General features: G+C 35.4%; 2 protein-coding genes, 1 non-coding gene and 1 pseudogene across 4 annotated transcripts; 1 reads left to right on the forward strand and 3 right to left on the reverse strand.

Annotated features, from left to right (window-relative positions):
- Positions 1-1,130: 1,130 nt before the first annotated feature.
- Positions 1,131-37,100, reverse strand: LOC115963636 (transcription initiation factor TFIID subunit 2). 2 transcript variants are annotated; one of them, XM_031082724.1, is made up of 25 exons: positions 36,899-37,100; positions 36,456-36,810; positions 36,073-36,218; positions 35,889-35,955; positions 28,112-28,311; positions 27,858-28,011; positions 25,739-25,823; positions 25,526-25,617; positions 23,295-23,420; positions 23,144-23,197; positions 21,272-21,340; positions 18,370-18,467; positions 17,924-18,271; positions 16,065-16,152; positions 15,047-15,172; positions 14,905-14,961; positions 12,663-12,745; positions 12,534-12,576; positions 10,393-10,479; positions 5,351-5,440; positions 3,834-3,892; positions 3,651-3,741; positions 3,407-3,572; positions 3,035-3,218; positions 1,131-2,576 (listed from the first exon to the last, which is right to left on the reverse strand). In XM_031082724.1, the coding sequence occupies exons 1-25, from the start codon at positions 37,021-37,023 to the stop codon at positions 1,325-1,327; spliced, it is 4,245 nt and encodes a 1,414-aa protein (XP_030938584.1). In that variant the 5' UTR covers positions 37,024-37,100; the 3' UTR covers positions 1,131-1,324. The 2 variants fall into 2 exon arrangements, with proteins under 2 accessions (XP_030938584.1, XP_030938585.1); XM_031082725.1 differs by having other exon boundaries at positions 1,164-2,576; positions 12,663-12,742; positions 36,899-37,062.
- TRNAF-GAA lies at positions 33,711-33,783 on the reverse strand. Its single transcript has one exon. It is a non-coding gene; the product is annotated as a tRNA-Phe (tRNA).
- A 12,406-nt stretch (positions 37,101-49,506) lies between the features above and the next one.
- On the forward strand, positions 49,507-64,764 carry LOC115963998 (transcription initiation factor IIE subunit alpha-like). Its single transcript, XM_031083282.1, has 8 exons — positions 49,507-49,630; positions 51,139-51,264; positions 51,518-51,627; positions 51,767-51,950; positions 53,725-53,928; positions 55,166-55,399; positions 55,636-55,843; positions 64,283-64,764. The coding sequence occupies exons 2-8, from the start codon at positions 51,226-51,228 to the stop codon at positions 64,375-64,377; spliced, it is 1,074 nt and encodes a 357-aa protein (XP_030939142.1). The 5' UTR covers positions 49,507-49,630; positions 51,139-51,225; the 3' UTR covers positions 64,378-64,764.
- A 5,362-nt stretch (positions 64,765-70,126) lies between these two features.
- LOC115966119 lies at positions 70,127-70,213 on the reverse strand (annotated as a pseudogene).
- Positions 70,214-72,089: the final 1,876 nt, after the last annotated feature.

Raw genomic sequence — 72,089 nt, forward strand, 5'->3', positions numbered from 1 at the left:
TATATATATATATATATATATATATATCTCACTACTACCATCTAGCCTCCCCATCCCATTGCTCACTCACTCCACCGTTGTCGCTGTCATGGTGCTTAGCAACGTTCGCTTGAATATGTCTTTTTTAATTCATTTTGCTCTTTAATTTCTATTCTTTCCTTTATTTAAAATTAAATTTTAATATATTTTTTTGTGGAAGGTTGGACTGATAGTTTGATGCATAGAAATGTTGAAAGGTCCATAACAAAGGTGTAATAAGGGTTTTAGGGTTTCTTTTATTATTATTATTTTTTTTTAAATTAAGCATCAATTAAAATGATTTTTTGTGCATAAATTTTAATTTTGATAATTTTGTGAATTAGGTTTTTGATGGAGCAATAGGAAGAGAGTTGATATAATTATTTTGTAATGGGATATAATATATAGTCTTATTTTCTGAAATATTTACAAGATCATATATTAAGATTAGAGTTGATATAATTATTTTGTAATGGGATATAATATATAATCTTATTTTCTGAAATATTAACAAGATTATATATTAAGATTATTCATCTATAACAAAGTATTAGTATTTTTCTTATACGAATATTATTTTTTTTAGGTGTATTAAACTGGTAATTAAAAAAACAATTTTTATATCTTGCCTTTAAATACCCAACCATGGGCAAGGATAATTTTTTTTTTTTTAACTAAAATAAATTATGTCACATTGCTCTCTTTGTCTACTAAAGAAAATTATGTGTTCTCTATAAATAAAAAAATAGACATTTTACTTCTTCTTTTTTATCTAATTATGTGTTCTCTATAAATAAAAAAACTAAACTTTTTAAAAAAAATCTTTATCTGCTCTGCTAATGATAGAATATAGTGAGAATTAATTAAAAAGGCAAAAGAAAAATAGAGTTTCCAGTGCCGCCATTAAAAAATCTTCTACTCAGTCCTATATTTTAATGTTGTCATTAATCCAAAACCACTATATTATCATCTTATACTATAGTTCTATCTCTTTTGAAGAATAGAAAAGTATTGTCTCAATTATTTTTTATAACTTCAATTTCTTGGAAAAATAAAATTTTAAGTGACGAAAATGCAAACTACAGGTAGCACATAGTTCTCAACTGTAATCGTAGAAAAATATTATGAAATGATTAATCGAAAGAAACAACTGCAAACAAAAATGCATCTAATTAACTCGTTTGCGTGTCACTACAATTAGACCCTAATATTAAAGCTCTACTTCTAGACATTGCCGAAAGAATCTACAAAATAAAACAGGAAAGGAAACTTTTCAGCATTTTTCAAAAAGCGCAGAATACAATCTCTATAATTTGTTAAGCGTTCGGGTTTTCAATCTAATTCGGATTTTTGGAGCAGCAGAAGTTCCTTCTGATGCCTCAGGTTTGACGTCAACCTTTTTGGTCATAACATCAGCTCTAGGTTCATTTGGATTTAATTGCCTGATATCAACCCTTTTGGTCACTGCATCGGATGCACTGGGTTCCTTTGGATTCAATTGCACTGATGCCGACTTGATTCTAGGTTCCTCTTTTTTAGTTGGTTCTACTGAAGATGCATTCGCCACCTTGAGCAGCTTTGCCATCTCCTTTTCTTTACGCTTTTTCTCCTCCTTTAAACGTTTCCGTTCCAAATACTCAGGGTCATCCCGGTGTCCTTTATGGTCTCCCCGCTTCCTTTTCCTTTCCTTGTCTTTCTTCTTACTCTTCTCTTTCCCATGCCGAGAAGATTCCATCATGACAATCGAACCACCATCAGAACCATGTCTACCAACTGAAAGAGTTTGAAGACTCACATATTTGTGTGCATCAGCATCTAAATTATTATCTTGCGCAAAGCTAGATGATAATGGAACATCAGCCTGAACTTGTACAGAAACTTTGCTTGAATCAGCAGTGCACTGGAGTTCCTTTCCAATTTCATCACCATCACTGGTAGGTTTTGCACTACCTATGCTGGCAGTCAAACGGGAGCCATGATCATGACATGAGTTAACTTCCTCAAGAATTTGATTGTTAATGCTCACAGCCTCTGTCAAATTCCTTTGAGGTGCATCCACAGAAACAGAACTGCTAGTCCCATGATCAGTTTCATGTTGCCCACCTTGAGATTTTTCTACAGTTTGGTTATCAATCTCCTCAGCTCTACTGGTAGCAGCAGACTGTCTGACCCTGATCTTAATAGATGGCATCTTTCGTTCACGACTGTTTGAAACAGTATCTGATTCCTTGGAAGCAAGTGGAATGGCCATACTATCAAATGAAGGGTTTGGGATGACAGGAGGGGGTTCCAAAGGATGTGGAGTGTTGGAAAGTGGCTCTGGAAGGTTTGGGATGTCAGAAGGTAGTTCTGAAGGATTTGGGATGTCAGGAGGTAGTTCTGGAGGATTTGGGATGTCAGGAGGTAGTTCTGGAGGATTTGGTATGTCAGGAGGTAGTTCTGGAGGTTTCACTTCAGGAACAAGAGCAGAAAATATGTTCTTCTGTTCAATGCAAGTCTCTGCATCACCCACAAGCAATGTTCTAGTCTCTCTGGGTACTCCATAGAGAGTCGGGGGCCTGAAAATAAGAGCTCAGATTCAACCCAAATTCATTTATGGAGGGAAAAGAAAGGAAGATACCTTACATGACACAACAATGCTATCAAACAGAAAACACGGAAAGCAAAACGCTACTTGCAACATATATAAACCATCGAAAACCAAAGGAATTGCCAGAACATTGGACAAAAAGATATAAATAATGCCAATGAGCTATAGCTCAACTGGCACTTCTTCCTTCATAATGGGTTGGAGGGTGAGGTCATGGGGTTCAAGACCTACTGGGTGTATGTGTAATTTACCAATTAAAAAAAAAGGGTAAAAGTAACTTCTATACTTCTTCAGCTAAGACATGAAGACGAAATAGGTAAACCATACCAATTCATTCAAATAAAACTAACCATTCTTGAAAGTTGAAACAATCGTGAATTAGAGAAAAAGGAATTTAGACCCAAAAAAAAGGAGAAGCATGCCCACCTCCCTGAAAGGATTTGTATAATGCAGAATATGTGGTGACGAAGAAAGATACTGTTGAATGCTATACTGCTATCAAGCAGAGAAAGTAAAGACATGAGAGTGTCATTCTTTATGTTAACATTCGAACCAGATCCACTACTTATCTGACATAACCGCATAGCATGTATACCCAATTTCACCTGTCCTGTAATAGTAAAATTTATTGTAAGTATAGTAACACACTGTCCAATGACACGCTTCACCTTCTTACAAAACCGCCACCGAAAAAAAAAAAGCCTCAAGGATTTTGTGAAGAAAAGCACCCCAAGGAATAATCAATTAAAAAAAAGACATGAAAAGAATGACTTTCACACAGAAGAAAGTACTACAGACCTCTTAAAGATGGCTCTTCCTCTAGATATTTGACAAACAATGACAATGTGGTGTCAATGCCTTTGCAGTGGAACTCCAGATCAAGGAGTGCCTTGCTTGCTTCAATTCGAACTTGCCATATCGTCTTCAAATCCCGAAAAGGTCTTATAAGTTCTAAGACACGATCCTGCAGCCATTCCCACAAACTAGCCATGAAGGCCAAGAACTTTGAAAAGCAGTTAGATGGGGACAAGAGAACACTTACAAGAGGTATGAACTCTGAAAGCTTTAATGCAATCTGTGTCAATGTCCGGATACAGCTGACTGTTAAGATCCCGTTGTGGCTAGGCATCAGCCTGATACATGCCCATTTCCAAGTACATGAAATCAATTACAAGTATTACTTGCTATAACGCACTGTATGAGATATGCAATGAGTTAAATGCACCTGTCAAATTGCAAAAGTCGGTCGATGCGCTTGAGGAGAGAAGTTAAAAAGACAATACTCTGTAATGAATTAAAGAAACAACAAAAATAGGTAAGCTGTCAGAACAGCATATGGTGGCAGAGAAATAAAAGTTGGATTTCTGAAGACAAATATAATATTTGTGTTCATACGATTAATAATTAAAAGAGAAAGAAGTAACATCAAATTCTATGTAATTTAGCATCAAGTGCAGTGGCACTTCTAACAAAGATTCAGGCAAGCCAAGCAAGACCAAAGCAGAATATAAAAACTCATGTAAAGATTAGTCATTCAATTCTATAAAAGTCAAAGAATTAGCTACAATATCTCATTCTAAAAACTTGTTAAATCTGGTAATATGTTAAACTGTAAAAGACATGAAATACATTGAAAATATAGAAAACACAATTTTGTTATAAAGCACATCCAAAAGAATGTTGTTAGAAAACTGATCAGACATTCAGCAATTAGTGTGACAACATGAGATTGAAAAGCACATAAGACAGCTCTTGGATCCCCATAAGCTGTACAATGACTAGGAATAGACCTGTATGTTTTTCAGTCCCTTCACCAAGTAATTAAAAACAAGCATTCAGACCTCTTGTCACTAAAAAAAGAAATGCAGAACACCAAAATAGAAAAGCGAAATTTAAACTCTCAAAAGGGTAAATTCTTGTTCAACACCCAAAACACAATAAGTATTTGAAAATACTGAAATTTTAGCCTGAATTTACAGTAGATTAACTGTCATCATCATCAAAAAAAAGTTAAATGTGGGAATTCATCATTCCTCAAAACCCATTTTCAAAATTACAATGAATAAACTAAATACTGATTTAACAGGTAATTTCAAACCAAAAACTGAAAACTTAAGGATGCCCAAACTTAAATAACAGATTAAACAAGCAAGGTTTCAAGCACTTTTGGGAATTCACTATTCTTTGTGACTCAAAACATACAAACATGTCTCAATGGACGGTTCAAAATTGCTTTCAAAAAAGTAAAAATCTTTTGAGAGGTGAGGAAAAAAAAATTAAAATGACAATTTCAACAAAATAACAGTTTGATAAAAAGCTGAACACTACCACCAACACCCCAAATGATGAAAATGACAAAACAGTTGGTAAATTCACTTTAGCTTACCATTAGCAGCAAAGTTCAAATTATTACACAAGGGAACAAGAAACAAATACTCCATTGCATGTTTTCTTGTGTGCATGTGAGAGAGAGAGAGAGAGAGAGACCGATGATGATGATTACTAGAAAATAGCATAAATTCACCCAAAACAATTTTACATTACGTACTGAACACAGACAGCACAAGTGTAATAAGAGCCAAAAGTGACCCAGAAAGAAAAAAATGCGAGGAAAGAAAATAGATGGCAGCTTTAAATGGGATACCACTGGTAATAAGTTACCATTGTAGTCAAGCATTACCAACTTATCAAAAACTAACATGCAAGTATAAAGAATCAAGGAGAATAACAAGATTTGCACACCTGTTGCCCAAATTCAAGCTCACCAACTGACTGGACCAGTGCAGCAAGCCAGAACACGTCAGAGTAAGGATTCCCATTATTGTCATTATACTGCCAGAGAACAAACAACCAGAAAAGGCAGACACAAAATCAGGTTAAACATTGAGCACAGTGAAGATTTAAGGGGATGAACATATAAAGATGAGTGCTGGTTTTGGACATTAGCAGGGAAGGAGAGGAGGGGAGGGGGACTAAAATGATACATCAAATCACTTGCCAATGGAAATGGTCATCCTCCAGTCAATCTCTATGGTGATGTACATTCAAGGCCAATATGGTGGTAAAGTGATCATAGTGTAGCTTTTTAGGTACACAGTTTCTTCAGACAATGAAGATGTATAAGATAAATGATTATGGAGAAAAACAAATACTTTATAATCAATGAGAAAAGCAATGTGATTATCAACCAGATGGTAGTAGATGCAGCAAACAGGGGTGCATGATCAGTTGAGGTCAAAGTTGCTGAAGAATGTTCCATAAAGGGCAGGTATAGAGGTTGGGATAGTCAAGAGCAGTGGTCTGTGAGAAGCTAGGGACATTGGAATTGGAGAGAAGTAGGAAGAACAGGGCAAGGAGGAGATAACAATAGCATGTAGTGAAGTAGTTGGTGTTTTTCTTTTTTTAAATTTTATGAATAAAGTCATTTGGTTTTAACAAATAAAAGGAGATAAATGTGTAAAACATATCATTGTCAACCCCATACATCCAACATGTCTGTTTTATGCAAGATCAGTACATTTAGTTGGAATACTTCCTAACCTTTTTCATTATGAATAATAAACTATATTAAAGAGAAAAAGACTCAGCACACAAGCAATATACTGAATGAGTAAAAATCATGAAAAGGTACAAACTATCAATAAAAGTAAGGAAAGAAATAGGGTACTGAGAGGCTGAAGCAGCCCTCCACTCAATATAGCACGCAGCAAGAACATTTTCAGATCCGTTAGAGAATGCTCCACCCCCTTGAATGCTCTTCGATTTTACTAATGCCTAACCTTCGTAGGAGGTGAGTAAGATACCTTCTTTATAAGAGTAACAATAAAATTTATGAGAAAACAATAGGCCAGAGCATATATATAGTACTCATGATGCAACATCCACATCCTAAATCTCTCATCCAGGACTGAACCCAAGGCCTCTCTCCCTCTCTGTTGCTATAGGAGGCACTGACTTGGGCTGGTATTTACATGCAAAGTCATGGATTGTAATATCCATTAATTTTTTCTTTTTTTCTTTTTTTATAATAATTTTGTAACTTCTTCAGTGCAACTATGGAAGTGTAATATCATATATTATATATATTTCTTTTTGGGTTAAATTTGTTGCACACAAACTGTTTTACACAATTTTACACACGCTCCCAACAGCAACTGAAATCATATGACTTGATGTCACAATTTTCAAGTTAAAATTATAACTTCAAATCACAATTTCAGTTGCCAAATCACGATTTCAGTTGCTTTTGGGGGTGTGTAAAACTATGTAAACAGTTTGTGTGTAATAAACACTATTTTTTTTTTTTTTTTTTTTGATAAATAACAAAACTTTTATTGAAATCACAAACAAACCCAAGTAGATTGGGGATGTACTCTGGGAGTAAAACAATCAAGATCTCATATTACAATGGTCCAGCAAATCTAGAAGGGAAAAACATGAACAGGTCTGTAAGGCTAAACTCCAATCTAGCAAAGTATGAAAGAAGAAAGACTTAGGCTGCGTTTGGTTCAATGTAAATCGAAGTCCGAGTGTAAAATGAATGCAGGGAAAAATGAATTTCCGTAAAGAAAATGAAATCCAGGTGTTTGGTTCTGCAATGGAAAATAATTCGGAAAACGATTTTCGGTGTTTGGTAACATTCTGAAAATGCTATTTTCCTACAAATGCTTCACATTTTCTCAGCCATTTTCTCAACTTCCAAACAAATTCTATAACAGAAAATTTCAAAATATACACTAAACACAACCAAAAATCAAAATAAAATCATTTATTCACAATATATACATAATATACTCAGTGAGAGGAGGAAGAAAGAGTGAGAGATAGATCGGGAAAGAGAGAGATCGGTATCAACGAAGGACGGCGGCGGCCAGATCGGGAAAGAGAGAGATCGGTACCAACGGAGGACGACGGCGGCTAGATCGGGTGGGTGTGGATCGGGCAAGGTGGGGCTGGGTTTGCCGAAATGGGGATTGGGTTATGTGGGTAGATGGGTAGCTTGGATGTGGATTGGAGCTCATGGAGGAGGGTAGCTTGGATGATGGCAGGGGTGGTGATGGCGGTGGTGGATCGGAGACATGCAGCAGTGGAGCATGGCGGTGAGGTTGAGTGGGTGCGATCTCGGTGCAAACGAGCCTGTATTGGGGCGCGATCTCGGTGGTGCGGCGTGATCTGGGCGGAGGGGGCAGCACGATCTGGGCTAGCTTTGGCTTGGCTGGGAGGCTAGAGCTTGGCGTCGGACTGTGTGTGGAGTTGAGGTTGGTGCGTGTGTGAGAGGAGTGAGTAATTCCGAAAAGCATTTGAAGGTAAAATGGGAATGGAAATGATTTTACGGGTTGGCAAGGATTTTTTCGGTCAAACTGAATTCTATTTTCAGTTTGACTTTATTTTCAGGTGGTGCCAAACATGGACCCGGGTGTAAAATATTTTCCGGAAATCATTTACACCCAAAACAAACACGGCCTTAATCTCAAAAATAAACTGTTCGCATCGCTCAAAACTTCTAGTATTACATTCCCACCAAAGCCGCCACATTATGCAATATGGCACTATCCTCCAAAGAGATATATTGCGGTGCCAGCTAAACTTAACTTGCCACGAAGTAAACAAATCAAAGACCCTCTGCAGCATAACCCATTGAATCCCATCAAAGGTAATATCATATATGTATGATACAATGCCCCCCAGTGTGCTAATCAATACCTTTTTTGTTTTCCATTTGCCAAAAAACTAACACCCCATGAGACATGAACCCGTATCCTCACTTCATCCACCACCAAATTCTTATGCGGAGAAGCCATTTAGCCCAAAGGCCATAGGCCACAGACTTATAATTACAACTATTGAGTACTACTAAAGAGAACTCTCAGATAGTTTTCTATCACAAATTTTGAGACATTAAAAAAAAATGTCTTCTCTCACAGCCAACTCTCAAAATAAAAGAATTAGTCTTTTAAGATTATCCTAGTAATGGAGCCAATGACCTTAAGGTCAAATGGCATTTCCCATTTAAAAAGTATTTATAAAAAAAATATATAAATATATATTATCCAAGTAATGGAGTCATCTAAATAGAAAGAAATTAAATTCTTGACCACCTATTGACATTTACTAATCCTATGTATATCTTTCCTCTACAACTCTCACTTTACTATTTTCCGGAAGCTACTGATTCATTTTTTCCCTTTTTTAAATTTTGGATAAACATCTGCATGTACACAATGGACAATGGACAATAAACTCACATAAATAAGATTGGAATTGCACTAGTTTCCAATAAAACCACTACTCATAGAGAAAAACAAACATAAATCTTAACAATTCAAAACAAAACAAAAAAAGTATGACTAGTCTAGATAGACGCCAAATGAGCTGGTCAATAAGGTATATTGACTGATTGTTGCCCTGCTTATGTTAAAACTAATTTAAGCTATGCTTATTTCTACTTTTGGCAATATTCCGAGACTTTTTACCACATTCCCTTGTTTAGTACGATAACAAAAACAAGTTAATTTTTTTAACCACTATTCTTAGAAGATGCTTGTACACTAAAAAGATGTTTCCAAACATTTTTTACAGCTGATGGAAACCGAGACATATTTCTTGTAACTAGGGAAGACTAAACCAGCCCAAGTCACAACATGAACCTGAACAAGTCAAATCAAATATATACATAGCTAAGAAATTATAAAATCTTCAGAGTAATTACCTCTCCACTTTTGCTCAAGTTGCAGTGCCAGAATTATTCTATTTATTGGAGGTGTAAAAATGAATATAAAATTAACTCAGGATATCTAATGCCTTTTTTTTTCTTTTTTCTGATGTGGATATCATCTAATCCCAATTTACTAGAACGTAATATGCAATTACTAAAAATTAATTATGTTTTTCTGAAACAAAACTGCTTCAAAACATGTTGCAAATCAATATCCTAGGTATGCACAAAGAAAAAGAAAACAAACAAAAGAGCTTAAAAAAAAGTACAGAAGAATTGTTAACAAGAAAATTTCAACTAATGCAAACTGAGAAATCAACTCTTCGAGTTCAAAGGGATAGAACCAGGGGCAGGACCAGATAATTTACCTTTTGTCAGTGGGTAAATGGGTGGGGAATAAAAATGAAAAATAGATATCTATGATATTGTCATCCAATTATCAACTTTGAAAGTAACATGGAAATCCTTATTTGTTATCAGAATTAAATTTAATATTTTAAAAATATATTTAAAAAAACATAGCAAAATAATAAGCCAATATTATAATTTTGGGGTAAAGATCTATAATTTGGGAAAGACAAGCCCCCAACGCCATACCTATTTCCATCCCTGGATAGAAGCTCTGCAATGGGACAAGCAAGAACACCAGAAGACCACAGTTCTAATAAAATATTACCACGTCCTTTCCTTACAAATTAGCTATAGACACTGGATTTTTATTAGGAACTTATAATTTGTCTACAGAATCAAAATGTGTGGAATTTTAACATTAACTTTGAAAATTTTATACAGATGAATCATTATAATTGTGAATGGGATTTTGAGTAAAGTCTACTCCCATTGATGGCACTCCTTACCCTACACCCCAATTATACCATGCAGGTTTTCCTACTTGAAGAGAACTAGTTTCATCACTCCAACAACCGTTGACTACCAGGAATGTATCGTGGTTCATTGGATAATGTGCAGTTTTAAGTATTCCACATATAGCAAGACCAAAAGGCAAATAGAAAACATTCTTTGTGGTTGTTATATCATGTAAATATTGCTGGTCATTGAGCATAAGTACCTTCAAAAGTTGTAAAACAAACTCGACAGCTTCTCTTGGACTTTTCTTGTCTGCAGCCCTGACCATCGCTACAGCATGCGGGATGGCCTGATAGAATACAGGGGAAAAATGAAAAGTGTTTTGCTAGTTATTAAAAAATCCAAAAAAAGAAAAAACAATTGTAGCATAATGTGGCAAAAGAGTAATATCACTGTCTCATTCTAGAGCAATAATGTGTACCAAATTTAGTATAAACTAATAAAAAGGATGAAGTGAATGAATCCAGTGGCTACAGTCTGAACAGAACATCTCTTTTATGATTCATCTCTCCTCTGCAGCAGATGATACTAGCTTAGAGACAAAGAAACCTAATCAATGAGTATCCATTCTATCCTAGTACATTATAAGTTGAATTTCTACATAGACAAATCTTCTTCTTCTTTTTTTTATATAAGTAACAAAATTTTATTTAACAAAAAGGAAAAACCTGTGTACACTGGGGGTGTACTCGGAGAGCAATATAATCAAACTTTCAAATTACAATGCTCAAGCATATCTAATAAATTAGAATAGAGAAGAGATTTAAAAGCAACACTTCAATCCAGTAAAGTATTAAAAAAGAGATTTAATCTCAAGAATAGACCATTCACATCCCTCAAAGCATCTCACATTCCGTTACAGCCAAAGACAGCACAAAATGCAATGCAGTACATTCCCAAAAAAGCCATAACAGGGAAGAGATTTAGAATCCTATATGCCTCCTTTGCCTCTAAGAGAAGCCATTACGGCTAACAAAGTGACATACAAAAAATAGCATATTCCAAAAAAAAAAAAAAAAAAAAAAAAAGGCGAAAGATAGAGCAGATTTTCCCTCCTCATCTTAAAAAAACCAAATGCCCTACCTCACTTGAAAGTGGGAGGTAATCAAAGAAGATCTTTGCAAAATGAAAGTTACAACAAGAAAGCAAAAAATAAATTGCCAACTGAAGAAGAAATAGAACTGTTAAACACAATTAATCATAGAGTTTCAAGTATAAACTGATGAAGTATTTCAAGTAAATGACACGAGCTGACAGCCTGATACCTCCTGGCCCCTGCATATGCAAGGGTGCAGTGTGTGTGTGCATATATATATATATATAACATTTCTATCTAGTAAGTAATAGGTTGTACACATTCAAAGCATCACATAGAAGCATAATTAATTCGAAACGAGACTTTTTACATTTTCTAAGTTTAGATACATGAATTTGCATGTAAACATAATTAACACACAATTAAAGTACAATTGAAGGACACTTGGCATTAAATTGGACTGTATTTAAGATATAGAGACACTTGGCATCAAATAATAGGATAATTAGGATGATACTTGGCACAAATTTGGAGTGCAATTAGAATCTAACTAACAATGTCCTGGGTGACAAGCAATGTATTTTGAAAGACTTGTGATACGTTGACACTTCAGCATGTTATAAAAATGTTGTGAAATTTATAGTGGTTGTAGAAGAACTCGAGGTTAATTATAGGATATGAACCAACAGCTTTGGTGAATTGACAAATATATTCATTTTACATAAATAATTAGTTTTTTTTTTTTTTATAGGAATAATTAGTGCACCACCTAGAAAAAATTAATATATAAACTAAATGAATTTACCCACTATAGTGTTTGTTTTAGGAAAACTTTTAAGTACTCTTGGATAACATGGCAATCCCTTCTCTCACATAAATGGTCAATCTCACCGTGAATTTAATTAGTGCAGTTGACTATTATATGAGAAAATGGAGTACCACATCACTATACTCTAAGAGTAATATACATACACACACATACTTTGTGAATTTAAAAATATTTAATCATTTCAACTAATTTAAGCATACAATTAGTTTTTATATTTTTCATTGCATGTATTGATTTTGACTTTGATGGTTTTTGCTTCAATTGTCGCTTCATTCAATAGCAATGTAACTAATCAATTTTAGTGATGCCAAAGTGTTCATACTTCTAAGCTGGCAATTTTAGATAACATGTCCTTAGAACCAAATAAGATAGATAGATCATTGCAATGCTCAAATGTGAAATATTTTGTGCAAGATTACATGAAACAACCACATAAAATCACATACAACTTATTACATATCCTACCTCAATGCATTACCTCAAGAACAAAGTACTCAGGAAAATCATGAAAGTCGTTTGGCCTGGCATAATTAGCATAAAACAAAATCTTTCAATTTCATATTAGAAAAATATTGCCAAAATTAACCATATTCGAAAACAATCATACTTGGGGAGTCCAATGTTTGCATCAAACCTCCGACTTTTATAAAATTTCACCAAATGAAATAAACCAGCCCAATCAGTTTCCTGCTGGTCAATAACATAAAACTCCACAAGTTAAAATCAAGAATTGATATCTGCATCACAGTACACATATAAATTAGTAGCCAAATGCATTGCCATTTAACTGCAAACAAGCAAGTATACAAGGTGAAACAAGCAGCAAAAAGTTTGAATTTTTCCAAACTGATAAAATTTTGAATTTTGTCAATTAATCCAATTATCAGGAAAATTTTGAATTTTACCAATTTATGTATAAAACCAAAGCCTCTGGAGTTCCCACAACTTTCCACATCACCACTATTTTATTTTTATTTTTATTTTAGGTTTTATACCTTATATATTTATTATTTTTCTTCAACGTGTAATTATCTTATCAAGTGTTATAGTAGTTTAGTTTAAGTAAAACTCTATTAGATATATGTTCCAAGAGCTTGAAAATTCTACTTCAACAAAAATTCTATAACGAAAATTTCAACAAATATAAACCACTGCCAAGGTCGAAACCCTTCATACTCACTCAAATTTTCACAAAGAAAACACACACAGCAAATTGAAGTTTTTGCAAAGAAGGTACGAGACTTCATGAGACGACTTTGTAACGTTGTATCCATGGAGTTGCTCAGAGTAATTGCAGAGTTAAGGACATGTTGCCATCTTTCATGCTCTAACTCTCTATGATTACTACTTTATAATATTGTTATTGTTGTGACTTGTGAGTGAGTTTATTAGTATGAAAAATCTACATGTGAAAATTTTAATTGTCAAAATTTGTTTTACGATTAAAACATTAGACTTAATCGTAATTTTGATTTAATAATTAACAATTTCATCAATCAAATTCTCTCTAACGTTGGTGTAATTTATACTGCTATGTATGTTATATATAGAACCCTCATATGATCTTGGAAAAACCACTCTAAAAAAAATTGTCATCAATAACAAGAAGAAGAGCTTATTCTTGATTTTGGAATCTCAAATTGATTAGTAGAATAATATGGAGTGAGGAGGTGCATTATTCATATTAAAAGTGGCAATTCACATTGATAAGAAACTAAACAAGGGCATGTAATAACTTCTATACATATGAGAATAATCGCTATGAGAAAAAAAACAAAAATTATTAAAAATAAAAATAAATAAAATATATTTATATATTGCACGGGAACGCTACCAATTATTAAAAACCAAAATAAATAAAAATTATATCCATAATAAAAGGACATGAAATATTATTATTGTCCCAAAAGATGAGCATCAACTACTTTGTTGATGCATGTGAGAGTTAGAAGACAAAGTTCTCTTTTTTATTTATTTAAAATATGCATCCTACTTTGTTGATACCTATACAATACCTATGGAAACTATTCAAATTCTACTACAATTTATTTGTTCATATCCTATCAAATTCTTTTTCTTTTCTTTTTTTGGATAAATAATAAAACAAAAGCAGTCACCGCCTGCCATTACGGTCTTTTTTTTTTTTTTAATTTAAAATATGCATCCTACTTGGTTGATACCTATACAATACCTATGGGAAACTATTTTAAATTATAAAATAATTTTTCTATTAACTTTTAATTAATAGTTTTTACATACAGGACTCTCTATATTTGTATTTTTTTTTTTTTTTTTGATAAGTCTCTCTATATTTGTATTTTTTAAATATATGTGATTTTAAATTTAATTATCCCGTACATCGCACGGGTTAATGACTAGTTAAATATACATAGAAACCCAGTGACTATACCAAGCTATTCCATCAAGTTCCTGTTGACTAAGTTTGATAATTTGATAAATTATCGATTGTAAAATAAAGACAAGTCTTCATACATACACCTAGGACTGTCACACAAAGCTTTAGCACTTCCCAAGATTCAGAAATTAAAAAAATTATAATTTAAAAAAAAAAAGAACGAGTTTAAAAACAAAACAAACCAACCAAACCAAACCATTCTTTGTTGAAATGGGGAAGAAAGTTAACTAAATATTTTTTTAAAAATAAAGAAGTATTTCAATATCAGAATAACAGTTATCAAAATAATTACACTCAAATTTAAAGCCATGCCCAACAGAAAATCACTTTATACAAATAGGTTGGTGGATATTTCATGAAGAAAAAGATATTTAAAGAAAAGATACAAGTGCCTCAGCATCTTTAGCAGATATGGTAAATAATGATAAAGTACCTCGGATGCTGTTTTAGCCAATGCAAAAGCTGCTTCAATCCGAACTCTCCAGAAGGCCTTTATACCGAAGAATGAGAGTTCAGATAACCAATTTTCATTAAATAATGACAAAATCAAGTACAAATCAGAAAGTAATTAAAACCTTGGAGTCAGTGAGGAAACTATTCAGGGCATTAACGACAGAAAATGACAGCTGTGGCAATGCCTCTAATGTTGCAATTGCTTGTGCCTGAGCAATAACATCTCTGTCCTTCTCTAACTGATTAATCTGATTAAGCATAACAATGTTACAAATAAAATAAAAGATTGACTAACTAAACATGGTCAACATATTATAAAATGAAGCACAACAATGTAGCTGAATAAAATATGATCACAACAATATATCAGACAAAGTAATCCATACATAGGATTTGGAAGAGCAAACCACAGAAAAGAAGCATTGAGATAATATACTTTCATCCTATTTATGTGTCTGTGTGTTTCAATGACACAAATGTACATATAACTCTGGCTTTTACTTTTGTGTGTTTGTGTTGATAGATATACTCTTGTTATTCTTAGGTCAAAAATTACACTGAAATAATTGAACAGAAATTTCAATTGAACCCTCCCCTTCCCCAGGGATCCTTCATCTGGGATCCCTAGGTGAACTGCCGACTCCAACTCCTGTCCATGTATGATCCATACTAGATCTGACCAACTGCCCATCCTACCCCCACTACATTCTTAACAGCCCATCTTTGTCTCAGTAAAGTCTTTCAGTGGCATGTTTTGGTCCTCTTTCCCATTACTTAGAAAAAGTGAGCCACTTAAATTTTAGAGATTATTCTTCTCAGTTCTCTCTATGATTAGATGAAGGCTACTAATTGTTAATCTTTCTCTAGTTTGTCTTGAACGCTTAAATTTTAGATGTTTAAGTTTTTCTTTTTTTGGTGTTTCTCTGGTATAAATCCCATGTACTAGGGTCACAATCCTTTATACTTCTTCTAAAGCATTATCAGTTATTAAAAAATATCACACTCAATAACCAACTTGAATTTATTCTCAGATTCTTAAAACTACTTAGGCAAGAGTATAACACTTAATGACCAAGATAATATAGTTCAGCAAAAGTGTGACTGAAACTACTAAAAATTGGCAGATGAGCTCATTCTTACCCACATCTGTACAGGCTGATGAAAATGAGTTTCAGCAAGGTATTCCATTTCAGGGTCTGCTCTCATCCATAATAAGGGGGATTCAGAACTGCCAAAGAAGGGGTAAAAAAACAATTAAGAAGTTCCAAGGAGAGATTTACCTGTAAAACAAAAAACCCCCCATATAGTTCAACTTATGAATTGGATTAAATTCAGAACAATGAACAAGGAATCAGAGGATCATATGACTTATTGCCCAATCATGTTACACCAAATGGTCACTTAAAGTCATACATTACCAGTCCTATCATGTCAAGTGTTTAATTAATTTTCATGTTACACCATCATCTAGCTCACCTAATTACCAAAAAATATCAAAAATAAAAGCCAAAAAAATCAAAGCAGGAATAAATTGCAGCAATGGCATATCCTTAATCACCAACCCTCACTCAACCTCCATTATGGTTCCGAAACACTTCATCACCACCACCATACTTATCCCACCAAATAAAAACAACTCTTGTTTGTGCCTTTCTCTTATACTCTTCAAATTAACTCACAGTTTTTGATCCAAAACTAAAATACAATTCAAAGATGGCAAGCTTTAAATCTAATGTGATAGGCCAAATCCCCCAACCCATGAGCTGGATCACAAAGCCTTGGTATGCTACTCCTTTGCCAATGACCCAGGCTTCCCTCTCTCTCTCTCTCTCTCTCTCACTAATTCTACTTTTTATTTAATTTTTATAATTTTATGTTTCAGTGATAATTGTTGGGTCATGGTACTCGCTCTATGGCTTTCCTTTCCTCTAGTTCAATGCAACCTAGAACTGAAAATTATTGGGAGAGATCAACGACTGTGAGGAGGTGAGTAGAGAGGATGCAGCAATGAAGGGACGGCCATCATGACCAGCTCTACGATTTTCACGGTGTAAAAAATAAATTAACTCCTACTTGAATACAAAACCGCACAAATAAATTTCCTTCAAAATTTAAAAGTATGGGCATAGAACCCAGTTTATAGATAGAAAATTATCATGGAACCTCTATTAGACATTATTTCAAACACTAGACACGAATGATTAACTTGGCATGCAAAGAAATAAGAGAATTGGATATAACTGACTCCAAAAAGCCTGTTACCGGCTTCCATGCAGTAAAGCTGGAGGCCAACATGGCAGGACCGACCATAAAATCATGCCTTGATAACTTAAGGAAGATGAAGGTGATTACATGGAGACTAGGAAGATGAAGATCTCAGTATAAACATTTGGCAAAAGTTCCTGCCGAAACATGTCACTGACTTTACAGTGAATGACTTGAATTGACTGAGTTGGGCCTACAGCTTATGTGAACTTGCTTATCAGAGGATGCATAATAGATGACCCAAATTTTAGCAATGTTGATGTCATGATTCATACCCACCTCTTTTCTTTTTTAGTTAATTTTTTATAAACTTGATTTTTTTAGTAAAAGAAGCTAATATTTCACACTTTTTTGGGATTATAGATATCTGCAATTTATATTCAATTCAATTCCAAAGACTGGATTGGTATAACAATTATCCAATCCAATCTAGTCTAGCTCAGATAATCTAGTCCCGTGCACCAAAAAAGACCTAAGTTCTTCACTGAAATGTATTAATCAAGGTGCCAAAACAGTAAAATCAAGATCAGGATGTCCAAGTGGTGACAGTGCTGTCAACGAGATCATTTGCTGTTAAATTGGATGGCAAAACTGTTAATTCTTAATCCAATCCCAACAACAGAGTTTGTGTCACCAGTTGAACTATAAGAGCTCAGTGTATTAGAGACAAACTCTAGGGAGTTAAAATTTCCCCAAAAATAAATCGGATCCTCTTTAAGCTGAAAAGAAAATACCTGGAGCGCATATCTAGAGCAGGTGTAACATCACCATTATCATCAGATCCATCAGGTTTTGAACCCTTTTTGGGCTTCTGAAAGCGTCTAGCAGCAAGCTTTGAATGGCATTGTATTTCCAAGAGCTGCCACGTATCGCCAGCCATTGGCAGAATCGGATGGTCATACATACCATCAAGCTCATAAACTCTGATACTCATCATCCCAGGCCAACCAATGTCACCATCTCGGTTTTCTGAATCTGCGTAAACATTAAGAACCGATGCACTGGAATCTGGTGAAGCTGTGCATCCCCGTAACACAGCCAACTCAACCATATTCTTCCTTTTGTTATAGGAGAACCCCATCCTTATAATTATAGACCCAGGACAGATTGTAAGCAAATAAAGTCAGTAGAAAAGTTTAAACATATATTAAAGAGCAAAATTCACCAATATAAACCATACCTTAGAACTGGACACCCACACGATCCTACCCATCGAGGAAAAAAATCTTTAAGAAATGGACGTTCAAGATTTCCAACCTTATTAGCCAAGTGCCGGAACTACATCCCACAATATTAAATATATTTAGATAACTGATTTTATAAATATATATATACACACAACCTTCAACATCCAATTAAAGAATCATGAATTAATACTAAAGCTAAGCAACAAAAGTCCAGCAGCTATCTCTAACCACATAACTATGCAAGATATTAGAGGATACACATTCATATCATCAACACACATTTCAGCTTCAGCAAGGGTTCTTTGCTAAAAACATATGCAAAGACAAAATCACAGTAAAATACAAAGTAGAAGCTGTTACTACAATGATCCATATTTGACGGGTATATCAGCTATACAAAGTAGAAGCTGTAACAAAATCACAGTAAAATGGGTATATTAGCTATAAACCCAAAGTGAATCTATTAAATCAGAGTCATCAAACATATTTGACAGCCTACCCTGCCTAATAAGAAATAGAAAATGAGATTTCAAACTGTAGACAATTCTTGCAAATTATGTGATGTATTTGGAGGGAAAAACGCTCAAAGTGCATTGTGGGATGAATATGGAGGAAGAGAAATGCTTAAAGTTTTGAGGGTGTAAGGCTTCAGTGTTGGAATTGAAGCTTTAGTTTTAAATTTCTCTACAAGATTGGATGGCTGACACTTCTTGCTTCTCTTTTTATAATTTGTTAAAGTTTAATAGTCTTTAAAATAGAGAAAATCATGGGTTGAGTTGAGGATCAACCCACCACCCAACCCAACCAGACAATCAGATCAGGTTAAGCAGGTTGAGAGAAGAGAACCCATGACCAACTGAAACAAGTCAGACTTCGGGTTATAAAACCCAATTCCAATTGAGATATCAAGCAAAACCATCCAAAATGTGCCAATCATTTTCAACTGATGATTCGGGTTCCCGAACGGCCCTACTCTTAAATATAGAAGCTAAGTTTTCTCTTTAGGTATTTCTCTTGCATAACTTCCATATACTAGAGTTTTGTTAAGGGAGTACTAGCGAATGAATTTAAATTCCACCTCGTGGAGTGGAACAATTTTTGCTCTCCATTCATACATTGAGGTTTCGGGTTGTGAAGAGAAAATTGGATACATTTTTAATCAAGCATTTGTGGATAAAGGTTATATGGATATTGGATGGATCATGGAAGAAAATCATATATGGAAATGGGTTGTCAAATCAAAATATAGGTAAGATAGAGATCAATGGTCAACAAGGATAATGAGACGTAACAGTCTTTGGCAAAGTATCTAGGCTGGTTGGGACATATTTGCAAGCTATATTCGATATGTGCTAGCTGATGGTCATAGAGTGAGCTTTTGGCTTGACATTTGATGCAGGATCTAACCTTTAAAAGATTTGTTTCATGAATTATTCTCTTTTTTATATATAAGTAAGATTTGTTTTAATGCAAAAAGACAGCTCTTATAGCAACTCCATTCGTTCCTTCATAGAGTCGATCCATAAGTAGATATTTTTCATTGTCATTCTTTAGGCTACTTCGTGTGTATTTTCACAAAGCAGTCTCGTTTCAATAAAATTATTTTTACCTATAAAAAAATTTATTAAAAAAAAAAAAAAGGACATAGGGAAGCCTAAAGAATCCAAAAGAATAAATTGATGTACAGAGAGATGACTATAAAATCAAGGATGGAATTGGTACTAGTAAGTTGCCAGGTTCTAGACCTATCAAATAAAGAACCACTAAACAACGGCAACAATTGGGTTCCACTTGTTTCCATAAACGTACGATGATTTTTTCCACCAAATTGTCCATATCAAGCATAATGGAACCAAATTCCAAATGCCGAATGAGTACTTACCAATTCAATTCCTCCAACCAAACAGTCAATGACCTTCTCCAGTAACACCCATTGAAAATCCCAAAAGATTTGAATACAAAAACTCCACAATTCAAAGGCAATAGAACAATGTAACGACAAATGATCCACCATCTCCCCATTACACCTACACATACAATACCACCCTACTAGTGTATAGCCACGTTTAATGAGATTCTTGTACGCTAGGATCTTTCCCCAATACACAATCCAATCAAAGAACGAGACCTGTCAAGGTCCCTTAACACTCCAAATACTCTTCCAAGGGAATGTCAGACCACATTGGCCTTTTAATGCATTATAATGTAAGCAAACATTAAGGGTCATTGGAGATGCATAGATCCATAACCTGTTAGAGGGCTCTTCTTTGGATGGAGAAATTGGTTTGGAAAACATGGCAGCTATCTAGAATAGATTATGGCCCTCCTATGTCTAATATGGAGAGGAATAGTTGCACTTTTAACTGGATGGATGTTGCAATCATCGAGCTGAAATCTTCATCTCTGAGATCTCTACTTGAGTGGCTAGGTACATGGAAGAGATAGTGATAGCATAGGCATTCACTAGTAGACTTTATAGACTCCCTTGCTTTTAGATTGTACTTTCGTTTTCTATATTGTTCTTTAAAGAGTTTTTTGTATACACCAAGTGTACATTAAATCTCTTCTCTTTACCAATAAAGGTATTTTTTTTATCAAAAAAGAACAAAGCAATTAAGAGTTCACTAAGCTGTTGATGCAAGTGTACAAGTAAATGAAGCACTAGGGTTGCACCCCCTTACTTTTTGATTGGTAAGTTACACACACCTAGTGGATCTTGAACCCATGAACTCACCCTCCATCCCATTAATATGGGAGGAGGAAGTACCAGTTGAGCTATAGCTCATTGCTAGGGTTGTACCCCTTATTACAATATCTAAATTAAATTTATTACTTATCAAAAAACATTTTACTGGCAGATGATGAGAACATATTTCTATGGTAGAATCTGATTACCTCCTTTGTACTAAGAGATCTTGAAGTACGAGTTCCATCTTCAGCCCGAAAAACTATTGTCTGCAAAATCTATTTAAACAAAACAATGATGAAAGCCATCAGTAGGCAAACTTGTGAGTCCACAATCCACAAATCACAGTTAATATTCATATCCAAAAATTATAGGCAAGTGCACAACTAAAGACACAAGTAACAAATAAATGAACAATTAAAAAAGCATGAACTTCCAATGACATGTTTATAAAAGAGAAGAGAGGGAGAACGTGGCGTCAACTGCGGCAGCATATTGGATCCTCATCTTCTGCTAAAAGTTACATGAAAAAGAAGGAAAAAGTTGTCTCCAATACTCTCAACAATTGTTTATATAAGAATGATGGGCATTTGAAATATTATCATAAATTTTATAAATCTTAAATCATGAAAGGCCATTTACATCATCTCAAGTGCAGTTGTGCAATATATATTACTAAACAACCAATCAAAGAAGTAAAGAAAAATAAATATTGAACCTCTTTTTTTTTTAATTAACAAGTTATACACTCAGTGAGTTTTAAACCGACAGCCTCACCATCCAGCTTGTTCTTGTAAGATTATTATATTTGACGACTATATAGAAATTTTTTGATAAATAATAAAAATGTCGTACTCAGTGCACAAAACTTTCACTTCTACAAGTCCAAGAGGAGATGATTAGAAGAGGAGATGATTAGTAGGTAGCCTTACTCCTAATTTTTAAACTCATTAAAAACCTGCAAAAAATATCACATCCATAATACACTAAGGGGGGAACACTGTGATGCGTCATTGATATGATGCACATTATGATAATGTGACATTAAGGTTTTTGGTTTATTTTATTTTTTCTAACATTATCATAATTTAAAATTACAAAATACATCACATCATCTTAATCACATCACCTTCCTAAACAATTTAATGTTGTATTCTTGTATTGAGATTACATTAATATAAGACTAACGTAATATTACAACGTAATGTAACATCATGGCAAGCCAAACACCCCTTGACTTGTATACAACCAAAGGACCCAAATTGAAGCCTTAATAAAAAAAATTAAGAAAAAAATTTTGGAAACCTTAACAAACTGATCAAGATTGACCATATATATTCTTTTCCGTCATTCTATCTTATCCAAAAGCATACTCTCTGCTACCTTCTTAATTGACATGACATTTTTTACTACTACTACTACTACTACTACTATTATTATTATTATTATTATTATTATTATTATTATACATAAGTAATAGAATTTTATTGCAAATGAAAAGAATTACTCTATGTTCATTATGACGATCATAAAGCACCTTGAAGAAATACAAGCAAATCAAATAGAGGATCTAAGAGAGAGTTGAAAATAAAATGGAAGTACAATTGGTAAAAACCCCATGCCTGAGACCATTCAAACAAAGAACGGATCAGCAAGGACTTCAATTGCTCAATATTTCTCACTCTCCTCAAAAATATGATTGTTAAACTCTTTCCACACTAACTACATCACGCACGCCACCGACACATACATTCAAAGAATGTTTTCCTAGCTAGTTTTGCCAACCAAAAAGGAGGGATGCTACACTGTCCAGCAACACCCACTCAACTCACTCTTCCTCACCAATGCATTAATCGATCTCCTCTACACATGACCAAATCCCTCTCTAGTGACTCCCTCGTATTTTCATACAATAGGAAGACTCACAAAGAAAAAACTAACATCTAAAATTCAAAAGATCAATGAACTTAAGCAGTTCTTGGAAGAGAATGAATTAGTAACCATCATTCAATCAAGACAGACCATAAGAATAAAAACTCAAAGTGGTGCTAGCCAGACAACAAAGTATGTAGGACTCTTACACTACGAAAAGACTCAGGCCCCATCTGCTTTTCCAACATTTGAATGATAGCCACCTTTAGAAAATTAGTCAATCAGAAACACGATAAAAATTATGTTAATAGGTAAGGAAATTTGAAAGAGGGTCAAGCAATAAATTCAAAGTAAACTTACAGACTTCCATGATCTTATTTTTCCATATAGACCAATGCACTGGGTTCCATACAAATCCTTACAAGATGCAGAGAAGCTCAAAGCAGTTGCACCACTATCATCAGCCATGCAAACAGCACAATTCGCCTGCAATTGTGTAAACAAAGTGGCATTAATTCACATGAAATTATATAGAATCTATATAAATTTAATTCTTGCATTTCTTTTTTCCATAAAGACAAATGGTTGCAACCATTACCTAGATTTAAACTCAACTGAACATCAACAAAATACAAATTTTGAAGCGTAGTGGAAAGATACTCATAGGTGATAATCTGAGGAGAAGAGGTTTGACAATAGTGGATTAGTGTTGTATGTGCAAGTGTAGCGGGGAGATAGTGGATCATCTCTTGATCCATTGTGAGTGGGCCAATCAGTTGAGGAGTTTGGCTTTTTAGATCATTTGGGGTCTCCTAGGTGTCAAAAAGAGTAATTGATCTTTTATTTGAATGGAGGAATAGGTTGGGGAAGCATTCGTCAAAAAATATTTGGAATTTGGCTCCATTATGTTTGATGCCAATTATTTTGCAAGTGCATAACAATCATACATTATGGATGAAGAGCGATCGGGGAATCAGCTTTTAGCATCTTTTGTTGGCACCTTGTTTGACTGGGCTCAAGCTTGCGGATTCACATCTAGTAATTCCATTCCAATATTATACACTCTTTCTTCTTGTACATAATCGTTTTCATCTTTTTGTTTTGTAATTATTTTGATTACTCCGTGCCTTTTTCACAAGAAGTAGTTCATTTTCAATAAATTACTCCACTTATCAAAAAACAAACACACACACACACACAAATTTTGAAGTGCAACAGCAGTGATATGATAAGAATTTAGTAGGATAAGGGATGTTTCAGTCTCGGAGGGTATGCGTTACTCAAATGGGACACTATTTTGGGACTTACAGTTTCGTCATTTAGTGAATGATCGGCAGTCACAATCTTTGGATTCGTTTATGGATTTGATCTATTCCATGGAGGTGTGGGGTGTTGGTTTTGACAAACTTTGTTAGAAGCCAGCCAGAGGTCGAGGTTTCAAGGTGAGCGGGTATATCATTCTTTATCCTCTTCTACTGTTGTATCTTTCCCATGGAAAATGGTGTGGCAATCAAAGGTTCCTCTTTGGGTAGTTTTTTTCTCTTGGACAGCATCTTTAGGCAAGATTCTAACCATGGATAATCTTCTAAAGAGGCATATTGTTGTACTTGAGTGGCATTATATGTGCAAAAGGTGTGGAGAATCTGTGGATCATCTCCTCCTTCATTGTCCTATAGCCTATGAGATGTGGAGTATGGTCTTTTGCTTGTTTGATATTATTTGGGTGATGCCGCAAATGGTAATGGATTTGTTGGATTCTTGGCCATGCAATTTCAGACAACATCGCAATATAGCTATATGGAGGATTGTGCCGCACTGTTTGATGTGGTGTATCTGGCAGGAACAGAATACCGGAAGCTTTGAGGAATGCGAATGGTCCATTCTTGAATTTAAGTCCTTTTTTTCTTTTTTACTCTTCTCAAATGGTGTTTAGCTTTACCATATCTTTCTTGTCTTTCCTTTCCTGTTTTGCTTGATCATTGTAATCTAGTTTCTTGATGTTGTTGCCCCTATAGTACATTTCCTATGTACTTGGGCTGTGTTATTTTTTAAGAAAATTTTTATGTTACTTATCAAAAAATAAATTTATTTAACAGTGTGAAGAATATCAATTTTTTGGTAATTGATGTTCAATGAACAATTCTAATAATAGCAAGAGTTTTTCTTTCTTTAGAAGTACAAAAAAATTTAATAAGAAAAGAGAGGCAACAACCAAATTATGAAAATCTCTCAAGGTCAGGAAATAAAAGAAAAATATGGAATTTGCTTATACTGTAACCACCCAGAACATTACTCAGAAATAGTAGTAGAAAAACTCACTAAAACCAGCAAAAGTGAAGAATACGAAGGATAAAAGTGACCAAAGTTTTTAAAGTATTTCCCTCAGTTTTTAAAGCACTTCCCTCGTTTAATAAATCTATTTCCCCATAAACTGGCACTAGCCAAAAGATGCACTTTACTAGCAGTCTGATTCTAGACCTTAATGTAAACAACTTTTTTTTTTTGGATAAGTCACCTTAATGTAAACAACTTGTTAACATGACAACAGATATTAGGTAAGAGGCACGTGCAGCACAAATGGAAAAGCAAACCTTATAACGCCGATAACGTGCTTCATTGTTCCCCAAATTTTTCTTGATAAAATAATCAGTCAAAAAACCAGCCAGACCATCCAACAGCCACTCTGGAAAATGAGCATTAATTAATAGCAGAAGAAAATAAATTTTCTCAACTCTTAACTGGAATAATCAGTACCAATAATCTGAAGTCAGCAAGGTACAAACCAACATACTCTACTAGCTTACCATCATTTGGTGCCTCAGGAGTAATATATACACCAAACCACTGTCTTGCAAGGGCATACGCAAGTTTAATCCTTGTGTCTATGGTCTGTTATAACAAACATTTACCTATCAACATAATGCAGGAATAGAAAGGAAACCACAAGTTGAAGGCAGCCATTGACAAGAAAAAGGAAGACTTGTCCAATCAGAATACTACGATCATATATGGCTTCAAAATCCTTTATATGCATTTAAATGATAAACAGCATGCCAATAAGAATAAAGAATGCAATATCCATGACCAGTTGTGCACTACAATTAAGTACAACTTTGGCTTTAAAATAACTTATGATGACGTTGGGAGCCTAAGGAGACGTAGATTTACTTTCAACTTCCAAGCGAAGCAGTTTCTAAAAGGGAAACAAAGGAAAACTTCTTTAGAGTGCTAAAATAAGCAAAACCCTATAGTTTTCTAAGGAACTAAAAAGCCAGACAAACTTTTATCAATGATCTAAAGTAAGAAGTCTTGAACAAAGCTCCCTATTGTTTTTTAATATGAAAGAAGAACAAAACCAAAACCCTATAAATGATTAATCAAGATGTTTGATTTAGACTAATACTAACCATAAAAAGAATTAAACAAAAAACCCAACCCAAATACCCTTAGATAGCTAAAATAGGGTGAAAAGAGAATAATGCTGCTACAGTTCTCATGAATGGTAATGTATTAGCGCTGTGAACAGTGACTTATCCCTCAGTTCTTGTCCTGCATCATCAGTCTACAGGGACTAGAAGCAGTATGTTGCACAATCATAGACCAAAGTGGTGAGTAGCAAGCTTTGGCTTCTTTTGGTTTCATCTTTTAGTTAAAAGCTGTTCTTGCTTTTTGAGACATCTTGCTGTCCTATGATGATGTGAGCACTCTAATGTTAACTTCCTCAATATCAAAATGATGATTACTCAAAAACAGAGGTAGCCAGGGGTTGTGATAATAGGGCAAGATTAAAGAAAAAATGCATAGTAGACCATATCTTTTTTTTTGATAAGTAAGAAGTGTATTTATTAAAAAAACTACTTTATACAAAAATAACACAAAGTAGTCAAATAGTACAATCAAGAGAAGAAGAAAAACAGAAAAATTAATTACAAGAGAGAAGAGAACTTATAAACAATGGAAGAGAATCACTACATATGAGTCCACAAGCCTGAGACCAGTCAAACATGTAACCACTAAATGAAGCAAGCAACGAGTCTCCTGAACTGTCCACATCCTCAAACATGCGTCTATTACACTCCCTCCATAAACACCACATCAGACACAACAGTACAAAGTTCCAAATGTTTGACAAGTGCTTCCCCAAAGAGAAATAAACATTATTTATGTGCAGACCAATTCAACTTCATAATTTCTAACAAAAAAACCCCCACCCCCAGGGCAGGGGGCATGGGTGTCATTGAGTGTATCTTTTTAAAAAGTACGAAACAAATTATCTACATTACGTAATCATTTTATTTTCTTCTAAGAATGAAGAAATTCTTTTCTTCATCTATAGTCGGCAACAAGGAAGTGTAGTGTTTCCCCTCTTAAGAAATGAAGAAAACTAATATAGATGTGTAGTCTCGTAAACTCATTAAAATAAATATACTGATCAAATTCTATTTTGAAGGCCATCATTAATTGGAGAAAAAAATTATCAGAATATATGAAGGCAGTTCCTAAAATCAGTTGAAAGTGGTGTTATTTACTGGTACAGCAAAGAGAAAATTATGTAACATGTCACTTGCCTAGTACAATAGTTTTGAACTTCAAGGTAGAAAGAGCCCAAAATATAATAGATTAATGCTCAGATATACCATATACATAATCTATTCTCGCTACTGCTACCCATGCAGCATTTCTCCATCCAAGTTTCACATAGTTGGTCCAGCATATTTCCATCACCTTACCGTATATTTTGCATGCAATGGCCCAACATCATAATTCATAGATATAAAACTGCATGCGTCCTTTTCCCCATCATACATTAAGCACATATGCATGCTAACGCGTGTGAGTGAGTGTGTGTGCGTTTGCGCGCGTATAATGTAGAAAGTTCAGCCACAACAAGTCTAATCTATAAGAGAAGAAGGAATGCCAAACCTGATCAATGACCTTCTCATCAAATAGCAATTGAGAACTAAAGATGCTCACGGAAGCCCCCAAACTCAATGAGGATACTGCCATCTCAGGCTCTATAAAAACTTGCTTGTATGACTCAAATGGAAAATCCACCGAAAGGTAATCCTTATAACAGCTAAAAAAAGTACAACGTAATGTCAAGATACAGTAGAAAAGGGAAAAAAATTACATCTTGAAATCAGACCAACACCAGTCACATGACAAGGATGAAAAACCTGAATGCATTATGGAAAAATTCCACAGTATTCCGAAGCTTTAACATATTAGCAGGCAAACACATGTGTGATATGAGATTAAATTGGTGGTCAGGAAGGATTTCAAATGGTGCAACTGCCAAAGATATCCACTGAGCAGCAACAGGAACATTTAATTTATAGACATATGTTTTCCGAGAAGGATCATCCTTGCTCAAAACCTGCAAAATCAAAATGGCAGTATTAAAAATGTTAAAAACACTAAATGCCTGATTGATACAATATTGGATGACATAACTACCCAAAAAAATGACACATTATTCCTTAAGGAGTGTATCTTTCCTCCACAAGAGCTTACATCTAAAAATAACTAAGAGAAGCACCTACAATGCAAATGATTTACTCATAAGAACCACAAATATTTGATGCTTATGACGAAAGAAGCAAAAGAAGAGATGAACCTCAGCCGAATTGGACCTTGGTTATTTATGCATTGAAGATTCCTTCTTTTCTCTCCCTCTCCACCCCCCCCCCCTCTTTTTTCTTTTGTTTTTTGGAGGTGGGGAGGAGATAAAACGCATAAAATAAAGAGTCACAACAATGCAAATGATTTGAGGAATCTAGCACTAGACTGCAAATAAGCCAAGCTACTTTCCACGTACTTGTCTAGCAGCAGAATTTGGCTCACTTGTTTGTTGATTTAGCAAAACTCAAGCCTGGCTTTGGGCAATGTCTCTATCTCTTAAATTTTATTGAATAACATAAACAAAACAACTCATTAAATTTTCTAGACATATATGATGAATAGACGTACCAAACTTTTCAAGACATGTATGTCAAAAGAAGGTATCTAATGAATTTGAAATTGTTCTTGAAAAATCATTATTTTCTTCAATTTGAATAATATGGACATATTCAAATTTTGTCACCTCTACATATATTCCACTCCATTGAACGCTTAACCATTTGTAAAAGTCAATCCACGTGGATAAGTATCACAATGAATAACTTAATGTTTATTAGATATTAAAAGGAATTTCCATTTTTATGATGTGGAACTGCACCAAGAGGGGGGGGGGGGTGTGTGGAGGCCTTCGGACCCACACTTGGGGAGTAAACCAAGTTACACCTCACTCGTCAGAACAGTGCATCAAGTAATCCAAGAAAACTCTTAGTGGGAATTTGAACCCAGAATGTCTAAGCTACACCTCATCCCAAGCCTCCCACCACTACCCTGACAGGTGAAATTTAAAGGACTTTCTTAACATTAAGAAAAAAAAAATCTAAAACAAAACATCAACTTCCTCATAAAATGTAGAAACAACACCATCAACTTGTGTATAGTTTTTGTCCGATAGCTCATTCTTTGTGGATGTATATGCTTTGATTGTTTGGGATCGTTTGGGTCATGCCAGGTTCAGTTGAGGACTAATTATTCTGTTGGTATCATTGGCTTGGGAAGTATAGATATAATATTTGGGATTTGGTTCCAGGTTGTTTAATGTGGACTATTTGATCTGAACGGAATCGGCGGTCTTTTGAGGATGAGGGGAAAACTGTGGCTCAGTTATTAGAGTTTTGCCAAAGGACCCTCTTTGATTGGTCTTGATGTTGGGGTTTCTCGGATTGTTCTACCCTTATGGATTTTATTTCATCTATTAGAATAGATTAGGGGCTACTTCTGTCTTGTTGTTTCTTTTTTTTTCTTTTTTTCCTTTGTTCACTACCGTGAACTCGTTGCATTTCTCTTGCTTTTCTTTTATTAATAATATTCTCTTCTTACTTATAAAAAAATAAAAATAAAAACAGTTTAAAGGGGGAAATAATAAAGCTATCAAAACTAAGTTTTGGCAGCTAGCCCCACTCCCCTTATTATTTGGCATCAGAGCACACCTTTATCACTGACATTGCCAAAAACAAAGAGCCCTAAATGTCTTTTTTTTTCCAATTACACCTTAAGTGCATAGATAACAATTTGGCAATTTGCAGAAGCAGGTATTTGATTTAATGATATTTGACCAAAAAAAAATTTTGAAGCACTTGTACTAGGCTATATTTTTTTTTTGTTTGGCCGGTACTTGTATTAGTCTATTATGTTCATTCTTACACATTAAGTTAACTTTATTAGTTCACACTTTTGTTAAGGCTTCTGGAGATATCTTTCATATATCCCTAAGTACAAGGTTGATGCTGCCTTTTAGGTTTCTTTCTAATGCATTATTAGTTTAAAGAAAAATAAATACTTCTCTTTATTTGCAAGTATGTGTGAAAAAAAACATGTAAGCTTGACAGTATTATCTATGTCACTCTAAATAGAATTTGTGCTTGAAAACAACATATGAAATCATTAGTCATAAGCAGAACCAGTATATTCTATCAATTTAATTATATTAATTCCTCGAATTTCCCACCAAGAGCCTTGTAGCTCAACTAATTGGCACCTCCTTAGAACATCTCCAGCAGCTTCTTCAAATTTTTGTACTGTTTGGAGAATGAACAGTAACATTTAGCTTTTACATACCCACTTTTTCAAATATACTTTCCAATAGATTCTCTATCACATTCTCTATCTCATTTAAATATTATTTCTTAATTCATTGTTTATTCTTTTTTTAACAACTATATTTTTCAATGAGAAGTGTTATATTCACAACATTTTACGCAATAATTTCACAACAAAATTTATGTGGAAAGTTGTTACTAGTTCTAATTTGAACCTACTTCTGAAATTATTTTTTTATTCATCATTATTATCTAATAACAATCCGTTATTTAAAATTTATTGTGAAAATATTGTGATAACATTTCTTAATTGCAATTTCTTATTTTTTATATTATTTTTCCCTTCACACCATCTGGACACGTTTCTTCTTCTTTTTTCTTTTTCTTTTTTTTTTTCTCTTGGTTTTTTCTCCACCACCCACGTATCCCACTCCTTTCCTCTATCTACCTTCTTTTTCTTTTTCTTCTAGTTCATTCCGGATCATTTCTTCAGCTCTCTCTCTCTCTCTCTCTCTCTCTCTCTCTTCTTTTACTTTTTCTATTTTTACTTCTATTTTCTTTCCTCTTCAGCTCACTTCACACACACACAGAGCCGACATGGCCTTTGTCTATCCTTTTTTTATCTTGTTCTGATTCACTTTGTTGTTACAATGGAGCTTAGATAGGCTTTCATGCTCTTGATCTGTTGTTTTTGTTTTGATTTTAGATTTTTTGTTCTAATTAAATTTGTATTTTTCCCTGTTCTTGATCTGTTATTGTGTGTGTTTTGATTGTGTTACCGTTTGAGAGAGAGACAGATGAACAAGGAAGAGAGGAGGAAAGAAAAAGAATATTTTTTTATTCAACCGGGTATTTTTTTAAGATAAAATAATGGTTTGGAGTTGCTACAGTGTTCTCTAAATTAAGAGAATTACTGTAGTAACTCCAAAATGAAATTTGGAGAATTTGTGTGTTTAAAGAAGCTGTTGGAGTGTGAACAGTAGCTGTTGGTGGTCCAAAAATAGCTTTACAGTGACTGTTGGAGATGCTCTTATGTTTCCAACAACAGCCAAGGTTCAAATCCCCCCTCCCCCAATTATCAATTATCAAAACAAAAAAAATAAATGTCTCTAGATAGTGACAACATTAGTGGGCAGCATTGGATTATTTATAAGATAGTAACAAAAATGCTTCTAGATAATTATTCAAATTTAAACTAACTGTCAATTATATCATTAGCATGTTTCATTCAAATGGCCTCACACTCCTAAGCTCCCCCAACTATATTTGTTTTATTAGCAAGTCTCTATGCGTGCCAGGATGGCCATAAGACAGCCTCATTCAAAATGTCATTCGCAATCAAGTACCCCATAAAAAAAAAAATCTCACATATTATAAGAATTGCAGGAATAGCATATCAATTCACTTGTTTTGCACTCTTTTCATGATCCTTAGCAAAAGGAACTCATTCCCACCCCCACCCCCACCCCCCCCCCCCCCAAAAAAAAAAAAAGAAAAAAAAAAGTTAGTAAGGCCTTAAATTGAATTGACTTCACATATATTGAGTTACTGCCCATAAGAACCCAGGTATACACTACCCTGTATAAGTAAGGTTCTTCCCTTGTTCATGAGAAGGACGGGGGGTGGGGGGGATGAAGGATCTTGCCTCCAAACCAGCTTCTAATATGTTCCAATGAACTATAACTCAATTGGCACTTCCTCCCCCCATAATAATGGTATTGAGGTGAGGTCTTGAGTTCAAGATCTAATGCTTGCGTCTACAACTTAGCAATAATAATAATAATAATAATAAAACCCTTATAGTTTGCAATATCTTTACAGAAGATTTCTATGACCACATGAACTTGCTTATCATTTACAATATCTTCAAAAAGGAGTCCTATGGCCATGTCCTTGTTCATAAAAATAAGGAAGGGGGAAAGGAGCTTGCCTCTAGATTATAGCTTATGATCTGCAATATCTTTACAGAAGAGTATTATGACCACATGAGTTGCTTATTATTTACAATATCTTCGAAAAGGAGTTGTATGACCATGTAAATTGAAAATTGTTAGCTATTTGTGTTAGACAAGAGGATAAACTCAACTGATACTTCAGCCCTATCTGATCATTGTTGACTGGAAAAGAATATTCTCAAATTGCTTAGATGAAGGCAAGGGATTCCAAAAAGGTTTCTACTTTCCTCTACGGTGCCTTTTTTTTATGGAGGGATGGAGTGCCAGTAATTGATCTCCTCCAACAGGTAAAAGAAAATTGTTTTCTATAGATTTATGGTTTACAAATCTTTGAATATAGAAACACCAAGCCTGAAAATGGTTCAACTTTGATTCACAAGACCAAAAAAATAAAAATATTGCAAATTTGTTAATAATATTCTTACCATTTTGTTAATTATATTCTTCTCACCAAATATATTCTCTAGTTAGAAAATGGCATCAAGACGACAACCACACTAATTGTGATTTTTTCAAAGATGAGGAAATGTCTCATCTTCAAATATTCTCAAATTGTTTAGATGAAGGCATGGGATTCCAAAAAGGTCAAAATTTCATATTTCTTTTATCTTGCTTCAGGAATCTAAAATGGCCACAGTTTTCTACTGTCCTCTACGGTGCCTTTTTTTGGTTTTTGGAGGGATGCCTTTGGTTTTTGGAGGGATGCCAGTTCTTGATCTCCAACAGATAAAAGAAAATTTCTTTCAATAGATTTATGGATTACAAATCTTTGAATACAGAAACATCAAGCCTGAAAATGGTGCAACTTTGATTCACAAGACCAAAATAAAATAAAATATTGCAAATTTGTTAATAATATTCTTGGCATTTTGTTAATCATATTCTTCACACCAAATCTAATCTCTAGTTAGAAATTGGCATCAAACCTGAGAACAACCTCACTAATTGCAAATTTTTCAAAGATGAGACGTCACATCTTCAAATAGTAAGTCAGAAGAAAGACTTAGAGCAGAACAAAAAGTGCTACTGCCTACTGCTACCGAAGCTATTCTCCTCTTGAAATCAAGGCTGGCAATCCACATAGAGAGATATTATCCTAATCAAGGGAGTTTTATCCAATAACTAGTCTATTACTCTAACAAAGCCCCGATCCCAGGGATGCGTGCGGTGAGCGTGGATTGAACACGCGTCCTTCAGATCTTCAGTTTGACGCTCTCCCAACTGAGCTATCCCCGCAAATTATCCACCAGTTGGGAATCGAACCCCTGATTGCACCATGGGAAGTTATCCTATGAAGTAGCAGTAATAAACCCTGTTTGCACCATGGGAAGTTATCCTATGAAGTAGCAGTAATACCCTTTACTAACATTTGGGGATGCAAAAAAGTATCTATTTTACTTCCTCAAAACTTACTTAATCTATTTTACCATCCCATTTTACAACTCACCCAACATCCTAGTTTCTATTTTACATACAATTCATTAAAATAATATAAACTATACCAAAAAATAATATAAAGAAATCAAGTCTCTCTCCTCTCCCATCTCTCTCTTTCCTCTCTACCTTTTTGTCTCTCTTTCCTCATTAAAATAATATGAAAATTTTACATCCTTGTGAACAGTTGGTTCTCATATTTTACATCCTTGTGAACAGTTGGTTCTCATATATGAGAACCAACTGTTCATGGTTGATAAATAAATAGAGACCCACCCCCGGATGTGGCTAGATTTTGGGTTGTTAGTTCTTAAAATAGCAACCAGAGGGTTTTTACACCCCCCAATGCTAGTGCTCGTTGGTGACCTATAATTACCCCTCCAAACATTATGTAAAACTGAAAACTACCCTTTAATAACCAGAAAAAAGAATCCACAAGTGCAAGAAATTTTAAAAATGAAAAGATGAAAAGACAATTTTTTTTTTAATAAGTGAAAAGAGGAAAAGACAATTAATTGATGAGCAATTTAAGCTTAGTAAAATTGCTTTAGTCAATCTGCAGTTTATGACATTTAAAGTGACTTCGACAGTAGGCAGCCATGATCTTCTGCAAGATTGGGAATAATTAACAATTTTTTTTTTTAGTAAGATTTTCAGGGATTAATTTACAATGTCATGGCAATGAGTTCAATTTTTGCTTTTCCATAAAATATTTTTATAGAAGTTGATCACTTTGCTCATGAGCTATCCCATAGAGGGGAATATTTCAAGTATTATGTGGTCCAGAGGTCTTAGAGGATGCAACTTTCAAAACTAGATTTCAGTTTTCTATGAAGGAATAAGGGAGGCCTAAAAGTTCCCACTAGATGCTCCACCTTATGGTTCACAACCCTAAACAACAGACTCGATAAATCAAGTTACCAACAAAATGAATTTAACTTAATCACTTTATGACAAACCAATTTCCCTATCAGTTCAAGATCTTAAATGGTATATTCATTGATTCATTAGCCTCCCTTTCAAATATCCCTTCCCATCCATTCACCTTTAGTGCTTGCTTCTTTGATCACTAGCTTTTATATATATATATATATATATATAATTCAAGAGTTACAATGGGGAAGGGGGAATTGGAACCTTGGACACCAGAGAAAACATTCCTACTGAATTGAGATTTTGGTCAGCTGCACTCAAGGATCATAAGACATGTAGCTGCTATAGCTTGTTCGAGTATCATGATTCAAGATAACACTCAAGGATCATAAGACGCTAGCTGCTAAAGGTTTCTTTATCTTTTTATAAATATCTTGGTATTTTTCAAGAAAAAACTTATCCCTTAGTAGTTTTCAATTAAGGATTTTGTGGGCCAATTCTTGTCTGAACACACTATTCTTTTTCTGTTTTTTTTTACCCCTTTCTTGGCACCAAAACTTTCTAGCCAATTCTTAGCTTCTCTATTTTTCCCTGTGATTGACCTAGACATGTTCTTTTTGAGCATAATATTATTGCAACAGTATAAAAGAACATTCTTCTTCAGAATGTAATTACCTACATGTATTCTTCTTCAGAATGCCATAAAGCCACATTAATTCTATTACAAATATTTTAATTAAACCAGCCCACAATATCATTTGTTAATTTAAAAAATGTGGAATGAGATTTACCAAGTAATGAAAGTGAGAATATAAAGGGCATTTATACATTATGAATAAGATGGTGTTAATGATGTAAAGCATTCAAACAATTACACAGTATAGTGTACAGCATAAATCATAGCAGAGATTGAGTTTCAACCATTCTATGAAATTTTATTTTTCAAACAACAATAGACTCATCACAACAACATACATATCTTACATGGAAGTGCTCATGATTCTTGTTCTCATACACAATATAAAGTATCTCACCTGATATAGCAAGCTTCCATTGCTGACAGCCACAAGATTGTTGGCAACCGTAAATTCCAGATCATAGCTGAATATGTAACACAAAACCACAATCAGTAAATACCGTAACGAATTGTGAAATGGCCAAATTTACCAAGAAACACCCGAACACACATGTATGGTCATACAATCAAACTGTTCATACCAGCAGCGCTGTGAACTGTCATCCACACAAGGGAACCAGCACCGCGCACGCCTTATCTGGTTATCAGTATGTACCACATTATCCTCAAAGTGAATCCCCGCCTCTGCTTTCTCAACCCAATATTCAATACGAATCAATCTCACATTCTGCACCCAACATTAACCTACATGAGAAAACGCTAGTAAACCTCATCACAACAACCCATTAACGCTCTCATATAACAACAGGTATTCCATCTCCACACAAGTTCACATTGTCAATCACACTAATAATACCATAAACTACTTAACACCCGGTAGCCAAAAATGGATACTTATTGAAGCTACCAGCTAAATTTCAAGCATAACTACCGAAACCCTAAACCCCGAGATAGAAACTATAACCTGCTGCTTTGCCTCGCTGGCCGGATGGAACCCGTTCTCGGCTACTACGGGCGGTTGCTCGGGCTGTTCACCCACACTCACACTCTTCAAACCCTTGCAGCAATTAATCAACAAATTGGGGATCAATTCCCTCTCGAGCGCCGATATATACACCGAAGTGGCCACATCGGCGGCAGAGCTCGGCGTGGACACCGCGCTCCACCTCTTGTCGCTCTCCACATTACGAGCGTACGGGTGGGGGTAGTACTCGAACTCGGCGGGCTCTCCGTCGACCAAAACGCTCCCAATCCCCAAATTCTCGGCGTGTAACCCTACAATCCCGATCTCCGGCACCGCAATTTCCAGCTCCGTATGCCTGAAAAAGCAAGAAACGAAAAGGAAATGCGTAATTTGGCAAAGAAATACGTGAGAGAGAGAGAGATAGGGTTTGAGATGTGGCGGACCCGTGGATTTGGCGGCGGTCGAGGTCGATGGAGAGGCAGAGCTTTTGGTGGCGGACTAGGGCAGCGGAATTGTTGTCGGACTTAGTAGCGTCGTCGTTGTTTTTGGGTTTGCGAGGCTTCGCCATGGCTATTTGGGAGTGTGGTGCATGTGTGTGAGGGTGTTTTTGCTTAGTACGCTTAGAAGGTGGGAAGGGTGGTATTTATAAAGGAAATGAAGGCACTCACGGGCTCTCCTTGGTTTTTAGAGCTCATCTGATTGGTGACGTGCCCTAGCGAATTGGGATTGTCCTTTAGGTCGCAGATGTGACTTTCTTTCTCTCTTTTTTGGGGGGGGTGGGGGAAATTTTTTTTTTTTTTAACCAAAAAAAAAGTTTCTTTTTATTTTGTAAATTTTTTTTTTTGAAAGTATATATATGTAGTATATTGGACACTTTTTTTTTCTTGATTGGCCTTTCTAGTAAGTATATTAGGAAACTTATGGTGTGTTTGTATAAACCGTTGGAAAATTATGTTTTGAGTTTAAAATTAGTATTTCTAATAAAAAAGTTGGGTGGAGTTGTAGTTGTAAATTAGAATTTTGAGATTTAAAAAACACTATTTTAAACTCTCCAAATACTTAACAAAATTAATCATTATTAAATTTGATTTGATTTGATTGTATTTTTTTTATTGTAAATCAGTATTTTTTTTTTATTAAATTTGATTTGATTGTATTTTTGAGATGCTTTCTTTTTAGAATATATATATATATATATATATATATATATTGAGATGCTTTTATTGTAAATATTTGCTTCTTCTTTTTTATGGGAATATTTGCTTTTTTAAATAGTATGTTAATGTTGTACTTTGGGTTAGTGAAAAATTATTGCCCCAATTTCACTACAACGATCACATAACCAATTACTTTCTTAAAAATAAAAATAAAAATAAAAAATCAATTACTTTCTCAATAGTATCCGTCACAAGCATTTGAATTGTTGCTGTTTTATTTCGTGTTATGTGCAGCCTCAGATGCTTGTTAACCAACACTTCTCGATCTTATTTATGGCAAGACAAAAGATAATGCAAATCAACTCCAAAAGCGAGATTTTTTGACTTTACTAAATGAGGATGGCAAAAAATAAAAAAGAAATAACATCAACCCCAACTAATTTTGGGAAGGGATAATTTTGGGAAGGGATTTTTTCATTAATAATTTCCATTGCCTAGTTGGCTAAATTGGAAACAATAATAATTTATTTTTTGATTATTCTCTTGAATCAAATTCCGATAAATAATACAGTTGTTGGTTAATACTTAAATGTGAATAAACAGTACGCCATTTATATTAATTTTGCCCATGAATCTCACTTAACAGTGGTGATAATGCCGAAAAAATCACCAGTGAGCCATACGATTCTAACACGCTCGATACCAGACCTGCCCAACATAAAAAAAGACCTTACAGAGAGTACCGGTGTGGTACCGGTCAAAAACCTTCCGAAGGTTAAGTCAGAAGAGAGCTCTAATAATGTTAGAGAGTATGAGCTTTAGAGAAATTAGTCGCTAACCCATGCGATGCACGGAATAATTTTTATAATTTGGCTCAAAGCATATTATAATTTTTTTTAACCCATAATAGTACAGAATGTTAAAGCAAGAGCAAAATGGGGGAAAATATAAGGAGAATACAAATTGACTAAAAAAGGGATGAGAATCTTAACAAATTTAAGTTAAGAATAAGCAGTTGCCAATGTAAATCCTTCAATTTAAGAACTTTCATAGCCTTACAATTAATGCCCAAAAACCAAGTCTTGTCTGGTTGAAAATAGCTATGGAATAAAAAAAAAAAAAATTAAAAAGGGGGGCTCTCTCCTTTTCTTCTAACCTCAAGTGTCAAGCAAGGATCATAGGATGGATTATGGGCAATAATAAAAGTCCACAACATAAATTTGGGTAAAAGAAACCACCTGCAACATTTAACATTCTGTGAGGCAAAAGATATGACAATCCAACTACAAATTTGAGTTAAAAAATTAATTGCAAGTAATATAGAAAAGCATGATTCCAATCCAAAATTTGGATTCTAAAACAGTAATAGGTTCAGGAACAAAATATGATCCAACTCAGATTTTCAACAAAGATGAAAAAATTGATGTGTAACCCCAAAGTCTTAGGGCATAAAGTTCAACTTAAGCAATCTATATATTAAACTCTAGGAGTTTAAACTTTCTTTTTCAGTTTTAGATGTCTTTGTGATTCTCATTAAAAAAAAAAAAAAGCTTTAAATGTAAATAATCACCCTTTCATCAACATGTTTAATATAAACACAGGCTAGGGAAAAAAACCATAACCAAAAAAGAAAAAAAAAAAAGAAAAAAGAAGAGAATCCTATAGAGTTGAGAACAATTACATCTCAGCGAAGAAGCAATTAACAATAAAAGTACTAAATTTCTAAACTTTGTTTTATCAACATAGTTTTATCAACATAGTACAACTTTTTCATTAAAAAAATTAAATTAAAAAAAAAAAAACATAGTACAACTTAAAATGATGAACCATAGAACAATGGAGAACTTTGTTCCGTTTTTTTTAATAGTAGAAAAAGGAACAAAACGGAATAGTAGAAGAATTAAAACCTTCTAGGTTGTGTTCCTTGCAATCCTCCAAAACCAAAGGAAACCCATCAAACAAAAAAAAAACATGAAAAATAATCAAGCAATAGGGAACCAAACGAAATAAAAGAAAAATCCATATGGAAAAAAGAGAGGAAAAAATAGGGATGTACAGAGATTCAATGGTGGAGTTTACAAACAAATAGAGAGACAAACGGATATAATTTAGGAAAACAAATTTGAAAAGAATTGGGAGAATTACCTGACATGAGAAACCAATCAAAATCTCATCCTGATTATATTTTTGCTGAATAAAACTTTGGAGGCTGTACTTATTTTGCTAAATCTTGTCTTTGCCATTGCAAGGTGAAAACAACACAACTTTCTTATATCCTTTATGCAACATAAATTTCAATGAGGTTGATGGCATGCTAAGCATGGCTGTAGCTCTGTACCTGCAATTACATATATGTACTTACATATTTGTATTGTAAGAGTTCCAATTAAAACAAATTAGAGATAATTAATAACTTCCCTAATATGAAAAAAATTCATCAAGAGCATTTACAAATATAATAAGTCTAGAGGATAATTCAGTGATATAACAATAAGGGAAGTGGCAAAATAAATAAAATCTAAATGCATCTTATAGGGAGTAACAATTAGCATAGCTGCTCCTGGCTGCTCCTTTTGGAATTTAGATCAAACATATCTTTGCAGCTCTCCATACCATTTTAAATCACAATCATATCATTGAAAAAACTATAACACTATAAGAAGAAACTATACAATGTATAAAAGGAATTGAAATGGAACAGAGCTGATATTGTACAAAATTACAACAGAAATTGCTATGATAAGCCTAAAGACTGAGCTAACCTACATTTTTTTTTATAAGTAAGATACACATACATTGGCTGGATCTTGAACCCAAGACCTCACCATCTACTTTGCTCTTACTAACATACAAGCAGGTTTAGAACACAAAGAGCCTCCACAAAGCTGATCAAGCTTGCTCTCCAAAATTCTTCACAGGTTTGATACCCAATAAATTAAATCAAAACCAACCAACCAAAATACAGAAAACTAAATCCTACGAAATGCAAAATTAAAAATATTTTTGTTAGTGTTCATATATTTTGATGAAGATTAAGTCTTTCAAACATGGAAGACTCATAGCTTGTCTACAATTATATGGATAACAACAAATAGAACCCAAAATATATTTAAAACCTTATTCAGAAGTTTTGAATTAAAAAAACACAAATTAGTAAACCAAAGTGCTAAACTGGACCCAAAAACCACAATTTCACTCCTACTAACAAATAAATAAAGAGAACAGGTTAGGGAGGAAATCCTAAATTAAATTAAAACCTCAAAACACAAAGAGACAAAGCATAGGTAGAATTTGATCTTCTATGGTGTTCCCCTGGGAAAAACAAAAAAGAACAAAGAGGAAACATATTAGCAATTGAAATCTATAATTGCAGCAAACCCTAATTAGGAACCCCAAAATCCCAAAACTAATAAAAACCCCAAATCAATCCTTCAGCCTCAAAGTCATCTTGATTTCGTCCTAATTCAAGAATGTTCAAAAACTATGGAAACAAAAACCACAAATTAATTATAAGCAAATAGATTAGGACAACAGCAACAAAAAAGGAAGAAGATAAGGAAGATTGAGGATTCAAGGAGATCTTACCAAGGAGTTCTTGAGAAATTGAACCGGGAGATTTTGGGGCAACATTCACTTTTACCCTCTGCTTCATCCTGAAAACAAAACCGTCACATGCATGTGATTGGTCCTTATGAAAAACACCAAAATTATTGAATTTTAGCGGTGTGTAAGAAGAGGTTTAGGGTTTTATCGGGGAACTTACACAAAGGATAGTATATAATAGAAAAATTAGCACGAACGATCAATGTTGGTGATGATGATTCAGTGGCTACGTGATTGACCTGTCAATGAAATATGCAAGAAGCAAAGAATTAATTTAGATAATAGCAGTGATTCAACCAAAAAAAAAAAAAAAGAAAAGAAAAGAACGTAATTGGGCTAATTAGTACTCTGATGTTTAGGGTTTTAACGGGTTTGATTGAAAAACAAATTAGAGGTTGAAAGGGTAGAGAAGAGAGATGAGGGAGAGAAATAGAGAACAAAGAGGCGGTGTGTAAGAAGAGGTTTAGGGTTTGGGGAAGGAGAACAAAAATTTGGGTATCGGTTTGGTTTTGTCGTGGAAATAGAAATAGGTTTTTTTTTTTTTTTTTAATAATGCTGATGATTTAAAAAAAAAAAATGATGACGTGGATTGGGAAATACAAATAGTTTTTTAATTTTTTTTAAATGGCGATGATGTGGAAAATTGTGGAAGCTTCAAAAGCTTCGGTTTTATATATATATATAGATTATGCGTACCTTTTTCTTGAGGGTCTTTGGGTTTTTATAGTCGCGTAGGGTCAGACTCCTTTACTTGTGAAACAAGTCTTTTCCTTATTGGGAAGATTCTCATTAATGCATGTATATTCTAGAATTTTACTCATGTTGGGATTCTGCAAACCAGGGCTAATCGTGTGTCACAAGTATTTTCCATTTAAGGTTCCTTGGAGACCACATAATTATGGGCTGGATGCCACGTGGCCGTTCGGTCTGTACATGCCACGTCTGTTCGTGCCACCTCCGTCCAGATAGCTCCGTCATGCATAATTTTTCCTCTTCAGTTGCCCCCTTCACCCTATGGGTCCGTGATCTCGGAGTAGAACGACCCATAGGGTGACGGTTCGATTTGGATCCTGAGAGACTTGTCAATTTTTGATAGGCTGGCCTGAAATTATTTATGGCGCAGGGGACCTAAATTTTGACCAAGGCCCTTTTGGGTGACATGGCTCGTCTATCCTCCCGTAGGTAGGAAGACTTCGAATTTTCACCAAGGCACTTGTGCACGACTTGGTTAGTTCTTCCACTCGTAGGTAGTAGGACTTAAAATTTTCACCAAGGCATTTGTGAGTGACTTGGTTCGTCCTTCCACCCGTAGGTAGAAGGACTTAAATTTTGACCAAGACACTTGTGAGTGACTTGGTTCGTCCTTTCACCCGTAGGTAGAAGAACTTAAATTTTGTACCAAGGCACCTGCTGGTGGCTTGGTTAGTCCTTCCACCCATCGGTAGTAGGACTTTAAAATTCGACCAAGGCACCCGTAGGTGACTTGGTTCGTCCTTCCACCCGTAGGTAGAAGGATTTAAATTTTGACCAAGACACTCATGAGTGACTTGGTTCATCCTTCCACTTGTAGGTAGAAGGACTTAAATTTTGTACTAAGACACTTGCTGGTGGCTTGATTTGTCTTTCCACCCGAATGTAGGAAGACTTAAATTTTGACCAAGGCACTTGTGAGTGACTTGGTTCGTCCTTCCACCCGTAGGTAGGACTTAAATTTCGGCCAAGACACTCGTGAGTGACTTGGTTCGTCCTTCCACCCGTAGGTAGGACTTAAATTTCGACCAAGACACTCGTGAGTAACTTGGTTCGTCCTTCCACCTGTAGGTAGAAAGACTTAAATTTTGTACCAAGGCACTTGCTTGTGGCTTGGTTCGTCATTCCACCCGAAGGTAGAAAGACTTAAATTTTGACCAAAGCACTCGTGAGTGACTTGGTTCATCCTTCCACCCATAGGTAGAAAGACTTAAATTTCGTCCAAGACATTCGTGGGTGACTTGGTCTGTCCTTCCACCCGTAGGTAGAAGGACTTAAATTTTGTACCAAGACACTTGCTGGTGGCTTGGTTAGTCCTTCCACCCATAGGTAGTAGGACTTTAATTTTGAATGAGAATCAGGTGCCGTTGGCATCCTTGATCGTCGGTGCCCTTAGTTGTCAATCCATCCCATTGGGATGAGGATTAGGTGTCCGTCGGCTCCCTTTTGTAGTGTTTAGCCCTGAGGTCTTACTGCAGCGTTGGCATTAGTCGTATGCTTATACGTAGGATTGGGCATCTTTCTACACAGTAGGCCATTGATACACTGCCCTCAGGACGCGTGATGCCCGAACTTTCAGCCTTCGGGACGCATTGTAGTCCTCTATTAATGTTTCTTAAGGTATTTTATCCGTCTACTTTGGGTCGTGGACTTGCCGACATGACTGAGTGTTAGCTCGTCGTCCACTTTGGGTTGGTGACTAAGTGTTACCTCGTCACCTTGTTAGTCGTCCACTTGGGGTTGTGGACTTGTTGAGGTGACTGAGTGTTACCTCGTCACCTTATTAGTCATCCACCTTGGGTCGTGGATTTGTTGAGGTGATTAAGTGTTACCTCGTCACTTTTTTGGTCATCCACTTGGAGTCGTGGACTTATTAAGGTGACTAAGTGTTACCTCGTCACCTTGTTAGACGTCGACCTTGGGTCGCGGACTTGTTGAGGTGACTAAGTGTTACCTCGTCGCCTTGTTAGTTGTCCATATTGGGTCGTAGATTTGTTGAGGTGATTGTTACCTCGTCACCTTTTTGGTCGTCCACTTGGAGTCGTGGACTTATTAATGTGACTAAGTGTTACCTTGTCACCTTGTTGGACGTCCACCTTGGGTCGTGGACTTGTTGAGGTGACTAAGTATTACCTCATCACCTTGTTAGTCGTCCACCTTGGGTTATGGATTTGTTGAGGTGATTGTTACCTCGTCACCTTTTTGGTCGTCCACTTGGGGTCGTAGACTTATTGAGGTGACTAAGTGTTACCTTGTCACCTTATTGGACATCCACCTTGGGTCGTGGACTTATTGAGGTGACTAAGTGTTACCTCATCACCTTGTTGGTCGTCCACTTGGGGTCATGGACTTGTTGAGGTGACTAAGTGTGACGAGCGTTCACCCATAATCGACTTTGGTCATGCGTCTACCCGTAGGTAACTTAGTGTAGTGATCATCCATCCGTAGGCGACTTTGGCTATGCGTCTACCCGTAGGTAACTTAGTATAGTGACCGTCCACCCGTAACTTAGTGTAGTGGCCGTCCACCCGTAGGCGACTTTGGCCATGCGTCTACCCGTAAGTAACTTAGTATAGTGACCGTCCACCCGTAAGTGACTTTGGTCATTCGTCTACCCGTAAGTGACTTTGGTCATGCGTCTACCCGTAGGTAACTTAGTATAGTGACCGTCCACCTGTAGGCGACTTTGGCCATGCGTCTACCCATAGATAACTTAGTGTAGTGGTCGTCCACCCATAGGCGACTTTGGCCATGCGTCTACCCGTAGATAACTTAATATAGTGACCGTTCACCCAATGCGTTGTACAAATATTCCTCGTCTATTGCCCCCCCTTCCATGTTTGCTTTCGCTACTTGAGTTGATCATCTCTTAGATTGTTTGTCACCTTAGCGACTTTGATGATCGGTACTACCTCGGAGATATTGTAGAAGGGTAGGCGGTATTGGTTCGCCTTTTTTTTTTTTTTTTTTTAATCGCAAGTAGAGTAAATATTTTTTAGGCATTCGGTATTCTAAGGGTGAGGTAGCTTCTACCCATCAAGTCTCTCTTGTAGGGTGGTTGTCATCCAAAAGGTGCCTTTTTCGTGGAGAATTGGTCTTCTGTCTTGCTGGGTTGCTCCAGTTCGCTGCAACTTCCCTTGGCCTACAAGGATTTCCATTTGTTGTTTCAGATCATAACACTCATTTGTGTCATGTCCATGTTCATGGTGGTAATGTCAATATTTGGTGCTTTGATCGCTTGCTTGGATCCCCATTCATCCTCCTTGGCCATTCCAACATGGGGTCGTATTTGATAAGTGTAAGTATATGGTCGATAGGAGCGTTTAGTGGGGTGGAGCGAACGGGTCGACTGTTAGAGTGTCTAGGCCTCTTGCCTTCTCTTTGGCCAATCATTTGTCGTCCTACAGTATTGTAGTCGTTAATCTTCTCTTCTATTTGTTGTTATCTTCTATAATATTTCGAAGGGGTGGATAGTGATTATGACCACTTCTACGTTGATCATGTGATAAGACTTTGATGTTCTTGCGAATGCTTAATTTGCACTTCCAATGCTTGGTTTTGTAGCATAAGAGCTTTATTTTGTTGAGTAAGTCACTCGATCGCAGCCGAGAATGTCTGCAGTTGCCATTCTACAACAGTGGGGGGATTTCCAGTTTCTTGGTTGGCTAATGCCAACGATCGAGTTTGGACCGTACAACCTTTTGTCTCAGGGATAAAGCAATGACCGATTACTCATAATTTCCCACAGACGGTGCCAACTGATGATGCCAAAAAAATCACCAGTGAGCCACACGGTTCCAACATGCTCGATACTAGACCTGCCCAACATAGAAAAAGACTTTACAGAGAGGGCGTTTGGATCCCACGTTTTCTGCGTCCACGTTTTGATCACTGCGTTTTCTTTGTTTTTGTTTTTTTTTGTTTTTTTTTTCTTTTGCCCGCATATGTTGACTTTGGTGGACAAAAATTACTGTTTTGCACTGTAGCAGTACTGTTCATGTACTGTAGTAACACTGTTCACGCATTAAAAAATATTAAAAATGGGTCCCACGGTACTTTTCACACATTTAAAAATTATTTTGCTACAGTGTTTTCAGTTTTCAGTTTTTAGTTTCAGCAACAATAAGCTCAATCCAAACGGACCCAGAGAGTACTGATGTGGTACCGGCTAGAGACCCTCCGAAAGTTAAGTCAGAAGAGAGCTCCAACAATGTTAGAGAGTATGAGCTTTAGAGAAATTGTGTGTACCTTTTTCTTGAGGGTCTTTGGGTTTTTATAGTCGCGTAGGGCCAAACTCCTTTACTTGTGGAACAAGTCTTTTCCTTATGGGGAAGATTCTCATTAATGTGTGTATATTCTAGAATTCTACTCATGTTGGGATTTTACAAACTATGGCTAATCGTGTGTTGCAAGTATTTTCCATTTAAGGTTCCTTGGAGACCACATAATTATGGGCTGGATGCCACGTGGCCGTTCGGTCTATACATGCCACATCTGTCCGTGCCACCTCCGTCCAGATAGCTCCGTCATGCATAATTTTTCCTCTTCAAGTGGAATCATATTTTTCCTACCAACTCAACTTGTTTTGCGTCTAATATAACATATAAAATATATGGTTTGCTTTTATTAGAGCATTTACATTAAAGCTCCAAAAGCTAAAAATGCTATTTTTTTAGTATCTCATTCCAAAAAAGCACACTACAACAAAGGTATTAGTGTTAAAATTTTTAGCATCTGAACTACAGTGGACTGCTATGTATGACAGTCCACTGTGGCTCAAATTTTATAAATATAATATTATTTTAATACTACTTTATAAATATGTATAATAGTCCTCTTTTCTTCTCACTATACTCTCTCTTACTATCTTTTATTCTCTCTCTCACTATCTTTAATTAATGAAGTGGTAAAAAATATAAATTTTTTGATGTTAGATATATTGTAAAATGAGTTGTTAAAATAAATAAAATAGGTTTTTGAGATGCTAAATGCTAAATTTTTTGAGATCCTTGATGAGAATGCTCTTAAGACTAAACAAATACGTTCGAACAACAAAGGTAAACCTATATGATTATTACGTCTTAATGGTTTTCTTCACCAAGGCTTCAAATCGATTTCAAAGTCTGTGGGTATTGATGTGATGATAAACTTCAATGAAATTTAAAATTTTTTTACCACCAAAATGAAATCACTCCCAAAAGTTAAGGACCAAAATCATATTTAAAACTTTCGTTTAAAAGAAAGTCTATAAACATAACAATTTTGACACATGCTAATGTGAAAGATTATTAGTGATAGATAAAAAAAATTATGCCAATAGTGAGCTCAAATGAAAATCAATAGAAGATTGTCAACTCAATTGGTATAAAAAATGTTTTCAAAATTTTTGTGTATATAGCATTGCTATTCGTTCAATGTTATGTATATGAATGTAGGGTCTTGATTTACAGTCCAAGCCCAAAATGTATGGGATGTTGGCCCAATGAGCTCAATAAAATAAATTTGTAGAGAGTGGGTTGAAGAATTAGTCCCTAATGAATTGAACAACGGATAGGTTTAATTGGCCGCATTTATGTGGAGAATACCTTTGAACAGTGCTACCTTGGCTACCACAACTCACAGAAAACCAGAGAGAGTGTCTGATAGGACAGGTACTCAAGTAAGGACTCAGATGATCAACAGACGTAGGATGAAGATGGTCCAAAGGAGGATATATAATGCAAAAGACTCTTCATGGAAAGGGATGGGGAAAAATAGAGAGAAAAGACTGTAGTAATCTAAAATATCTTTGTATCTATTTGTGATTAATTTATACAAGGGGATCTCCTCGGTCTGAAAATATATTAAGATCAAATCTCTTATTTGTGTTTGACAGTTGTTCAAATAAAACATATCCGTTGTTCAATTTATTAGGATCTAGTTCTTCAACCCATTCTCTACAAATTTATTGTATTGGGCTCATTGGGCCAACATCTCATACATTTTGGGCTTGGATTGTAAATCGAGACCCTACAATGAATATATGGTTTTTTTTTTTTTTTTGGTTTAAAATTCTAAATATTCAATTTTGTGATTTTTTTTAGAGAGTTTCAATTGATGACGTCCACTAATGATGATAATTCTTTATTATCAGACCAAGACACCAATTGATTTTTGGTGTAGATGGAGATTGAATCACAGATCTCTTATTCAACCATTAAAGACTTTACCAGTTGAGCTAACTAGAACCCACGTGAAAATTATGTATCACAACTTATTTAGTTATGTAACATTTTTTGAACTCAATTTTTTCAAAATCGAGTTCAAAGTAAAACTCGATTTCTCCAAAATTGAGTTTTGTGCAATTAAATCATAGGTGGCAAATGTGAAACTCGAGGCAAAATTTCAGAAAAATTGAGTTATATAACTCAGTTTTCACCCAATTCAAACACTATCTATATAACTAAATAATTTGCAATAGAAGCTTTGTAACAAAATAATTTTTAAAAAACACAAAATTTATCATAAAAGGCCATGGATAAAGACTACCTACAAACAAAACCACAAAGTACGATCAAATAGATTATGTGGGTTCTAGTTAGTCTAACTAGTAAAGTTTTTAATTGTCGAATAAGAGATTTTTGGTCTGTTGATAAAGAGTAAAAATCACAAAAGCCAACCTATAAGTTGAAACTTTATAAAAAATAGATTCTGGTTCTAATCTCCCTAGCAACATTAAATTTATTTAAACCCAAAAAATAAAAGGGAAGAAAAAAAAAAATAAAAGGGCAGATTTAGAAACATAAAAAAAGTGTTTTTTTAATAAAAATTTTAAATTTCATAAAAAAGGAGTTTTTTAAAAGAAAAATTCGACCTCTTCGGAATTTGACTTGACAAAAACTATTGGATTCCTATGAAAACTCTAACCTTTTTTACCAGAGAGTAAACAATTTTTTTCCAAAAAATCTCTCTCAAACCTCCCTCCCTCTCTCTCTCTCTCTCTACCAACTCACCCCCAAGCGGAGAACTCGTCATCGGAGACGCCGCTACTCGTCGGCGGCACCACCGCCCGCTATATGACCGTTGAAGTCGTCGCCGCCCACAAGTAGATCTCTCTCTCTCTCTCACGAATCAACCAGCAACCCCCAAGAACATGAGCGTCGAGCCTTTCAACAAGTACACTTTCTTGAAATCCCAAAATTTTTTGATATTTTTCGAAAACTTAGTTTAGATAAATTTGAAAATTTATGTTGTGCTTTTTTGCCACGAAGTTGAATGAAAATTTGAAAAAACACAGCAGTTGGTTGAACGACTACGGCGCAGGTTTCTACGATGGACAAACCGACCGACAGCGAGATTAATCACCCAAAAACTAAGGCCCCCCGCAGTGGACACACCCAAGGAACCGCACGTCGTGGTCCCTCGATGGCAACCTAAACTAGGATTCGTTGCTTTTGTGAAAACATGGATTTTTTTTTTTTTTTTTTTTTTTTTTTTGTTGTTCACTGTTTTTTAGACGTATTTTTTTGTTGTTGTAAAAACTGAACTTTATATTGAATTGATAGACGACAATGGGTAAGAGAAGAAGATTTGGCAAAGGACTTGAAACTGCACTCGAAGCAGCTTCGTCGAACTCTGAGATTCTTCGAGGAAGAAAAACTAGTTACTCGAGATCATAGAAGAGAGGTCTGTGTTGTTCAACTAGTACTAGTCTGTTTTAGACTTAAATTGAGCATACAGTGTATTAGTTTGTCTGTATAATTTTGTTCAAATGAAGAATTCAATAATTAAACCAAGTTGTTACAGTGCAATTTAGGCCTCATTTTGTATATGTGTTCTAGTTTGGTAGTTTTATTCATGGAAAAGAAGCATAGGTGTGAGGGCTATAATCTTGTTCTCTTCTTTAAGTTTTTGCGCTTTTTTACTAACCCTTTTAATCTTGCAACCGGGCCTTGTTAATAATATTCATAGTATGTGTTAATACCTTCAATACAAACTTATTTGGTGACAACTGTGACATCTAGTACAAATTCTTAGCTCAAATTATTTGATAAGTAAAGAAAATTGCATCGAACTAATATGACAAACAATTCAATAGGGGCAACATGAAGTATGCTAGTTGTACCCCCCACATGAATCCCTAGAAATGAACGGTACAAAGAGTCGATAAAATCACACAAATTCAAAAGCCTCCTCCCACCCAAAGGAATAAGGAAGCAATAAATTGGGATTTAAGCTTCTCAGTATTATCCCTTCAAGGTCCTATTTCTCTCCCTCTAAATGTGACACAACACAAGGGAACCATATTCCATACCATATTTTTAAAAGAAATAGGTCTTTAACATATCTCTTGCCTTAATCAAACACATTAAATGAGCTTGAGGTACTCCTTTGGAGCTGTCCTATATCAAATAAGAGAATTGATGTAACCCTTTTTGTAGGGCCTAGAAGATGCTTTCTTTTTTCTCTTTAATATTCTCTTTTATTTCCTGCAATATGCCAGCATTAGACCTTAACCCTAGCACTCCTAAAGGTCATACTTAGTGCTTGAAGCTCCCTCTATTGTGCGGTCTGGGAGAGGTGATTGGTGGGTGGTAGTCTTACCCCCCAGCTTTAATTTGGAGAGGCTGATTTCTGAACTTGAACCCATGACCTGTCGCTTTGGGTGGAAGATGTTTGCCATTGCACTAAGGCCTGATCTCTAGCACTCCTAAAGGTCTTGTTCCTAATAAAGTTCCTGGAATTTCAAGCATAGCCATTTTTCTGCCTTCTAATCACAGCCCAACAAAAAAACCAATAACTTAGAATGCATTAAGGCTTTTATAAATGGAATTCATAAAATTTCCAATATCCATAACCTTAGCTTACTGCATAACTAATCAGGAAAAATAATATTCGCATATGCCCTATTTCTAACCAATCCCCCCCCACCCCCCTGGGTTCTACATTGTGCAATTCTTACCATTTATTTGATGAGTGTTCTTTTGTTTCTACTAGAATTATTTAATGTACATGTCATACTTATCCTACTAGAAAGTAACTTTCTTTTGGTTCTTCAATGTTTTCAGCCGCTCTTGTTGTTGCTTGTTCATTTTCTCATGAAGTTCATGCATACTAGCTGTTGGCTCAATTATATAAACCCTTTTATTTAGATATATTCTTCATACGCCATATGTTGTCTGGTTTTACCACAGACAGCTAAGGGTGCGAAGATATATAGTGCTGCTGTAGCTGCCACAGCTGATGGTCATCCTCTAAAAGAGGGGGAAGAAAAGGTTAAGATGCACACTCACTCCTACTGTTGTCTGGATTATGCTCAGGTTTCTCTCTCTCTCTCTCTCTCTCTCTATGCATATATATATATTTTAATATTTAATTTTTAATAAGTTCATACCTTCATTTTTTAGTGATTTAATTAGACAGAGAAGGAAAAATGATCCTTCTCTTTTTATGGGTTTTTTTTTTTTTTTTTGGTTCAATCTTGATTATCCATTTCTCCAGTTAATTAGATGTTGACCATATTTTGGCTACTGCTAAAAGGCCTAAATGAAAAATGGCGTTGGTGTGTTGCAGATCTATGATGTCGTCAGGTACAGATTGCACCGTATGAAGAAAAAACTGAAAGATGAATTGGACAACAAGAATACAGTTCAGGAGTATATATGCCCCAACTGTGGGAAAAGGTCTCATTAACTGCTGATTTTTCTTTTTAATTTACTTATCAAAAAAAGAATGTGTAAGTCACACACACACACACATGCTTGCATGCACACAAGTCTGGATGAATTTAATATTTCTAAAAGTTGAGTTTCAAATGTTCAGGTACACTGCATTGGATGCATTACGGTTGATTTCTATGGAGGATGAATTTTTTCATTGTGAAAGTTGTAATGGAGAACTTGTGGCTGAGAGTGACAAGTTAGCTGCTCAAGAAGGAGGAGATGGAGATGACAATGCAAGAAGGCGAAGGCGTGAAAAGTTAAAGGACATGCTTCAAAACTTGGAGGTTTACCTTTATCATAACTATTTGACTATATATATATATATTAATGTGTTCATACTTTTCTCTTGCCTTGGATGTGATGCCTAAATATGAAATGATATGAAGGCTGTAGTCTTTTTGTTAAATTGGTTATGGTTTATGATAGTTACCATTGTTATCCAATTTTCATATTTTTCTATTACTCAATTTGTTATAATTCTTACCAGAAAATATTTATCTGTAGTGTGTGTGTGCGATTTGAAATTGGAAGGGAATTTCCCTTCAAATTTGCAGCTGTGAAGGAGGGCTAGCTGGGGTAGATATTAGGAATAAATATTACTAATTGAAAAAAAAAAAAAAAATGAAAAGAAAAGAAAATTACCTATGGGTTTAAACAAGTTTACATAGAGAGATATCTAAGATTTTTATGTTTAGTGACCTCACTGGGTTATGCCTAAGAGGAAGTTGGATTTGTTAGCTTGTTTGAAAGAGAGTTTTGGTAGACTCTGAAATGCTGATTTATGGGGGCTATTCCTTTATGCATCATGTGGACCATTTGGAAAGAACACAACCAATGCATATTTGAAGGGGCTGAACACTTGTTGGATTTAAAATTGTTTTTTGATGTGTTGAGTGGCAATTCATTTTCCAATTTGGAGGAATTTTTAGATATTTGTAACTCTCAGTGGTGTTTTGTAGCTACCCTAGTACACTGCCTGCATACATGAGGCACACTGATTTAAGATTTCACTTATTAAAAAAAAGTTTCCTATATTTGGACCCATTTTTTTGTTGTAGTAGGATAGGGTTTGAAGGTTATCCTATATATAATAGGCGGTTTAAACTGCTGAAGTCCAGTTAATTGCTTGGGAATACCTTTCTCTCTGGTTGTTTGTAGTGGCCTTCCTGGATCCAGCTTAATTCTCCAAAAAAGATCTGTGTAAGTAGGAAAAAGGTGTCTATAGGGACTTGATTATCTGTATGAATCATTTCGAAGAACTCCAGAATATCCACTTGCTTTCTCTTGCACAGATCTTGGAGGGCATATATCCCCCATGTATGCAATGAATGCAGAATACAGAGCACATGATTACCTACTTGAGAAATCTTATTATAGGTTTTCAGATGTTGGATTTGCATTATGTTTGGCCCACTCTGAAACTGAATTATTGGTCCTTGACAAAACCTTTGAATTGTTAGATATTGCATTTGGAAGATGGTGTGGAAATAAGAATAGTGCTGATATTTCAAAATACACTATTTACTACTTTTCTTGTATACACAAGAAAATGCGCTGCAGTTGCATCATGTATGTAGATCTAAGATTGTCCTTCATACAAAATTTCAGTTTCTACAAAATTCATGAAAGGAATTCATAGGTATTCCCCCTTCTTTTTTTTTTAATTTTTTTTTTTATAGTTAGGAATTCATAGGTATCTGTGCATCTCCTTCAAGTGCTTCAAACATTTTGCCCTTGCCCGACACTATGTAATGGTAGCATTCATTTCTCTAGCCCTTTTTACTTTTGTATGTGTATATGTGCATGCATGCGATGGCCTTCAGCATGATGACATATTACTTATGTGTCAGTTGTACTCATTTTTGCTACAAAAGTCATTCATCAATGGGTTGGCAGTCATTATCAAGATTAGGTGTTTTTTTTTTTTGGGAGAGCTGGCCTTCATTTTGGTTTGCTTAAAGCAGCTCTTCTCATTTTACAAGAAATTTATGCTGGTTACGGTTCTTATGTAAACTACATTGTCATTCTTTCTGAGCTGGCAAAATGGAATGAGTGCAGGTACAGCTTAAGCCATTAATAGATCAACTCACTAGAGTAAAAGACTTACCTGTTCCTGAATTTGGCACGCTTCATGCATGGGAAGCTCGAGCAAGTGCTGCTGTGCGTGCAGCAAATGGTGATTCCGGTGCTATTGATCCTTCCAAATCTTCCCAGGGATTGGGTTATGGTGGAACGTCATTGCCTTTTGTTGGAGACACCAAGGTAACCTTGTTCTCATCTCTCTTGCCCATCTTATCTATTAGCTTTGAGATTTGAGTTGGAGCAATAAAAGCTTCCTTGTTTCTTAAAATTCTATAATATTGATTTTTTAAAGATAATTCAATGGTTGGGGGAGGGGGGATTTGAACCCTGGATATCTTTGTTGGAAACACTAGGAGGTTCCAATTGAGTTACTAGGCTCTTGACTATATAATATTAATTTTAAACTTTAATCACGTTCAATGTTTTTGGTTAAGATCCCAAGCTGTATGTAAGTTTCCTAAATTGCATGTCTACTTAAATGCCAGTCAGAATTTCTGACTTCATTAATAGCTACTTTTAAGGGTCATAGTTCTGATGTGTGTTCTTTTCTTGAGTAAAATATTGGTGATAGACCTCCTTCATCCTTCTTGAGGACTTTGTACATGCCATTTAACTGTAGGAATATTCTGATTATTTGTATCACTGGTATCTGATATACATTGGTTGATTTACATTAATGCTGCATTATCTGTTTTGTCCAAGATAGATTGGGAAGGAACTCTTCATCAAATTATGACTAAATCTTTAGCAATGACTGATTTATTCAGAAAAGTTTGGTTTGTGGCCAACAAACTGTTTGGGTTCTTAAATTCCCTAAACTGAAGGAGATTTACTTCTTGTATTACCAAAATATGTGATCTTGTTATTAAAAAAAAAAAAAAAATGTGAACCTATATTCTATCATTGTAAAGTGTAAACACCCGAGATATTCCGCAGAAGTGATTTTCTGGCAATCAAATATTTATAGACCAGAGGTATATCATCATTAATTGTTGGGTGACTCCTTTTTAGGAAATCATTCTATTTTTTCGGTCTATGATTTGATGGATGCTTGTAATTTATGTATTTGATTGTTTTGGTCCCCTGCTGTATACTTCCTGTATGCTTGGGTGACTCTTTTTTATGACTTTGAATAAAATTTTCTCTACTTATCCAAAAAAAAAATGTTGGGTGTGGAACCCCTTATTTACATTCTTTCAACATCTCTTTCATTAAATAAATTGGATGGTATGAGATATTGTCTTATTCATTAACATCTAGGAAATATTCTGTCAAAGTTATGGCAGTTAAACCAACTGTCATACGAGCTCCAAGCGGGTCATTCATCTGACCATATACTACAGCCACTTTTGATTATGCAGTATTTTGTTTGTTAATTACTACAGATTATAAGCAGTTTATGACTGGGTCTTGGCAGGTTGAAGTTGACTTTTCTGGGACTGAAGGCAAGGGAGAGAATATTAAATCTGAAACTGAAACTTCATCTCTGAAAGTTTTGCCACCATGGATGATCAAGGAAGGAATGAACCTCACAAAGGAACAACGGGGAGAGGTCAAGCAGGAGTTGAGGATGGATGGCAGTTCAGCAGCTGTAGAATTTTCAGATGACAAAAAGGCAACAATTGAAAATGATGATAAGAAGAATATACAGGTTCATGCAATAAGAAAATAACAGAGATGAACTATTATTTTATTTCTTGTCTTAATCTGATTCATATAGTTTTTTTTTTTTTTTTTTTTCATTTCCCCCTCTTTTTGTTTCTTGTTTTTATATATGCCAAAAAGGTTTTTTTCCTCTTTTTATAGTATATTTTTTTACTAAGCAAATATTTTCATTTTTTTCTTCATCCAATATCACTTCATTTATGCTTCTTAATAATGTGATAGGATGAGTATATCAAAGCATATTACGCTGCTTTACTCAAGAAACAGCAAGAATTGGACGAAGCTGCTAAGAAAGAACATGAATTGTCAAATACACACTCCTTGAACGGTGTTTCTGACACGACTTCTAATCGCCAAGTTGGGATAAAGTCAAAACGTGACGAGGATGAGGGAGATGATGATGTGGAATGGGAAGAGGCTCCAGTTGCTGGTAAGTACCAATCTTTTCATTTGTGTTAAAACTTCAAGAATTTTTCTGGATGTTTTGGATTTTTTATAACCTTTTAATAATCAGTTAACGTCCAAGCTAACAAATGATTAAGATACTTATATGATTTCCAGCTTTTACTAATCGGTAATTATGAAGTTGTCATGTGATAGATGTTCAGTAAATGACCTGATGTAAATAATGACAAATTACTAATATGTTTGAAAATTTTCCATGCTACAGAAGTTCTTACAATGTTGGAATTGTTGCTGTAGTTATTTTCCCCCCTTCAAACGATAGAATTGATCTCCTTATCCCATAGATCACAAAAAATCTTCACACTTATCATAGGTTGAATGTTGCACCTCCTCTATCACAAGGAAGAGAAATATCAAATATTATTAGGCTACAAGGCTATTGGTTGCTCCAGTTGAAGTGCTAATTGTTATAGAATGTAAATTTGAACTAGTGATTTTATGCTGCTTGAATCTTGATAATTTTGAATCTTGTGCTTTGGATTTCCCTAGAGGTGATGTTCTGTATTGGCAGCTGAAAAATTAGTAAAGAGTTATTGGAATGGTTAAAAGCTGGTATGGAATTTTATAGTGGCAAATAGGGGTCTGTATATACCCATTCAACCCATGCAACCCACCTGTCCTGGACTGACTTGAGGCCGTCTATGATTGGCTTCGAAGGCCTACGAGGTTGGAGGTCGGGTGTTTTCTTTAAATTCTTTTTAGGTTTTGGTCAGGCATTGGGTGTGGAAATGGAAAACATGAGCAACCTATGCTGATCAAAATAGTTAAAATGCTTATAGGTTTAAATGCAGCATGCAGGCATTGTTTATTGAGATTTCATTTCTACCTGACGTTGACACGTGCCCTCTGACCTTATCCCTCATTTATTCTCTCTCTCTCTCTCTCTCTCTCTCTCTCTCTCTCATATTGTTGACAATCCTTACTTCATTGAAAAAAGAAGAGAAAATACAAAGGGAAAAAAGCACATGGCCGTGTGCTAGAAGCAACGGGGGAAAAAAAAAGTAACAATGAAAGTACAAAAATCAAGCATATCTAGTAAAGAAATAAAAGTAAAAACACCTGTAGCATTTTCCCAATCAAACAAAGTTTGAAAAAAGAAAAGTTTCAACGCATGAATTGATCTTTCATTCCCGTCAAAGATACATGTATTCCTTTCCCTCCAAATGACCCACATTAGACAATGAGGGATCATTCTCCAAAGCACCTTAGATCTGAGTTTGTTGAACTTGTTTGACCAACATGCCAAAAGTTCCACAACACTACACGGCATGACCCAATGAATCCCAAATTTTTTTTTTTTTGATTGGTAACGAAAAATTTTATTAAAAAAGAAGCCAACCCGACCCCAAATTGTGAACACCATATTCCACAACTCTTGAGATACTGGGCAGTGTAGGAGTAAGTGGTCAGTGGTCAGTAGTCTCCCCATTCCTCTTGCACATACAACACCAATCCACCACCACCACTTTTCGCCTCCTTAAATTATCAACGGTTAAATTTTCCCCAAAGCCGCTGTCCAAATAAAGAAACTAACCTTTGGAGGCATGTTTGGTTTCCATGGAAAAGAATCTGGATTTTTGGGCTGTAAGGCCCTATAATAAGAACGAACATCAGAAACACACCTAGTAGAGAGTTTTCAACAAATTTTACCCACCCCATTCCTTCTCCAAGATCCAAAATAAATAAGGTCCATAAATTATACAACCGACTCCAACTCCCAATCTTGAACCGGTCAAGTATATCTGATATTCCAATGGTAGTTTGCCTTTGAGGACAACAACAACTCAGCCACCGAAGCATCCTTGTTACTAGCAATATTGTAAAGTTTTGGGAAGATATTTTTCAAAGGAAGCCCCTCACACCATGGATCATGCCAGAATTTAATACAAGAACCATCCCCCGCTTTAAAGATGATAAAAGGATAAAAATCATCCTATCCATTTCTGATGTAATTCCATAAGGCAGGCTGGATAAGGTTCTCTTCAATAAAGTGATTCGGCCCCCTTAAGAAAGATCTAATCTTTTCCACCCGGCCAACCACCACTCCATTTTCTCCAGCACACCAGTCCAAATAGCTTTTGCCTTGAAAGTAGCACCTAAGGGAAGCCCCAGATAAGTCATGGGTAACGATGCCACTTTACATCTTAAAATACCAGCCAAAGTTTCAACATTTTGTACATCTACAACCAGAACCAGTTCAGATTTCCCCAATTTTATTTTTAAACAAGATACAATCTGAAACCAGACAAACACTGTTTTCAAATGCCAAATTTGCTCTGGATTCACTGCACAAAAAATCAAAGCATCATTTGTGAATAAAAGATGAGAGATCTCTAATTGGCCCCTAGAATTTCCACCCACTAAAAACCTGAAACGAAGTTGCCAATTCTAGCTCTCTCAAACATCTGGCTGAGGGCCTCCATAATAATCATGAACAAGGGAGGGGATAAAGGGTCCCCTTGTCTCAAATTCTAGCTCTCTCTAACATCTGGCTGAGGGCCTCCATAACAAGCACAGAAAAACGAACTGTGGAAATACATGAAAAAATCCACTGCCTCCATCTAGAACCAAACCCACACCTTTGAAGCACATACAACAGGGAATTCGAATGCACATGATCGAATGCTTTCTCCAAATCCAACTTACACAAAACCCCAGGAATTCCAGATTTAAGGTGGCTGTCTAAACATTCATTTGCAATCAACACTGAATCCAATATTTGTTGCTCTTTGACAAAGGCATTTTGAGGTTCAGACACCACTTTATTAAGGTCCTTTTCAAGCCTATTAGCCAAAACCTTTGCCAGGATCTTGTAGACCCCAGAAATCAAACTAATCAGCCGGAAGTCCTTTATCTCCACTGCCCCGCTTTTTTGGAATGAGGGTAATGAATGTATAGCATTAAGACTTTTTTCAAAATAACCGTGAGCATGGAGATAATGAAATACCTTCATAACATCTTCCTTTAGAATACCCCAACAAGATTGGAAAAAAGACATTGTGAACCCATCCAGACCTGGTGCTTTATCCCCATTCATATTGGATACCACCTCATCCTCTGAAAAACATCTTTCCAGCCAGCAAGACATTTTGTCTTCCAAAACAGAAAATTCTGTTCCATCCAGCAAGGGCCTATGGATACTTGACTCTGAATAAAGAGCCTTATAAAATTCCACTATCTTTTCCTTGATGGTATCCTGATTGTTTATCTCCTCCTCATCCACCAATAATCGCCCTATGTTGTTGTTGCGGTGATGAGAGTTTGCAAGTCTATGAAAGAACTTTGTTTATCCCCTTCCTTCAAACAAAGCAGCCGAGATTTTTGTCTCCAACTAATTTCCTCCATCAACATAATTCTCTCAAGATCCGCTTTAGCCTGATAGCGTTCACATTGTTCCCCTTCTAGCAAGGTTCTAGACTTCTAGTCTCTTCAATCTCATCCACAGCCGGAATACATCCTAGTAGAGAAACTTTCTGTCGAGCTATATCACCAAAAACTGTTTCATTCCACTTCTTCAAATCTAATTTGAGGGCCTTGAGTTTATTAGCCGAAACAAAGCTCGGCGTACCATGAAACTGAAGAATCCCACCAATTTTTTACCAAGTCAGTAAACCCATCTGCCTTCAACCACGTATTTTCAAAATGAAAAGGGCTTCGTCCCCTACGTAAGACTTTGCACTCTGAAAGAATAGGAAAATGGTCTGATAATAAATGTGGGGGTCGTCTTTGAGTCATCATGGAAAATTGCTCCTTCATAGTCAAAGATACCATAAACCTATCAATCCAAGATCTAGATAAACTATTAGACCATGTGAAAGCACCACCCTCCAAAGGGAAATCCATCAGCCCATGTTCAAAAATAAAGTCTGGGAATCCTCGCATTGCAGGAGTAATAAACTCTGCACCCATTCTTTCTCTAGGGCAACGAACCACATTAAAATCTCTCCCCACACACCAAGGCACATCCACCAACTATTCACCCCAGCTAGTTCCTCCCACATCAGTCTCTTATCAGCATTAGAAGTTGGCCCATGTACCCTAGTGAATGCCCATTGAAAACCTGAAGACAAAATCTTGAAACGACCAGACACAGAATAGTCCCCCACTGCTTCATCCACCTTCTCCATAAATCTTTTATCCCACATAAGCAGGATACCCCCAGAAGCCCCAATTGAACCCACAAATAACCAATCAACAAACTGGCTACCCCACAAGGAACTTAAACTACCTCTAGTTACATGCTTCAACTTGGTTTCCTGTAGACAAATTACATCTGCCTTCCATTGCTTAAGTAAATTCTTCACCCTCAACCTTTTTGAGATGTCATCAGACCCTTACATTCCATGAAAGTAGCTTCAAATTTATAATTCTGGTTTCACCCTCCCACTGTTGTTTGTTCTTCTTTTGGAGCTCCCAACCTCGTTGTTAACATTAGTAATCAAATTCTTCAACTCACAATGCCCTCTAGTTTCTTAACTATTTCTTTGGAGTAAACCTTCAAGATCATCTTCCACATTAACTTCCATAGCACTCATCAACTCCATGATAGCCTCCTCAAAACCATCGGTCCTCACACCCATATATTTCCCAAACCCATTAAATCTTTTCATCACCCAGCTAGATTGTTGTTGCCGTTGTGATCGGCTTTCATCATCATTAAAGAAAAAATCTTCCCTCTCATTAGCTGCTGGTATCTGACACCATCAATGGCTTCACCCAAATTGGTTCCTCCCCATCAAGTCCAGTCAAAGCCAACTCAGAATTTGGGCCAGCCGTAACATTCTCACCTAGACTTGGAACTGATGAATTGTTATCAGTGTCATATGCTCTGCCCTCCCCCATGTTGTACCGGCCCTCACCAGAGTTTGGCGTCTCTTCCACCGCTATCAATGCTTTTTTCTTCTCAAAATTATCCCGATCATCACTCAGTGATATATGGAACCCAGTGAAGATTACAGCCCTTCACGAGAATTCAAAGGGAGAATAAGTCGCCTACCGTCGCTAAATTGCAACATCCAGTTACTAGAGTTGCCAGAGATGTGATGGACAGCAGCTGCGGTGAATGGGTGAAGGTGACAAAGTCCCGATGAGATCGGCTCAATGAGACTATCGCCTTTTGTGTTTGGTGATTCTGTGTGGGAAGAGGTCTGTCCATTGCAGAGAACTAAATCTCGCATTTGAGGCTCCAAAGGAACGGTGATATTAGTTTCTAATTGATTGGGCTTTGTTGTTGGGCCTGTTGAGTGGTGCTGCTGCTCCTATAGTCTTCAAAAGTTTTTAGATGCTTGGCCCACAGTAGGAAATTTAGGGACAAAACTATGTGGTTCACCACTAATGGGCTCCACATCAGCCCATTTCACTACTTATTTCCCATTTGCCCATTTTAAAAATAAAACGGACATTTAATTCCGGGTGATCTTTGACTTGTGATGTATCCCTAATATCTCGCTCCACACTTTGTGGTTTCCTTCCCAGTAGCTGTTGGTGTAAAGGCAGTATTAATTACTACATTTTTGAAAGACTACAAATCACACAATTTGACCATCCTATTGCCCTCCTCTTCTCCTTTTGTAACACTATCAAGGATGGCTGTGTGGATTGTGTTTGTGGTGCTCTTGTGGTGGTGTCTTATTGTTATGTGGCTTCTAGGGTGGGCTGTGGTGCAACATTGGGGGTGGTGTTTGGGGTGTTGCTACCATGAATAATGATTTAGAGGGGTTTCATAGTCATGGGTTGGGTGTATGGTGGATGATAGTGATTGATAGATTTTGTGATAGGATTTTGGGTGGGTTGGGTGTATGGTGGATGATAGTATTGATAGATTTTATGAGAGGATTTCAACTGAACTGTCTACTAAGTTGAAGGCGGAGGTTGGTCAGAAACTTGATATTTTTCATTTAGAATCAGGTTGAGAGGTGGTTTACCCTGATGCAGGACAAATCAGAACTTTGTAACATGAAAATTAAACAACAGGAAATATAGGGATAGATGACCTAGGAGCAGCACCTAGGCTTGCTTGGAGTCAGCTTCAAGTAAGGGAGAAACATTAGAAGTTAGCTCCTTGGGTTGGCTGTAATCAGCACCAGACCATGGAGAAAACTTCAATAGAAACTTTACTCATCAAAATAATCTCTTTTTAATAGGAGTACACTACTTAGCTTATGTAGGAGTACTATCCCTAATTCTAATTGCTATAGAAAACCTACTTATTGGATTATAAAAATAATCCTAACCTAAATAAAAATACTAATAAAACTAATTAATCCTTTAGTTGTCATTGGCATGAATAGTTGACATGTAACAGACACGAATAAATAGCTGTAGACATAACTAATTCTTTAGTTGCTATGCTATATGGGAAGCACTACAGATTTTCACGACGGACTCCTTCATTTTTTTTTCCTACCACAGATATTCAATGTGAGGAAGGAATCTTCAATGACAAGAGAAAATGATGAATAAAAAAAAAAGTTTTAAATGTTGAAAATCTTTAAGGGATTTGGAAAACTATGAAATATTGTACTAACTTAAGTGGTATCTTAATCTTATCCTCTCTTAAAAATGGGGATGAGGGGTCAAGTCATAGGATAAATTCCCATAGGTTGCATGTTCATGTGTCCCCTTGTATACAGCCAGTGTACTTGGGTGACTCTTTTTATTTGATTTTTAATTATTTACTTAAAATAAAAAAAATACCCATCGGGTGTATGTGTAATCCATGCGTTGAAAAATAAATTGTTGTTGTAGGATATAAAGTCTCTATATAATGGTGGTTAGCTACTTCTTATTAATAAAGTAGGTGGGGTAAGGCAATCTACTAAAGGTATATTTTGGTGACTCTATTGGTGGAATACATTCTCACAGAATGCATCCATTTGGAAATTTGCGTTTGGAATGATGAAATCTAGTGAAAGCTTATTATGTTGAATATATTTAAGTGTGGTTATGAATTCTTGTGGAATGCCTTTTTTTTCCAATAACAGGGAAATATTGTTGGATGTGTTACTTCATTTTTTAAAATAAATATTAAATTTTACATCCTAATACATATAAAAATGTCAAATAAAAAGTCCAAAGGTAATTACATTAGTTTTATATAATTAAATACAATTACCATTAGTATAAATCACCTCTCCCAAACCCCACAAAAAAGGGGAGTTTTGTGCACTGGCTAAGACCTTTTTATAATAACACAAAAATACATAATTCTATAATCGTCATTTGCACTCCCTTATGAGCTAGTGGAGATGATGTACGTGCTTCATGTGTTTGTGACCAATGCGATGCTGCACATTTCTTGTGATTACTGGTTGTCCTGTGTCCCAAATGAAATCATTCTTGTGATTTGTACAACAGTCACCAAAAAATAAATATTTAAAAATTAATAATAAAAAATATTTCAGAGATTGGGCATATAGTACCAATCATATTAGTTAACAAAATCTATCATACCAAACACAGTGGACACCGACAAAACCATCTACCATGGTTTTTCCCCCAGTTCTGGCCATGTAAAATATCATGTGTCCACGTCCACACACATGCTGGTGCCTTAACCATACCTACCCGTGGGCATGGGGATACCCATATGTGATTGCTTTCTCCTCCATCTTTTTTTCCAACTTAGTGGGTTGATCATCCGTAAGGAGGAGACTGGAGAGGCCTTTATGTAATAGTGTTGATTACCAAATGCCTAATCAAGGTAAAGAAGTTCTATGGACCAGCTAGGCAGCACCAACTGTATTCATGATTCAAAATACCTAACTATCAATAACAGTTTCCTGGCTGAAACTTTATTGTAACAAAAAGCAGGGTGTTTTGATGGATCATTGGAAAGAAAGATGATCATGAGTAGATTCTTTAGAAGGCATATAGCTCAAATTAAGGAGACTATGTAAATTGTTTAGTATAATTTGATTCAGCATCTTGTTTATGTGGGGAGGTGATGTCACTTAGTCCCAAAATAAAATTATATAAAATGACCATTTTAAGAAGGGGCCTGTTATCAGGAATTAGTGTAAAACACCTTGTCATGCATCTTATGCAGATAATTTAGGAAACAACGTTCAAGCAATGTCATTGATCCACTCTGCAAATTTAGCTTCAAAAAAGCTTTTCTTTAATTAAAGATCATTGTGAAATCAGAATGTTACAAACTGAAGTTTAAATCTCCATTTGTTGGACTGAAGCAAAGCTCCTTGTTTGAGTTATTTTGCTGAAGGTGCAACCATCATTGTGAAAATTAATGATGGCTGTTGATGAAAATCATGCCTTCCAGTAGGGGTTTCTTTTTTTTTTGGTTGTATGTGTTTTGTGTTTTTTTATATTAATTTTTTGGTATTGATTATCCAGTAATGGATGACAGATTGGTGGTTATAACACTGTTTCTCATAAATTATTACAGGCAATTCAAATGAAAATTACAAAGTGAATGACTTGAATGTTCAAGCTGATGCTTCAGGAGATGATGAGGATGATATAGACTGGGAGGAAGGTTAAAGAGCACAGCTTTTCTCCCCTCGTAGATGGATTAGCATGACTTCCTTTTACCAGTAAAGTTTTTGGGAAATTGAAGTTGTGATCAGTGCAAATTTTTCTTCTAACTTGGCACTTTTCTGAATGTTGTTATCTTATAGCCATATGTTATGTTTACCCTCGATTCATGAAATACAATGTGTTCTTGATCTTGGTCTTCTTGCAATGCCTTTTATTAATGCGGATGGAGTCTGCGCTAAGCACCAAAGAATGCATGGCATTGTTATAAATTATGATTCAATGGATGTAATACTCATATTTTTGTTTTGTTTTTGTCGGTAATGGCATGTTTTGTGTAGACATAACTGTAGAAAAAAGCAGCGGTAATAAATAAGCTTAAGTTTTTTTCAAGATCATCACCTCGCATTTCATCCTGTGTGTTCACTTATATGGGTAGGCGTTCTGTATTCACTTTTTTTTTAAAGAAAGTATTTACTCTATTCAGTTGTGCATTTTTTTAAGCATTTCCGGAACTTTAAAAATTTTCAAAATTCATTTTCCCATGATTAGTTTATGGAAAATTCCGTATATGTTACAAAGTGAGTCTTATTGTATGGATTTTATGAGCAGAGGCAGGTTGATCAAAACCCAAATCTTGTCTCTGTAAATATGCATTCAAGTTATATATGAAAGCTTTGTTGTCATGTCCCATGTCATTTATGGTCCCTGATGTTGCGCACTTGGAATAAACCTTTGATTGCTTAAGGCTTTAATTGTAAGATAATCACATGGTTGCAAATTTCCTTTTCCTTCTCTTGAGGTGGTCCAGATTTGATATCAGAGTTCGGTGTTCTTGGTTTGGTATCAGTCTTCGATTCACTAATAAAACCCGAACAAAGTCACTGTTTTAGTAAATCAAATCAAAGACCTATCCATAGGAAACGAGCTTTAAATTAATTAAGTGATTAGCATTCAAAAAAAAGCATGTGCACCAAGAAAAGCCACGCTAGTCACATTTGGTGGGGTGTGTTTGTAGTTTAGTGGTTGACTTATTAAACCTTTAAACAAAGTTGGTAATCATCGTTTTCCCCTATTAGAGGACGGCCAACCACTCTTTGAAAATTTATGGATCTTAAGGGTTCCCACGTTAAGATGTTTAAAAATCAAATGGTCAAATTTGATCTAGTCAGGATCAGCATTGAAATGGTAAAGGTAAACACACCTATCTTTCCAATATGGTCTATCCGACAAGAGCCTCTCATTTTGCTAAATCCCATTCAAAGTCCTTTTCCACTTCCGAAAGACATCCACACGGAGAGAGAGAGTGAGAGAGAGAGAGATGGGGTCGTGGGTGTAAGTTCAACAACCTAGCTTTTGGAGGTCGTGTAAGCTCACACTACCATGATGGATCTTTGTTCTAAGCGGATATATTTATGTATTAGCAGTGTATTTGAGAAGAAAAAGAAAAAGAAAAAAGGAAAAAAAACAGAAGCTTCGTTTGGTTGGCTATAAAAAAAGAAAAGAAAAGAAAATAAGATTAAGTTTTTCCTTATATGTATTTGATTGTGGGACGAAAAATAGAATTATGGAAAACTATTATTATTATTTTTTTGTTAAGAAGAAAAATGAGATGATAGAAAATGTTATTTGTATAAATTTACTTTCATGCCATTATTACATTAAAAAAAAAATTAATAGTTTATAAGAAATAATGAACATTGATATTAAAAAAAAAGAAGCTAAAATGCAAAATGCACTGTTTGGCTGAAATTGATTTTAATGCTCTAACTTTACTTTCATTTAATTGAGTTCTTTAAGTTCCTTTAAGACCTTATTCTCTCTCTCCGTGTATGTGTGTTAAAAATACTTAGTATTCTAAAAAAAAAAAAATTTTGAGTTCTCTAAGTTTCAAATTTATTTAATTTAGACATTTTGTCAATTTTTTTTTTAAAATTTCCATTAAAATAAAATTATTTTTCACATGAAAAAAAATCTATAAAATTAATAAAAATATTTTATAGATTTTTTATGTGAGAATTTTTTTTTTCATTAGTTAATTGCATACTTAACAGCATTTTTTTAATGGAACTGGACATAAGGCCTGAATTGAATAATTTTGAAATTTAGAGGACTCAATTGAATGAAAGTAAAATTAGAGGACTAAAATGAATTTTAGTCAAACTTAAAGGGTGAAATTTGCATTTTAGCCACAAAAAAAAAAGAAAAGAAAAAAAAGAGAGGAAATTAATGTGGAGGGAGGAGAGGGGTAGATGGATAAATTCTTATTTATGACCTCTTTCTTCCTAATTTTCTCCTCAATTTGGAGAAAAAAAATAAAACAAGCCAAAGTTGTGGACCCGAAGTGTTTTGTTTTTTGTTTTCCATACCCCTATTTTTTCACCCAATGACGCTATTCAATAACCCCATTATCTCCCCCCACTCCTTTTCCATTTCCAAAATCGCCCCAACCAAATGGGGCTGAAAAGTATTAGTATATAAAACTTAATTATGATCATGGGCATATGGTATTTTAATTTGAAATTTATGAGATCTGTGAAAGTAGTCCATTCTTAACCTCTAGCCGACAAAAGATAAACATATAAAAAAAAAAAGTCATCTTATCTTAACTAATTAAAATCATTTAAAGTACAGCATTCAAAAATACTTTTACACAACTTATTTTTTTCAAATAAAGGAACAGAGTTTGTGTGCAAATCCTGACGTAAACCAAAAGAAACAGAAAAAGTAAATCAGTAGATAAAAACAAAAACAAAAAATGCACAAAATAAAAGAGAGAAGGTTTGAGTCTAATTGAAGGAATTGTTTTCTCCCATGCAAACTTTAGCTTGTTCCAACATACTTATAAGCGTGTGCATTTACATTTTATATAATTCCACGCAATTGTTTATTGAAACACATTCAAGGCCATTGTTCCTATTTGCTTTGTGATACTAGGGTCAAACTCCTCACATATTCATTATGCTATGAAGATAGAGGACAAATCTATTTCCTAATATAATTATAAAAGGTCGGCTAAAACAAAAATACTTTCTTTCTTGATGTATGACTTTTCCTTTTATTTATTTATTTTATAATTTCATTCTTCCTGTTATATAATGTGTACTCAAAGTTAGACCAGACTGTTGAGACCAGAGAATCCTGCCAACTGTTTCATTCATTGACAATTTACCATGTAACGTATGCTTGGATTAATCATAAAATATTAATTTTCAAGGAAAATACATATATAAAAATATAGTAGCCTATGATAGGTGTAATAATAAACTAATAATTGACAAGTTAGCTTGCATGAGCATGACTAAGAATTTGTAAAATGTCTTCTGTAAATTTCACGCATCTGTTTGCTTAATTAATAATTTTCAATTCATACATTTCTCAGACTTTTGTGCGATAATGCTCAATTTTCTTCTGCTGTTTACAATTAAAAAACTGAACCATTTCATGCTTTGGGTACATCCGATAAAATTGGATCAATACAAAGAGTCAGGTAATCAACAATTTAAGTACTATCAGTTCTTATTTCAATTAAGTTCACTATGAGAGACATTATGGAACAATCTCAATTCTTAGACATCGAAAAAATTAAATAAAATCTTGTAAATTTTTAATAACAATAATAACAAAGTCTTAATTAGTCACAAAATTATGGGATTGGTTATGAATATCCTCAATAGAATAATCGAATCGTTTATGTGTATTATTCTCCATCATTCTATCATATCTAAAATTATACTTTTTATCATCTTCTTAATTACTACTAGCGTTATTTTAGGTCTTTCTATTCATTTTATTCCTTTGACTTCAATCCTTTCACTCTTTTTTACTAGTGCATTAATCGCTCAAGCAATTCCCTCTCGCTTTTTTTATCAATGGGGAGCCATTCACATCTTGAATTGAATCTCTTCATTTCATATCCTATCTTTCATTGTATTTCTGCTTATCGATCTATCTTTATATTATTATTTAACAATGCTCAGTTTATGAACATATTGTTTATTAATAGACCAACATTCAATACCATTACCATATAGCATGATTGGTCTATATGTAGTAGTTTTGTCCAAATTTTCTTTATAGCTTAATAGACCAATATTCTTAATACACTTTTTCACTTCATTCACCTTACTTTTATAATATGATGTTCTTCGATTATAGCATCAATTTATGAAAAGTGACTAAACATTATATTGATTGTCAACCTATCACAACCTCCTCCTTTGTCCAAGATTGGGACTAGCTTTGAACAAAAAAGATCTTCCAAAATTTTAAAAATTAAAAAACTAGGAACATTGATGAAAGTTCACATGTTGATAATAACCCCTAAACTACAAATCTTTTAACTTTTAAATTTTTATTTTAAATGAAAAATTACTCCACCCACATATAGGTAAAGATATTAATGGGGGCGAGAATATTGAGTTCAAACTTAGTTGAAACCTCTATTGTTTTTTGTGTCACTATGATTATGTAGATTGAATTGGATAATTGTGTTGTACAGACGAATGTTCACTAGATTGAATCGAGCAATTAAGTGATTAGGGAGAACATTTATTGTAACTTGACTAGTTCTTTTAGGGTATATCACAAATATTGCTAACTTTTCATGGTATGTGGATTGGATTGAGTAAGTATATCATATGGATGTTTACCAAGTCTAACTAGGCTATATTCGACATGTCTCTATTTTTTATGTTCATGTTGTGAGAAAAATCAAATCATGGATGGGATATGTGTTAGCCTTAAATTAAAAAATTTCTTATAGTCATTATAAACACGTCAAATGGGACGACAGGTAAACTACACTTGGAAGTGATGTGCCAACATACATGGCAGTTCTCATAAACAGCCATTAGCCATTAGCCCATGAAAAGTGCATGCAAAAAGAATGTAGTTTCAAAGCAGCTTTATGCAATTAAAAGCTACCATATGATGACGCAACAAGTGTCATTCGAGCCCTAGTAAAGAGAGACACCTGAAAAAACTAATTGATAATAACCACGAACATTAAAGAGAGAAAGGCACATGGAAGGAACAACCATCAGGATCAGCTTAGCCTTAAGTATAAATAGAAGGCTTGTTTACAAGGAAGGACACCACTTAATAATGACAAACCTGCATATACATAAATCATATTTTTGTAAAATTTATTTCCTTGGGGGATTCTTTCAAAGTTCATAGGGTTTAAGAAGGTGTTCATGCTTGTAAGAATGAATATACATATTGGTAATCTTTTTACTCAGATTAATCTTGTTTATTGAAGTTTAATTCAAGATCTCTGTTGTTATTCTCATTTTATTTGAAATATGTTTACTTCGAATCATTTTGATGTTAGTGTGATAATCTAGGCTTTGATCTATTCACCACAAACCTTCGAATCATTAATTGTTGTTAGACTTTGATTTGATTTGTTAGCCATCTAATTCATTTCAGTGAGATCCAATGGAATTAGAAATGACTTATAATTCAGTTTATAATTAAATTAGCATTTCCTTTATTTGCTTTCATCATTTTTCATTGTTACTTGCATTTTCTACAAAAATATTCCTCTTAATTAAGGCTTCTGAATTCCATCTCTAATCTACAAAGTCAAACCATCCACCTAACGTAGGGATGGCAATGGGGCGGGGCCGAAGAATGGGATCTTCGCCCCCGCCCCGCATGGATTTTTCTTGCCCCATCCCTGCCTTGCTCCGCATGATGGGGAAATTTTTTTACCCCATCCCCGCCCCTTAAGGCCCCGTGAAGCCTCACCCTACAATCAGCTAGAGCTAATACATGATTGATGCCATCATATCGGCAATCAAACCAATAGGGAAACATATTCCTCATCATCTCGTTCTCCATTCACCACCTCATATTTCTAACATGAAAATTCAAAAACAAAAACCCAGCTCGTAAAATAGATATGGATTTTGACAAGCATAAAGAAGCAATGTTGTTAAGTAAAGTGAAATCCCAATGGGATCAAATTCCAAGTGTTAAGAGAAAATGGGATGTGTGTAACTGGGTAACAGAATGATGGCGTTCTTGATTGCTTGTGAATGTGACTGTGATGGCATACCTTATATTTTATAGCAGCCAAATGCCCACACAAAAACAATGACACAGACACAAATATTTAGAGCCTCAGACCCATACCTCATTAAAAAAAAAATTTATATTATGGTTGTGGGGCCCAATAATTTAAGGGCCAGGCCCAGTTGCTCTTGGAAAATCCGAAGGCCCAAGCCGAGGAGAGCAGTGGCCCAAGCTCTACAATACAGAGCACAAAACAGTTTTGGGAGGCAGCCGATGACAGTTCAGTACTTGACAGATCCAGAATTCCACCGGAATAAAGGGGTAAAACTGGTATAGGAATGAATTTGTAAGGAGATCCAAAATATCTTGGGGGAAGTTATCCTTACTACCCTTCCAGATAAGACTCTGCACCTGACAGAGCCGTACTCTGCAGCCTTATCAACCATCCCCAACAATTCTGGGATTAGACTGATGGGACAAATATCAGTCTTGTAAAGATTGACCCTACACGTGGACGAAGGACAGTTAACGCAGACGAGTATAAAAGAAGAAAGTAAGTAAATCGAAAGGGGACTCCCATTCCACCTCCAAAAAAGGGAGACGATCTGGGTGAGAACATCTCAACAACACCTGAGATTACAGAAAAAACCCATCGTCGGGTAACCGGGGTAAGACCCTAATGGTCCTCGGATCAAGTCCGAGGAGGCCCATCCCATAGGATGCGATGCCGTAGGGCTTAAACGTTCAAGCCCAAATCCTTTTTCTACACGAATTCCTCTAAAACCAGGACCGGGCACCGCCCCGTGACCAACGGCTAGCTTTTCAAGCCCACTCTCTACAAATCATATTGTGAGGGATCTTTCATGCGCGAGCCCAACATCCTTATTGGGCCGCCAGAGAATTGTGTCCTTACAATTGGCGCCGTCTGTGGGAAGGCTTGCGCGTTGGCGCAGGTGGCGGTGGAGTCAGCTCTCTAGCAAGCAGAAATTCCTGGGGCTTCCTCCGACTCCGGCGACATACAGTTGTTGCTCCGGCATAAGCTTCTGCTAGGGGCTACGCCTTACAGTGCCAAGGGCGCGGGCATCTCTAGGGGCTTCCGGCCTCAAGCCAACTTTCCCCGCCCTGGTATAGGGGCTTATGGTCGAAAAGTAAACCGAATAAAAGAAATTTCACAAGTTTTGGACAGAACCAAGGCCTTGCATGGTCCTCGGACTCAAGCCTATGGGGAAACCAAGTACATAAAAGAAAATCCACAAGTTTTGGACAGAACCAAGGCCTTGCATGGTCCTCAGACTCAAGCCTATGGGGAAACCAAGTACAAAAAAGAAAAAAAATAACAAGTTTTGGACAGAACCAAGGCCTTGCATGGTCCTCGGACTCAAGCCTATGGGGAAACCAAGTACAGAAAAGAAAAAATAACAAGTTTTGGACAGAACCAAGGCCTTGCATGGTCCTCGGACTCAAGCCTATGGGGAAACCAAGTACAAAAAAGAAAAAATAACAAGTTTTGGACAGAACCAAGGCCTTGCATGGTCCTCGGACTCAAGCCTATGGGGAAACCAAGTACATAAAAGAAAATCCACAAGTTTTGGACAGAACCAAGGCCTTGCATGGTCCTCGGACTCAAGCCTATGGGGAAACCAAGTACAAAAAAGAAAAAATAACAAGTTTTGGACAGAACCAAGGCCTTGCATGGT

The sequence above is a fragment of the Quercus lobata genome, chromosome 10, assembly GCF_001633185.2.
Source record: "Quercus lobata isolate SW786 chromosome 10, ValleyOak3.0 Primary Assembly, whole genome shotgun sequence".
NCBI lineage: Eukaryota > Viridiplantae > Streptophyta > Magnoliopsida > Fagales > Fagaceae > Quercus > Quercus lobata.

Bases quoted from the DNA above. Each gene is read 5' to 3' on its own strand.
- LOC115963636 (XM_031082724.1), bottom strand. From the start codon at position 37,023: ATGGCGAAGCCTCGCAAACCCAAAAACAACGACGACGCTACTAAGTCC. The intron at 23,421-25,525 runs GTTTGCTTTTCC...ACACAATTGCAG, and splicing joins CACGTTATCGGCGTTATAAG to GCGAATTGTGCTGTTTGCAT. The intron at 18,468-21,271 runs GTAATCAGATTC...TGTGGGATGTAG, and splicing joins GATCTCTTAGTACAAAGGAG to TTCCGGCACTTGGCTAATAA.
- LOC115963998 (XM_031083282.1), top strand. From the start codon at position 51,226: ATGCACACTCACTCCTACTGTTGTCTGGATTATGCTCAG. The intron at 51,628-51,766 runs GTCTCATTAACT...TCAAATGTTCAG, and splicing joins TGCCCCAACTGTGGGAAAAG to GTACACTGCATTGGATGCAT. The intron at 53,929-55,165 runs GTAACCTTGTTC...GGGTCTTGGCAG, and splicing joins CTTTTGTTGGAGACACCAAG to GTTGAAGTTGACTTTTCTGG.